This window comes from Muntiacus reevesi, chromosome 5, assembly GCF_963930625.1.
Source record: "Muntiacus reevesi chromosome 5, mMunRee1.1, whole genome shotgun sequence".
NCBI lineage: Eukaryota > Metazoa > Chordata > Mammalia > Artiodactyla > Cervidae > Muntiacus > Muntiacus reevesi.
In genome coordinates, this window is record NC_089253.1 from 50,206,746 (window position 1) to 50,277,419 (window position 70,674).

At 50.0% G+C, this 70,674-nt stretch overlaps 2 protein-coding genes and 1 pseudogene across 2 annotated transcripts; all 3 read left to right on the top strand.

Annotated features, from left to right (window-relative positions):
- The first annotated feature begins 16,166 nt into the window (after window positions 1-16,166).
- PRELP (proline and arginine rich end leucine rich repeat protein) lies at window positions 16,167-29,890 on the top strand. The gene is made up of 3 exons (XM_065938187.1): window positions 16,167-16,323; window positions 23,639-24,624; window positions 27,316-29,890. Exons 2-3 carry the CDS (start codon window positions 23,655-23,657, stop codon window positions 27,489-27,491), a joined length of 1,146 nt encoding a protein of 381 aa, XP_065794259.1. The 5' UTR covers window positions 16,167-16,323; window positions 23,639-23,654; the 3' UTR covers window positions 27,492-29,890.
- Window positions 29,891-32,503: 2,613 nt separating this feature from the next.
- On the top strand, window positions 32,504-42,599 carry OPTC (opticin). The gene is made up of 8 exons (XM_065937491.1): window positions 32,504-32,520; window positions 33,131-33,336; window positions 34,836-35,067; window positions 35,796-35,931; window positions 39,179-39,337; window positions 40,025-40,227; window positions 41,893-41,988; window positions 42,429-42,599. Exons 3-8 carry the CDS (start codon window positions 34,843-34,845, stop codon window positions 42,597-42,599), a joined length of 990 nt encoding a protein of 329 aa, XP_065793563.1. The 5' UTR covers window positions 32,504-32,520; window positions 33,131-33,336; window positions 34,836-34,842.
- On the top strand, window positions 33,768-33,853 carry LOC136170080 (U6 spliceosomal RNA; annotated as a pseudogene).
- Window positions 42,600-70,674: the final 28,075 nt, after the last annotated feature.

Here is a 70,674-nt window from a genome sequence, read left to right on the forward strand (position 1 = left end):
ATAGCAGAAAGTAAAGAGGAACTAAAAAGCCCTTGATGAAGGTGAAAGAACAGAGTGAAGAAGATGTCTTAAAACTCAACTTTGAGAAAACTAAGATCATGGCATCCAGTCCCATCACTTCATGACAAATAGATGGGGAAACAATGGAAACAGTGACAGGCTTTATTTTCTTGGACTCCAAAATCACTGCAGATGGTGACTGCAGCCATGAAATTAAAAGAGACTTGGTCCTTGTAAGAAAAGCCATGACAAACCTAGACAGCATATTAAAAAGCAGATACTATTTTGCCAACAAAGGTCTGTCTAGTCAAAGCTATGGTTTTTCCAGTAGTCATGTATGGATGTGAGAGTTGCACCAAAAGGAAGACTGAGAACCTAAGAATTGATGCTTTTGAACTATGGTGTTGGAGAAGACTCTTGAGAGTCCATTGGACTGAAAGGAGATCCAACCAGTCAATCCTAAGGAAATCATCCTGAATATTCATTGGAAGGACTTATGCTGAAACTCCAATACTTTGGCCACCTGATGCAAAGAACTGATCATTAGAAATGACCCTGATGCTGGGGAAGATTGAAGGCAGGAGGAGAAGGGGATGACAGAGGGTGATATGGTTGGATGGCATCATCGACTCGATAGACATGAGTTTGAGCAAGCTCCGGAAGTTGGCGATGGACAGGGAGGCCCATGGGGTCACAAAGAGTCAGACACGACTGACTGACTGAACTGAACTGATACCATGGTGGCACAGGTGGTAAGAATCCGCCTGCCAATGCAGGAGACGCAGGTTCGATCTGTGGTGAGAAAGATTCCCTGGAGAAAGGAATACCAACCCACTTCAGTATGCTTGCCTAGAAAATTCCATGGACAGAGCACCCTGGCAGGCTACAGTCCCTGGGGTCACAAGGAGTTGGACACAACTGAATATATACACATACACACATACACACACACACATAAATCAGACAAGCCTTTATTCTTAGAAGCAATTAGGAACAAGAAAATGAAAAAATAATTGAAATTAAAGCATCATTTATACATTACATAAATATGTATTTGTAAGGCCTCCACAGACAACAGTTTTCCATTGCTGAATTTCTTTTTCTTAGGGATGGTTTTGGTTACCAATTTATGTACAATATTATGAACTGCCATCCATAGTTCTTCAGGTACTCTATTAGATCTAATCCTTTGAATCTGTTTGTCACTTTCACTGTATAATCATAAGGGATTTGGTTTAGGTCATATCTGAATGGCCTAATGGTTTTCCCTACTTTCTTCAATTTAAGGCTGAAGTTTTCAATAAGGGGTTCATCATCTGAGCCATAGTCAGCTCCTGGTCTTGTTTTTGTTGACTGTAAAGAACTTCTCCATCTTCGGCTACAAATAATATAGTCAATCTGATTTCAGCACTGACCATTGGGTGATGCACATGTGTAGAGTAGTCTCTTGTGTGGTTGGAAAATGGTGTTTGCTACGACCAGTGTGTTCTCTTGGCAAAACTCTGCTAGCCTTTGCCCTGCTTCATTTTGTACTCCAAGGCCAAACTTTCCTGTTACTCCAGGTTTCTCTTGACTTTCTACTTTTGCATTCCAGTCCCCTATGATGAAAAGGACATCTTTTTTTGGTGTTAGTTCTAGAAGGTCTCGTAGGTCTTCATATAACTGTTCAGCTTCATCTTTTTCAACATCAGTGGTTAGGGTATAGACTTGGATTACCAGGTTGTTGAAAGGTTTGCCTTGAAAACAAATTGAGATCATTCTGTCATTTTTGAGATTAAACCCAAGTACTGCATTTCTGACTCTTTTGTTGACTATGAGGGTTACTCCATTTCTTCTAATGGATTCTTGCTCACAGTGTAGGTATATGCATCATCTGAATTAAATTTGCCCATTCCAGTCCATTTTAGTTCACTGATTCCTAAAGTGTCTATATTCACTCTTGCCATCTCCTGCTGGACCATGTTCATTTACCTTGATTCATGGACCTAACATTCCCGGTTCCTATGCTGTATTGTTCTTCACAGCATCGGACTTTACTTTCACCATCAGACACATCCACAAATGGGTACTGTTTCCTCTTTGACTCAACCTTTTTATTCCTTCTGGAGCTATTTCCCCATTCTTCTCCATTAGCATATTGGACACCTACTGACATGGGGTTCATCTTTCAGTGTCATATTTTTTTGCCTATTCACACTGTTCATGGGGTTCTCAAATCAAGAATGCTGAAGTGGTTTGCCATTCCCTTCTCCCATGGACCACCTTTTGTCAGAACTCTCCACCATGATCCATCTGTCTTGGGTGGCCCCACATGGCATGGCTCATAGTTTCATTAAGTTACACAAATCTGTGATGTATGTGATTATTTTGGATAGTTTTCTGTGATTGTGGTTTTCATTCTGTCTGCTCTCTGATGGATGAGAATAAGAGATTTGTGCAAGCTTCTTGATGGGAGGGACTGGCTGTAGGGAAAACTAGGTGTTGCTCTGGTGGGCAGGGCCATGCTCAGTAGATCTTTAATCCAATTTTCTGCTGATGAGTGAGGATGTTTTTCCTCCCTGCACTTTAGCTGAGGCCAAAGTGGTAGGGGCAATGGAGACATTCTTCAAAAGTACTTATTCCAGCACACTGTGTCTCTCAGGACTGCTGCTGCCGGTGACCCTGACCCCGCAGCCAGCCACTGTCAACCCATGCCTCCGCCAGAGACTCCCAAACACTCATAGGCAAGTCTGGCTCAATCTTTGTGGGGTCACTGCTTCTTTCTCCTGGGTCCTTGTGTGCACAAACCTTCATCTGTGCCCTCCAAGAGTCAGCTAAAGGCAAGGGAGAAAAGATATGATATACCCATTTAAATGCAAAGTTCCAAGGAATAGCAGGAGAGATAAGAAAGCTTTCTTAAGTGAACAATGCAAAGAATAAAAGAATACAGAATGGGAAAAAATAGAGATCTCTTCAAGAAAGTTAAAGGTATCAAGGGAACATTTCATGCAAAGATGGGCACAATAAAGGACAGAAACAGTGAGGACCTAACAGAAGCAGAAGATATTAAGAAGTGGCAAGAATACATAGAAGAACTGTACAAAAAATGTCTTAATAACCAGATAACCACAATGGTGTGATCACTCACATAGAGTCAGACATCTTGGAGTACGAAGTCAAGTGGACCTTAGGAAGCATCACTATGAACAAAGCTAGTGGAGATTTCAGAATTCCAGTTGATCTATTCAAATCCTAGAAGATGATGCTGTTAAAGTGCTGCAGTCATTATGTCAGCAAATTTGGGAAACTCAGCAGTGGCCACAGGACTGGAAAAGTTGGTTTTCATTACAATCCTAAAGAAGGGCAATGCCAAAGAATGCTCAAACTACTGCACAATTGCAATCATTTCGCATGATAGTAAGGTAGTGCTCAAAATCCTTCAAGCTAAGTTTCAACAGTATGTGAACCAAGAACTTCCAGATATACAAACTGGGTTTAGAAAAGGCAGAAGGAACCAGAGATCAAATTGCCAGCATTCGTTGGATCATAGAAAAAGCAAGAGAGTTCCATAAAAACATCTACTTCTGCTTCATTGAGTATACTGAAGCCTTTGACTGTGTGGATCACAACAAACTGTGGAAAATTCTTCAAGAGATGGGAATACCAGACCACCTAACGATCCTGCCTCCTGAGAAATCTGTATGCAGGTCAAGAAGCAACAGTTAGAACCTGATATGGAACAATGAACTGGTTCCAAATTGGGAAAGGAGTACATCAAGGCTGTATACCATCACCCTTCTTATTTAACAGAGTACATCATGTGAAATGCCAGGCTGGATGAAGCACAAGTTAGAATCAAGATTGCGGGGAGAAATATCAATAACCTCAGATATTCAGATGACACCACCCTTATGGCAGAAAGTGAAGAAGAACTAAAGGGCCTCTTGATGAAAGTGAAAGAGGAGAGTGAGAAAGCTGGCTTGAAACTTAACACTCAAAAAACTAAGATCATGGCATCCAGCCCCACCACTTTATGACAAATAAATGGGGGAAAAATGGAAATAGTGACAGACTTTATTTTCTTCGTCTCCAAAATCACTGTGGATGACTGCATCCAAGAAATTAAAGGACGCTTGCTCCTTGGAAGAAAAGCTATGACTAACCTAGACAGTGTATTAAAAAGTAGAGAAATCACTTTGCTGGCAAAGGTCCGCCTAGTCAGAGCTATGTTTTTTCCAGTACTACAGATGTGAAAGCACCATAAAGAAGACTGAGTGCTGAAGAATTGACTGAGGTGTTAGAGCAGACTCTGGAGAGTCCCTTGGACTGCAAGATCAAGCCGGTCAATCCTAAAGGAAATCAACCCTGAATATTAACAGGGAGGAGTGATGCTGAAGCTGAAGCTCCAATACTTTGGCAAAGTGATGAGAAGACCTGATTCACTGAAAAAGACCCTGATGCTTGGAAAGATTGGGGGCAGGAGGAGAAGGGGATGACAGAGGATAAGCTGGTTGAATGGCATCATTGGCTCAACGGACGTGAGTTTGAGCAAACTCTGGGAAATAGTGAATGAAGGAAGGAAAGCCTGGCGAGCTGCAGTCCATGGGGTCACAAAGAGTTAGACATGACTGAACAATATAACAACAAAGACATAAATATGTATCAAGGCCTACCCCCTTCATAGCACTACCCCCAATTTTGATATACTTAGATTTATCTATGTGTGTGTTCATTTTTTCCCAGCTCTATTGAGGTATAATTGACAAATAAAAATTATATATGTTTGGGTTACACAATGTGATTTTTTTTTAAGGTTGTTTATTTTTTGTGTCTTTAGCTAGACTGAGCCCTCCAGGAGGGCAGGGACCAAGTCTGTTTTCTTCACATCTGTGTTCTCTGAGCCTAGCACAGTGCCAGCCACATAGTAGGTGCTCAATAAGCATGTGCGGGATGAATGCCAGGCCTGGGCTGGTGCTGGTATACACTGTAAGCCTTCATAGAACTTTTCATCTCAAGGGGAGGCTGGACTAACTTAATCCTCTGAGGGCATTTCTGAGAACTTTGTAAGGCAGGCTGCAGACCACAGGGTTGCAAAGAGTCAGGCGCAACTTAGCATGCATGCACAAGAGCAGCAGGCTTCAGACAAGGGGGCGAAAGTGAGGAGAGAGAGACCAGGAAATGGAGAAAGATAGCAGGGCTGGCACAGGAGCCCTGCCAGGGAGGCGGCAAGGACACCAGAGATGGGCCGGGGTGGGGGCACAGGAGGAAGGGCCCAGTGCTGGGCAGAGAAGGCAGCAGGGGGGCCAGAGAGCAGGGGTGAAGTTTGCCAGAGACAGGCTGTAGAGAAAGCAGCCGGAGCCCCCTTCACCCCCAGGCAGCACGGGCCTGGGGAGGGGAGGGACCAGCTCCGGGTCACAGGAACTGTGGAGTCAAGGCTGCCTGGCCCGCAATGAAGGGTCAGGAGAATCCTGGCCAGCTGCAGGACGCCAAGGCTCTGGGAGGGCTTGGTGGAGGGGAGAATGCTTCTGGAGGGGAGAGGCCGGGGTGACTTCATCCCGCAGCAATGTGGAGGCTAATGAATTTCATATCCCCTCCCTGAACTCAGCCACAGGAGGGGCCTAAGGCTTGAGGAAAGTGGGAGAAGCCAAGGCAGGATGGAGAATAAAGTGAGCCGTCTGAAGAAGAAGAAAGGGAGAGGGAAGGCTGGGTGAGGGAAAGGGAGGGAGCCCAAGGAGACAGGAGGGAGGGAAAGGGCCTCCCGACAACAAAACCGCTGTGCGGCTCCACGGGCCAGATGACCTGTATCACTCCTGTGCCTCCACAGAGGCGACCATCGTAAGTCAGGCTCATAAAGGCCAGTCTGATGGGCGACATAGCCTCTTTTGGGGGAGCATCCAACTGCAGGCTAAGGGTGGGACTAGCTGGCCCCCTGGGAGCCCTGCCTTCCCCCTCCACCCCCTCCTCCCCACGCCGCCTTCTCCCCTCTTTCCTCTTCTCCCCAGAACAAATAGCAGGGAGGTGGCGGCCTGCCCAGAGAGCTACTATATTCAGAAGCAGCAGACAGACAAGCCATGTTCATGACATAATAGTACTAATGACACCACTGTTTACCCAGCATCTATCTCCAGAACCAAAAGCTCTCTTCAAATCTAAGTTCCAGCTCAGGTGGGTGGAGACTTGTCTGCCTGAACACAAAAAAGGAGGTTGAATTCAAGCCTGAGAGAGGCCAGGTAGACTGAAGGAAGAACTTCCTCACCAAGTCATTGAAACTTAACGTGCTAGGCTAATGGAGACTGAGGGGATGAAGGTAAGATGTGGGGGAGAGTCCTCATTTCTGGGGGTATGCAGAGAAGGCAGAGCCACCACGACCCCAGACTGCCTCCCCACAACTGCCCACACCACTTTGCTAACTCCACAGCCTCTCACCGAGCCCTGGCCCATGGAGCAGACAGTAGGGGCTGCCAACCACCTTCCAAAACATGTTTTGCCTTTTTGCCTTCATATTGTGGCTTGGCTCAACTAGGCCTAAAAATTCCCCACACCTGGGGTGGGCCAAGATGGAATGCTCCACCACTAATATCACTGTTTCCAGCCTGAAAGCCGGGTTCTGTCCTCAGGACAGCCTTATGGGGTAGGACAGCAGACCCTGAGGTCCCAAGAGCCATGAGGGGCAGCTTCCAGGGCCACACAGGGGAAGGACCATCAAGAGGCCACGGTGTGGAGTCTCTGGGGTCTTGCCGAAGAGCCCCTAGTACCACCCTCAACTTGCCTCCAAGAAAGAGCGTCCACGGTGGTCGTCTAAGACCCGGCCCAAGTGGCCCCATCAGCTTACCGCCAGGAGGTGACTAGATCAAAGGGGTATCATTTGTGCCCAGTGAATTTCTTCCCAATTTGCAACCCTCAGCCCAGAGCTCCCTTGGCTAAATCCTGTAGATGACCGCCAAGGCCTGTGTAAACATTACAAAGGAAACACAGTGTCTCTTGGCAAGGACACTTCATAACAAAGTTCTGAATTCTTCCACAATGCTGTTTCAAGAGCTACAGCCACAAAAAGTATTTATCCTTTACTGTGAAGCTCTGGATTCAGACAGTCGCGATGGGCATTGATACCCCGGTTGTCCTGGCTGTGTGTGTATCATCTGTTTTAGACTGAGAGTCCATGGAACTCTTCAGATAGGCCCAAAGGTCTCCAGCTACCCTCCCTGGGCACAGACTGGGAGAACAAGGATGAAGCCAGTCAAGGCTCCTCTTTCCTACACCATCGACTGGAAGAACCTTCTCACGCTGCTACTGGGAGATGCCGATCTGATGGGGAGACACCCCCTGTCTGGGCGACAATCCAACCTGCCGATTAGACCATCAGAACCACGCCATGTGAAGAACAGAGAAAGGAGATCCAAGAACAAACCACGGGCAGGCAGGCACATGCGGACAGAAGGAAGGGGAATGCAGCGCAGAAGGGCTCCAGGGCAGGCCGCCGTCCTGCAGATGGGGAGCTCTGACACAGGCTCCGGGGCAGCATGCTGGGTCTGCTCTGGAGAAGCAAGCTGAGGCTCAAGTCAGCTGCAAAGGTGCTCGCTCCCTCTGCATCAGTCTGCTGGCTGTGTCACCAACCCCTGAGGCAGCAGGAGCCTCACGTTCCCAGTGCTGCAACATCCCACGGCAGCACTTGGTAGCACTTCTGAACGTTTGGGGCTGAGAAAGGAGAACTCTGGAACTGAGAACAATGGCTTGTCTTTGCCTCTGGCTGGGTCTTTCCCCTCTGGTGGCATCAGAATCAGGAGGGAGCTCGGTGGGCAGCCACACGGCCCAGCCCCTGAGCCCTGTGATTTGGCGTGAGCGAGGCCAGGGGGATCTTCCTTACCCAGGCATCGAACCTGGGTCTCCAACATTGCAGGCAGATTCTTTACTGTTTAATCCGCTCTGTAAAATGAGGATAATAACAGTAGTACCTACTCCTGTGGTTGTTATGAGGATTAAATGAGCTAATGCACTCTAAAGTGCATGCAAGGCACATAGTGAGCTCTTGTGAGGGTTAGCTATTCTGGCCATTATTACTCCTCTGTCAAGGTCCTTTGTCAGGCGCTGAATTCCGACCTTGGAGACCCTCCAATCACACAAAAGAGGTAGACTGGGAAAGGAGCAGTAACTGTACTGTTTGGTAAGTGTAGTGAACGAGCACAAGCAAGCTCACTCTGCCTGTGGCAATCAGGGAGAGCATTATACAGGAGGTGACCTTTGCTTTGGGCCTTGCAGGGTGATTAGGAGTGCCCCAAATGGAGAATAAGGAAAGAAGGACATTTGAACATAGACTGGGCAAGAGCTTAGAGACGTGAAAACCCGGGAATACATGACCTCATGAATCTGGCTCTCAAGTTCTGTAGGAATTATGGAAGGAAATCACAATGGCGACAAAGCCAGGTCAAACTGCAGGGCCTCAGCCTCAGGCTATGACATTTGAACTTTGTTCTGTAAACAACTGAGAGGCACTACAGAATGTCAAGCAAAGGGATTACATGATTAAGTTTGTGTTTAGGAAAATAATACACTTATGGATCATGGAAAATAGATTAGAAAGTGAGAGGGCCACTGAAAAACACACTGGGTGTGTTTTGCATGCCTTGGCAAACACAGAAGAGGAGAAAGTATTCTAGTGCTTCTGGCCGGCTGCCAGATTACACTGAGGCCAGGGTTCAGGGAACTGACACCTACTGTGCGTCAGGAGGGTGTCAGGCCTCAGGGCTGCAAGTCGGGATCAGATCTGACACAAGCCTCGGGGGGCTGGCAGAGCAGGCAGAGGGCAAGGAGGTGGCACAGGTTCTGAGCTGGGCACACACCAGGGGGCCGCTGGAACATGAGGACAGAGTGCTCCTGGCTTCCCACAGGGTGGAGGAGAAAGTGCTGTCGGGAGAGCATCCTAGAGGAGCAGCAGCTGCGGCTCCAGGGGACAGAGAGCGGAGGTGTGGAGACTCGGGCTGCCTGCGGGTCTCAGGGTGCTGTGCGACAAGCACGTGACTGGGGTCGAGAGCTTGAGAAATGGGACTGGAGAGGTAAGGAGTCAGAGCTCCGCCAAGGGCGTGGGTCCAAATCTCTGGCGGCAGCAGCCTTTAAAAATACAGATCTACTTAAATCAGCATGTCTAAGGGGGGGCGCCTCAGACATTTTTAAGACCTCTCTATAGAATCCGACCTGCACCATGGGCTAAGACCAGAGTTTTGGGGTTAGCCACCAAAAGGTGACCTGGTCAGATCTGTGCCTTAGGAAGATCCAGCTGGAGGGGCGAGGCCAGAAGACTCAATCAGAAGTTCTGGTGGTGGTGCAGGGCCGTGGCAGATGAGGGGGGAAGCTACAAAAGCCATTAAGGAAATGGAACTGACAGAACTTGAGGAGTCCTTACAATCTCACAATGAAGGGTGAGAAAGAGAGGAGTTGAGAGTTAGTCTGTATTTTAAGAGTGAGAAGTTGGGGCCTAAATCCGTGGTTCTCAACAGTTTCAAGTCTGAGCATTTCTTTTCAGCATCAAAAAAAAAGTGATGATAGTTAAACTTGCATTTATGGAAATTACCTAAGAAAACCAGCTACACATGGATTTAAAGATCATTTTAAAGAATTTTCATTTTGTTCATCACAACAGCATAGATAAACATGAACAAGGACACTGTAAGCAGAACAAACCGGATTCCAATCTTCAGTTCAGTTCAGTTCAGTTCAGTCAGTCAGTCTTGTCTGATTCTTTGCGACCCTATGAATCGCAGCATGCCAGGCCTCCCTGTCCATGACCCACTCCTGGAGTTTACTCATACTCATGTCCATCAAGTTGGTGATGCCATCCAGCCACCTCATCCTCTGTCATCCCCTTCTCCTCCTACCCCCAATCCCTCCCAGTGTGAGGCGAGCAGAAGTAACGCAACTTAGATTAGGAGTAGGCCTTCCTACTATCAGGTAGCTTTCGCTTAACAATGACCACTGTTTGCCAATTAGGACCAATTAGCTTTCACCGATGTTTGCCAATTAGGAAAATAGGAACGGGGCGGAAACCCCCAGGAAAGTCCCCCCCACCCCCCGCGTGCGAAAGTATTGACCAATGAAATTGCTTTGCAAATGTGTAACCAATCCGCTTCTCACCCTATAAATTTGTGTAACAGCTTGGGATCGGGGCTCTCTGACTCGCACCACTGCGTTGGTTGCGGGCGGAGAATCCTGACTCGAGTCAGTAATAAACTTCCCTTCCTGCGAGTTGCATTGTCTTGGAAGCCTTCTCTCTTCCCGCTCGGGGATTTGGACATCGGGCATAACACCCAGCATCAGGGTCTCTTCCAATGAGTCAGCTCTTTGCATCAGATGGCCAAAGTATTGGAGTTTCAGCTTCAGCATCAGTCCTTCCAATGAACACCCAGGACTGTTCTCCTTTAGGATGGACTGGTTGGATCTCCTTGCAGTCCAAGGAACTCTCAAGAGTCTTCTCCAACACCATAGTTCAAACGCATCAATTCTTCGGTGCTCAGCTTTCTTCACAGTCCAGCTCTCACATCCATACAGGACCACTGGAAAAACCATAGCCTTGATTAGACGAACCTTTGTTGGCAAAGTAATGTCTCTGCTTTTTAATATGCTGTCGAGGTTGGTCATAACTTTCCCTCCAAGGAGTAAGCATTTTTTAATTTCATGACTGCAATCACCATCTGTAGTGATTTTGGAGCCCTCAAAAATAAAGTCTGACACGGCTTCCACTGTTTCCCCATCTATTTCCCATTAAGTGATGGGACCAGATGCCATGATCTTAGTTTTCTGAATGTTGAGCTTTAAGCCAACTGGTTCACTCTCTTCTTTCACTTTTGTCAAGAGGTTTTTTAGTTCCTCTTCACTTTCTGCCATAAGGGTTGTGTCATCTGCATATCTGAGGTTATTGATATTTCTCCTGGAAATCTTGATTCCAGTTTTTGCTTCCTCCAGCCCAGCATTTCTCATGATGTACTCTGCATATAAGTTAAATAAGCAGGGTGAAAATATACAGCCTTGACATACTCCTTTTCCTATTTGCAACCAGTTTGTTGTTCCATGTCCAGTTCTAACTGTTGCTTCCTGACCTGCATACAGGTTTCTCAAGAGGTGGGTCAGGTGGTCTGGTATTACCATCTTTTTCAGAATTTTCCACAGTTTATTCCAATCTTACCACTGCCATTATAGACATGTGACCTTGGGCACATGAACTACCTATGCCTCTGTTACTCACCTGTTAGATGGTTATTTAAGCAGTACCACATCATGGAGTTGTATGAGGACTGAAGAGTTGTTCAAGTCGGAAACTGGGAAGAAGGCTGACATATAATCACCTCAGTGAGCTTTAGCTATTACTACTACTGTTATTCAGGTTAAAGAAGATGTGTGGATGTGGATATAAGGACGCCCAAGGTCATGTGTGGTAGTACCAGGTTGGCCTGAGTTGCTCCTGTCCTTTTGAACTTTGCAACATGGCACAAAATTAACCACATATGTCCACATGTCATAATCACATGGCTGCAGTGTGACTATGCCTATGTAAGGCAATGTTATTACCCAATATACCAATATACTATTGCATGGAGCAGGATGCCATTGGTGCCTTATCAGAATCATACCTGAAAGCAAGATGTTAGATCCAGGTGTTGTGACTTGCAAAATGTAATTTTACATAAATACTAAGTTAGACTGGAATACCAGACCACCTGATCTGCCTCTTGAGAAATCTGTGTGCAGGTCAGAAAGCAACAGTTAGAACTGGACATAGAACAACACACTGGTTCCAAATAGGAAAAGGAGTACGTCAAGGCTGTGTGTTGTCACTCTGCTTATTTAACTTATATGCAGAGTACATCATGAGAAATGCTGGGCTGGATGAAGCACAAGCTGGAATCAAGATTTCCAGGAGAAATATCAATAACCTCAGATATGCAGATGTCACCACCTTTATGGCAGAAAGTGAAGAAGAACTAAAGAGCATTTTGATAAAAGTAAAAGAGGAGAGTGAACCAGTTGGCTTAAAGCTCAACATTCAGAAAACTAAGATCATGGCATCCAGTTCCATCATTTCATGGGAAATAGATGGGGAAACAGTGGCAGACTTTATATTTTGGGGTTCCAAAATCACTGCAGATGGTGACTGAAGCCATGAAATTAAAAAACGCTTACTTCTTGGAGGGAAAGTTATGACCAGAGACATTACAAAAGCAGAGACATTACTTTGCCAACAAAGGTCCGTCTAGTCGAGGCTATGGTTTTTCCAGTAGTCATGTGTGAATGTGAGGGTTGGACTATAAAGAAAGCTAAGCTGCAAAGAATTGATGCTTTTGAACTGTGGTGTTGGAGAAGACTCTTGAGAGTCCCTTGGACTGCAAAGAGATCCAACTAGTCCATCCTGAAGGAGATCAGTCCTGGGTATTCATTGGAAGGACTGATGCTGAAGCTGAAGCTCCAATACTTTGGCCACCTGATGCAAAGAGCTGACTCATTGGAAGAGATCCTGATGCTGGGAGGGATTGAATGCGGAAGGAGAAGGGGACAACAGAGGATGAGATGGTTGGATGGCATCACTGACTCAATGGACATGAGTTTGAGTAAACTCGGGAGCTGGTGATGGACAGGGAGGCCTGGCGTGCTGCAGTCCATGGGGTTGCAAAGAGTCAGACATGACTGAGAAACTAAACTGAACTGAACTGACACTGGAATTCCAGGATGATGCAGTTGGAGGGTTGGCATCCCAGAACCTTCGAGAACCCCTCCTTGGAAGGCAGAATGCCATTACCAACTCTCCTGAACCTGGCTTCTTGAGGACCTGAAGAACTCTGGAGGTGACGCTGATCGAGCATCCCCCTGGCTGGGACTGTCTGCTCACACCAGCTGATGATGTAGCAAGAATGCATAGCTGGCCCACACATCCTCTAGACAGGATCACGGACAGTGATCGGAAAGGACCGTCAGGCTCCTCCAGCACCGCTGTGCTCCCAGTGTGGCTGCAGACACAGCTCACTCCTCCCCTCTCAGTCTTCCCCCTCCCTTTGGTTGACAGGTGAGGGCAGGTCTGTGCTAGGGGAGGCAGGGAAGGGAAAGAGCCTATGAGTTCCTTGGCTTCGTTTTCTACAAACCAGAGCCCTGGGGAGTTTCTGAACATACATACAGTGTCATGGCCAGAAATAAGGAGGACTAGGAAGCTTCTTCTCTGAGAAGAAATGAGCCCTGGTTGGCGCCAAGCCAGGGGAGAATGTGGGGTCTGCAGGGCCTGCAGGGCCCGAGCCCCTGGCAACGAGCCAGGAGCCAGCGTGTCTCCAGAAAGGAAATGACCACCCTGTGGAAGGTTTCTGTTCTGGGCACACAGCCTTAGAAAGTGTCAGAGGTCTGCTAGGCTAGAGGGGCCTTCCAGGACAAAGGGAGTGTCCTGCAGAACTGGAGGGGAAACGCTAACTGCCTACTGACTGGCAGCCCCGGGGGAGGGACAACCAAGAACTGAGATGGAGTTTTCCACTGTACCAGTGATAGGAGTACTCAGATTCAGAAAGGAAGTTAACTTTTAAAAGAAAGTTTAAATTATAGAATAATTGAACTACCCAGTCAATAGACGGCAAATGACACCTGCCACATGCAGATGAGAAAACTGAGGCTCAGAAAGGGCAGATGAGTAGCCTCAGGCCAATTAGCCAGCATGGAAAGGAGGCAGAGCCACAGCTGGACTCAAGTGTTTGAGACTCCAAGTCCATTACCTTAAAAATGGGTCAGGAGCGGGCAACAAGCCCAAATGTCCATCAGGAGGGGCCGCTCAGATAACTATGGGGCAGAGAGTGAGGGAGAGTCTTAGGTACCAACATGAGTGATCCGCGAGCTATCCTACAGAGCAAAAATAAAAATGCGTAGTTGCTTGTACTTATTGCTTACATGTGCATTAAATAAACCTGGCAAGACACAAGAAGCTGGTATGCCAATTGTGTCCTGGAGAAAACTGGATGATGGAGAGACAGAGGGGAGAAGACTTTTCCCTGCTGCAATCTCTTGTACTGTTTGGAATCTGAATCAAGAGACAGTATTAGCTTTTCAAGGGTTTTTTAAAAGAGAGTGACAGAGAATTTCCTTGTTCAACCCTTTTAAATGTGATGAAACAGACTTCTACTGAGCACCGAGGGTGTGCCAAGCCCCAGGTGGGTGCTGCGGCTTATACCATGACGAGCAAGATGCTGCCTCTACCCACCAGGAGCCACTCACCCCAGGTGACCCAGACCCCCCAGGCTGGGCGGTGGGATAAGCAACCACAGGTCTCCCACAGCTCTTCCCTGTTGTGCATTTGCCCAGACCCCCAGCCACCCTAGGCTGGGAGCCTCAGTTGGTGAGAGGTGAGGGTCTGCCCCAGATCCAGCCCTAGTGGGCCTGACCACCAGGAGCCAGTCTGAGCCAAAACTGCCCCAGGCCACACGGCAACTTCCCAGCAGAGCCTCCAGGCAGGGCCGTGGAGAGGTGGGAGCCTGAGCCACCTCCCTGTGGAGAGGATCGTACACAATCACACCCTTTCTTCCCTTGCTTCAAGCACTCACTGCTTATAATCAAGCAGCAGTTGCTGAGCAGATCAAATAAGCAGTGAGCCCTGGAGATGAGATTTCAGCCTGGGTGGGAAGTGTGAGCAGGTCCTGATTCTGGAAATGTATCTGTGATCTACCACATTGGGGAGCCCCCTCCCTCCCACCTTGCCCTTCCTGCACTTTCCTGCCCCACATTCTGTCCCCTTGACTACACTTCCTAGGAGCAGGCAGCAGCAGCAGCAACCCCGGTGTCTTGACTTCCCACCATTCTCCCCAGCAGTAGCTTCATATTGTCCTTGACACACCAAGAAGAGATAAATACCTCCCTTGGGGTCAAGCTACACCAGTTGTTGTCCCCAAGATTCAAGAAAGGGAAGCTCTTTCTGGAGGAAAAGTACAAGTGTCCATGGAATTCTCCAGGCAAGAATACTGGAGTGGGTAGCCAGCCATTCCCTTCTCCAGGGGATCTTCCTGACTCAGGGATCAAACTTGGGTCTCCCACATTGCAGGCGGATTCTTTATCATCTGAGCCACCAGGGAAGCCCCTTTCTGGAGGAGCTACCTCTTTCTGGAAAAGGCTAAGGGTCTAGCTGTATGAAGCCAGTGAATCACAAAATGCTCTCCCTGTCAATGCTTCCAATGAAGCTGTTCTCCATGGACCTGATGATAGAAAATGTAAACATAAGCAAGTTTTCTCAGTCATCAACTGTGGCAGGAAGTTTTGATGGGTTGCTACTTAACACTTAACTGCAGGTGTGCTACAGTTTTTTTAATTGAGAAAAATTCTTAGAGGTGAAGGTCTTACCTGAATGCGTTTCCTGGGAAGACAGGGACAGGGGACATTTGGGTTTCCCCATTTACCATGTTTGATGATCATACAGCACTCGAATCTCTCCTAAGTGTGATATACATGGAGAAGCTGAAAGAAGACACTGACGTTGTCTGCATGGACAGTGACTTTAGGTCTCGCATAAAATCTTTATTCTGCCTTACTTGGCAGTGCAGTCCCAGGCCTGACTTTTCCCTCTCCGGTTCTCAGAGTACCTAGCAGCCAAACCACGGCTATCTCCCATGCCAGCTCACCCAGAGCAGGACTCCATCCCCCTAGCAACATCCTAGAGAAGGTGACCTAGGGAAGGACCGTCACTGCTCAGAAAACACATCCCCACCCCCTACATTTGGGAATTCAAGAGCAGAGGAGTGAGGGGCATCAGAAGCAAGGCAATTGTCAGAAGGAGGAATGCAAGACTGGTGCTGGATCCAGCCATCCAGTTCTCGCCTGCACAGAGGTTGCTTTCATTCCTTTTCTTCTGTTAATTTGGCCTGTTTTCCAAACATGGGTCAAACAACCCCCCTCCCAGAAGCAGCAGCAGCAGAAGGAAATGTTATTAAAAACGGGTCCGTTAGTGGGCATGGTGTGTAGATGGAGTCTTTGGGATTTTGGCTGCCAAATAAAGACTTTATTGTTGTCATTCCTCCTCTCCCAAGCTCCCTCCCTCTCTTCCCTCCTCCCTTCTTCCCTCCTCCCTCCCTTCCTCCCTTCCTCCCTTCCTCCCTTCCTCCCTCCCTTCCTCCTCCCCTCCCTACTTACAATCGGCCTGGCCCTCCCCTAACCTAACCTCCCTACCCCAATAGGATCTCGTGGAGGAAGAGTCAGGCAAACACAAGCACGCACACACCACTGGGAGACCAGAACCTCTGGCTGGCTCTCTGCTGCTACAGCTCCACTGCGGGTGGGGGGAGCAGAGGCAGTCTCGCCTCGCCGGAGACAAACCAGAGCTGAGAGGAGAGGCAGGTGGTTCAGGTAAGCCTAAGCTGTCTGGAGGAGGAAGGCTCCGGTCTCCAGCCAGCTCCTTCCCACCCCATTCACGCCAGGTTACTGCTCTAGGCTCTGTGCTCTCCTTCCTTCCGCCCCTCCTTCCTTCCATCCCTCCTTCCTGTCTCCTACCAGATTTTTCTCCTTTCAAAGGAGCTCAAATCAGTCTTCCTCACTTCGTCTCCAGCCTCTCCCTTCTCTTCATCATTCTGCACCCATGTATTGGCTTGTTGTAAAAGTTAAACTTTCTTGGTACAGATGTGTACTGTAGCACAGAGTTATGAGGCACGCAGTATTTCTAAACATCAGGTTCCCATAGAAACTCCACTCTAGAACCCATTTTGCTGTACCTTTGATGTTTTGCCACACACTGTCACAGGCACACACATGTGCCACACAGATGCTGCACTTTCACTTCACACACACGCACGTGCACTCACAATGTGAAGGCATCCTGTCCATTCACCTCCATTCTGACGGCATTTGATATGCAGAGCTAGAGCACACAGTGACAAGACCCTGGCCGGAACACACACAGGCACGCGCACACACACTGCACCTAAGAAAAAAGAGAAAGTGCGTCTTCCCCCCCGAGGTGGTAGAGCCAAAAAAAATCATGTGTCCTGAGTGCATGCAGAGAAGGAACAGGATGAACAACAGCAGGGGCTGGAAAGATTTCTTCGTTCTTTAGATCTTAATTGGGTGGGAGACAGAAAAAGCAGCTTTCCAACCTGCACAGTGTATTCCCGGTAGCTCTGACTTTCTCTGCCTCACTAGTCCAAACCACTTTTCTTTTGGAAAGGGAGAGAAGAAAGCAACCCTACTCCGAAGCATTAGAGGTACTAATTCCCAGCACTGGGGGTATTCATTTCTGTTTTCGGCAGGCAGCCAGAAAAGAATTCTCTTTAAAGCCACTTCAACATAATCCCACATTGGCAAGGGCTCCCTATGGGAGAGGAAAAAAGAAGTAGTTCCTTAATCAGTCAAGGGAGGGGAAAACTGAAGTGGGAAACCGAATTTTTTAAATAGGGTGGACCCTCTCCATTTCCCCAGTTCATTCCTCTCCAATTATGCAGAGTGCTATCCCAAGGCAAGAAGGTCATGGTCTAAGAGAGAGTCTCCAAGTGTGGTTGGTCTTCGAAATCACCTGGATGCAGGGGAGGGTGAGAGGTGCTCACTAGAAATACAGACATCTGGACCCTTTGCTTTAGACCCACAGGATCAAGACCCAAGAATCTGCTATTGTTTCAGCACATGAGAGGCAGCTAGGGTTTGAGAATCTGAACCAGAGGCCTGAGGGAGACGTGTGTGGGACTCAGGAGCCCAGGACTCTGGCAGTGTTAGCTAGGCAGACGGGCTGTGTGGCTTCCCGGACAAGGACTGTCTGATGGAGCAGCTTCAGAGTGTCTCAAGAGGGCCACCCTCTTTTGCAGAGTAGAAGCAAGCACCTGAGGGAACAGGGAAGACCTCCTGTGAGCTCCCCGCTTCTCTTCTTGTAAGCACTGGGAGCTGTGTAATGAGGGAACATTCCAGAAAGCAATTTCCCGCAAGGTAGCTCCAAAGAGCTTAGGCTTCCTCCTACCTGCTAATCTGCCTGCCTGGGCCCCCACAGGCACTGGGCAGGGCTCCTCCCCACCCCTTTTAGACTCCTCCCTCCTGCCCAGTAACTGCCTGCTCTGGCAGGACTGCACAGAGGATGGGCAGATCCACAAGGTCTGCACTCCCTCTTCACCTCCCTGGGGGCAACCCCATCTCTTGGGCCTCTGGGGGAAGCTGGAAGGGATAGGTACCCAAGGTTGGGAGGGGAAGTCATGAGTCACAGCGGGACTCCACAGCCAGCTGACAGCAGCCTGCAGTGTCCCTGGTCAGCACCCCCGCAGCTGCTGCAGAAAGGCTCAGATGGGAGCGGGTGTTAGTGAGGGGGAGGGACAGAGTGAGCATTCCCCAAGTGGCTGGGGGCATCTATGGCTTCTCTAATTATTTGATTCTGAGACCTAAGTATGGTCTCATAGGCCTGAAGGGGACGAACTTGCTCTGGGTAGGAGAGTTGGTGGAAATCCAAGTAACCGTCTGCAAGGACCACCATTCAGTGGAGGGAATGGCTGTCCTCTGGTCAAGCTGAAGGGACAGACACCCCATTACTTTAAAAAAATGTCAGTAATAGCTTAACATTCACCGAGCACTTGCTTTTTGCACATTTACTCACTTAACCTTCAAAATAATCTGATAAAAAAATGTTAGTACACCCATTTTACAGATGAGGAAACTGAAGCTTAGTAGAGGTAAGAGATTTCCCAGGAGTACCCAGATAAACAGCTGAAGCACTCAACACATCAGACAGATTCTTGTAGGCTTTCTTCACATGGTGGAAAAGCTAGGGAATTGAGGCAGAGAGAAGGACATAGTGAGGAGCCAGGCCATGAGAGGACAAGAGCCATCTCACCCTAAATTGTTCCCCTTGCCTTTAGAATGGAAAACTTTTTCTTCTGGACTAGTGGCCTGAGGCCAAAAAACATTGTGTTTACACGTTGCCTTGTGGTAGACACTGGGGAGACAGATGGTTTCTCCATTAGAGTGTTAGATTTATTTTTAGCTCTTTTTGATCTGCAGCACATTTTAAAGTCGCTTATCACGTTTACTTCTGAAAATAACCCGATGAGGAACAGAGGGACAGGGAAGATTTCTTTATCTGTGTTTTACAGGTAAGGGAAGTGAGGCTGAAAACAGGGTCATGTCACTATAGGCAGGGGTGGCTGGGCGGGGACCCCACAGCCTCTGTCTACTTTGCACCATGATGCTCTCTTCACCTTTGCCCCAGTCAGCCTTACTCCTATTCTGATTTCCCCAAGAAAGGGACAGTGAGTCAGTGGCTTGCTAAATTCACCGTGCCTCCATGCTAGCCCTTTCCTCAGAACCCCACAGCGCCTACTGGGAGGCCTTGAAGAGTCTCAGGCAGCTGAGGTGGGCCTGCCTCACTCCTCTGTTGGCAGCTGTGCAGAGAGTACCTGATTCTCCTGGCTTCCAACTCCCTGGTGGGCTTCAGGAAGACACAGAGAATAGAATGGCTTTCAGAAGTCTGAGTTTTGGACAGAAGGAAGGAAACCAAAAAAGAGGGTCATCCCAACGTCCATGGGCACGGCTCTGGCAGGGGCAGCCCCGTTCCAACGGTAGGGTCACTACCTGGGTTAAGCCACGGAGGCTCAGGGGTAATGAGCTAGATATGAAATCTGACAAGAACACCAGGAAGTAGTGTGGAGTCATCTTTCTTTAACCCAAGGAGACACACCCAACCTCACTCTCAGCTCAACCCCAATCCCAGGCTCTCTCCATACAAAGCCTATTACCCTAGGATTTGGTAAACCCATGTGGGCCTCAACCCAACCCTGCCCTGATGCTAAACAATGCAAGGGTCCTGGTAGTCTGAACCTTAAATGAATGAATTTATGAGCTAAACAGGGACAGGGCTATCTCACTTTAAAAATCAGAGTCTCTTGAGAGGATATGTTCTTTTGCAAACAAATAAATGAATAAATGAAACCCCTGCCATTTGTAGAGATTTTACGCTCTATGACATGTCTTCATGTGGATGATCCCATTTGATCCTCACACAGTTGAGGGCCCTGGGCCTGAGGAGGTGGGTCAGAGCCAGGATTCAAGCTTAAGTCTCTAATACTTGAGATTGAAATTTGAATTTAAAACTCTCTTAGGAAATCTTCTCAAATGGAAGAGTGAATTTTGGGTTGGTCAAAGCAATTGCTTTCTGCTCACAAATGAGCAGCTTTTTGAGAACAGGTGTTGGTGAATGGGGTTACAGGAGGTCAGTGGTTATAAGTGGTCCACATGCATTCATTGATCAAGCAGTGAGCTCGGCCCAGCAGAAAGTGGGGAGGTGTGCTTGCGAAAGCATAAGAAATTTTAAAATCACATACACTTACAATCCAGCTTAAGGGAACTTATGACTGGACAGAAGGTTCTGGAAGACAGGAAGGTGTGACTTTGGGCTTTGTGTGAGAGACTATAGCTCCCTTTGGAGTCCAGGGACTTCTCGTGTGTCCCAAATTCTGGTTTGGAGACTTAGACTGTGGGGCCAGCCCAGACTCCATCAGGAAGGAGCACTGTCGCATGAGAAAAGCCTTAGAGATGAGCACTGCTTCCTCAAGGAAGGAGCGTGTGCACACACACTCAGAATGGTTCAGCCCCAGGGCTAAGAGCAGGGGAATTCAACAGACCTAGTTTCTCCAAGGAACAGGCCCAGGAGCTTCTCCTCCAGAACCTTCTCTCAGTTCTGAAAGGAGCTTGGCCAGCCCCCAGAGGTCTGGAGCATAGACAGATCAGAGGGTCGGTGGAGAGATAAGGGAAGTTCCCAAAGGGTCTGGCACAGGAGGTGGCGACAAGGACAGCCTGTGTTCACGGGGATGGCAGGGGTGGGAGGCACGCCCGTCGGGTGGAGCTGTGACTGACTGGTGGCTCTGATACGCCTGAGCCAAGTGCAGCCCGGGCCCCAAGTCACCAGGAAGCACCCCGCGCCAGGGCCAGCTGCCTGCGTCACAGCGGCAGCTCCGCACGGGCATGACTTGCTCCACTCAGGGCCCAGGGCCTGGTAAATACTCCTGCTGACCAAGGCAGCGAAGGGTACAGGGCTCCGCCTGGCTGGGAAGCCTTCCTGGGGCTTCTCACTCCACAAGAGACCTCTTGCTTATTGTCAGGCTCCCAGCTGGTCAAGAAGTAAAAAGTGCCAAAGCAAAAAATATTCAAGGTCACAAAAACTGAGGCTTTTAAAAATGTTTGGTTTTAGCACACTAATGTAATGCTTTAACCCCATTTAAAATATCTGTGCAATACTGTTGTGCTATTTTCAAGAAAATTCCAGAACTTCTAACATTTTCATTGATAGTTCACCAATTACAAGTGGTGTGGGGTCTGGCAACAAGACTCAAGTTTAGTTTTATAATTAGTTTTTAGTTTTACAATTTAGTTTTAAATTAGTCTAGTTTTACAAATAGTTTTTCACCTCAGTCTTTGTGGTGTGTCCCCAAGATTGTTACGTGGGCAACTGGAGATAAAGCCAAGAATCTAAGTGCAGCGTCCTTTGTGATAGGAGGCCAGGGGAAATGGCCCCCTGGGCCCCCTTGAAGAGGTCTGCCCGGGAAGAGGAGGAGAAGGAGAGAAGCTGCAGGGTGGCCTCCTCCCCCTTCCCTCCTTCCTTTCCACGCTTTCCCCCATGAGGGCCCACACACACACCGAGGAGGGGCGCGTGCGTCTGCTCACACGTGTGGCACAGGGAGAGAAGTGTCTGTGCGGCGTGTGTGGGCTGGGTGTCCAGGGCAGGGGTGTAACAGGCGTAGGTGCACTCCCTCGCCCCTCCAGGGTGAGCCCTGCCCTCGTCCCTGTTTCTTGTCACACTCAGCTCCTTCCAAGGAACAGACTCAGGCTAAACATCTGGTGAGGGGCTTCTACTGAGCTAGCTTTGAAAGCTAGCAGGAAGCCAGTACTGGGTCATACAAGGGAAGAGCTGAGCCGATGTGGGCTCCAAAGAAAGGAGGGGAAGCCTGGAGCAGGGGCAGTGATCACAGGGTCCAGATGCAGCTGAGATCCAGCCCCCTCTCTCTCAGAGATGGAGAGAGAAACCTGCATCTCCAAAGTGTCCCGGGCCCTAGGAAGGGGAGGGGCAGACCACCGCAAATTGTGAAGAGGCAGTAAAGAGGGCCATTGGAAGCAATGTGGAAATGGAGATCCTGGAGGAGACCAGAGGGGCTGCCACAGGGACCTGGGGAGGGGAAAGGACAGGCAACCCGACAAGCTAGGGCGGGAAGTCTGAGAGAGATGCCAGTTTTTGTCTGCAGCCTTGGGCCTATCACAGTTTCCTCAGCTTAATTTGACTCAAACCACATGGCCTTATCTGAAGCATCATCAGAACCAATGGGAAAGGCAACCCCAGAGCATCCTTCAGCAACCTATTCCACTATGTCTCTGAGGCGGGTGGGAATTTCTTTACATCCCACCCCAATACCATCAACTCCAATGCATATGGGAAGCAGCAATACCAGATCAGAAGAAATGAAAGTGGTTTCCCTGCAGCTTTTTTAAAAATTGAAATATAGTTGATGTACAATATTATCTAAGTTACAGGTGTACAATACAGTGGTTTACAATATTTAAAGGTTACGCTCCATTTATAGTTATTATAAAATATTGGCTATATTTCCTGTGTTGTACAATATATCCTAGCTTTTTTTTTTTTTTTATCCTAGCTTATTTTATACATAATAGTCTATACCTCTTAATCCCCTATCCCTCCCTATATTGCCCCTCTCCACTAGTAACAACTGGTTTGTTCTCTATACCTATGAATCTTCTTTTTTTTTTGTTATACTCACTAGTTTGTTGTATTCCCCCACAGCTTTCAGTTGTTTCCTTGTTTATTTCCCCAGGAGCCTTCACATCTGGGGAGAAATTCTTGGTGTGTGTCCTGCTGGCAAAGACCAGCATTCTCTGAGCTGAGCCCTGGGGAGGAGGGGTGAGTGGGGGCAGACGCAAGGGGACCACAGCACTTCCTTCCCAAGAGCTTGCTGAGCCCACGGAGATGTAGGGCTTTGTCCTGGGTCTGCTGTTATATAGCTTCCTGGCCTTGACAAGCTACTGCTCCCCTCCAGTACTCAATTTTTATAAATAGTTGAGTCTGGACTTTGTGAATTTCAAAACAGTTTTAGCAATGCTACATTTTTTTTTTCAAATGAATGCTTCAGCTAACCCTCAATATGTGTAGCAGATTTTAAAACCACAGAGCTCCTCAGGTTGGCACAGGGGTGAGTTGGGGGGTCCCCCAAGGCCATCCCCTTAGTCTCCCTCCCTCAGGTGGACCCCACAGAAATGGGGCACAGTTTGAAAACCACTGAGCTATGGAACCAGTAAGGACCCTTCCAGATGTAATACCCCCGGACTCTACAGCTCACATATCCTCACATCCCTCCTATAAGGGAAGAGATGATTTTCTCATGCTGAGGACTAGAGTGGTTAAGGGTGTTCTCCAGGAAACCCTGGGGCTCCTGATTCATAGCTCAGAGTGCATTCTGCCAAGACGGCTGACACCCTAGCACATCAGCGGCTGGGCCTCTGTGACAGGGAGCCAGACACTCAAACCCCTGCTGCTTTCTCACCTGCTGGATACAGGCCAGCGAGGAGATGCTTCCACAGGTCCCCCCCGCAGCTCCCCGAGCCATCCCGGCCAGTTCCAGCTGCAAAGACACGTGCTCTTTTTACCGAGGCCCAGCAGGCTGATGACCTTCCGCGTTCCTCCCCACAGGTGCGTCGCCTGGATCATGAGGTCATCCCTCTGCTGGCTCCTCACACTTCTCCTCATCTTGGCCTCAGCGGCCCAAGGCCAGCCAACAAGACGACCAAGACCCAGACCGAGGACCCGGCCCAGACCCAGACTCAGGCCCACACCCAGCTTTCCGCAGCCCGATGAGCCAACGGAGCCCACAGACCTGCCTCCCCCCCTCCCCCCAGGGCCCCCATCGGTCTTTCCTGACTGTCCCCGGGAGTGCTACTGCCCCCCTGACTTCCCATCCGCCCTCTACTGTGACAGTCGCAACCTCCGAAAGGTCCCTGTCATCCCATCCCGCATCCATTACCTCTATCTCCAGAACAACTTCATCACTGAGCTCCCAGTGGAGTCCTTCAAGAACGCCACGGGCCTGAGGTGGATCAACCTGGACAACAACCGGATTCGAAAGGTGGACCAGAGGGTGCTGGAGAAACTCCCCAGCCTGGTGTTCCTCTACATGGAGAAGAACCAGCTCGAAGAGGTGCCCGCGGCACTGCCCCGGAACTTGGAGCAGCTGAGGCTGAGCCAGAACCAGATCTCCAGGATCCCGCCCGGGGTCTTCAGCAAGCTGGAGAACCTGCTGCTGCTGGACCTGCAGCACAACAAGCTGAGCGACGGCGTCTTCAAGCCCGACACCTTTCAGGGCCTCAAGAACCTCATGCAGCTCAATCTGGCCCACAACACCTTGAGGAAGATGCCCCCCAAGGTGCCCGCCGCCATCCACCAGCTCTACCTGGACAGCAACAGAATCGAGGCCATCCCCAGCGGGTACTTCAAGGGCTTCCCCAACCTGGCCTTCATCCGCCTCAACTACAACCAGCTCTCGGACCGGGGCCTCCCCAAGAACTCGTTCAACATCTCCAACCTGCTGGTGCTGCACCTGTCGCACAACAGGATCAGCAGCGTGCCCACCATCAGCAACAGGCTGGAGCACCTGTACCTCAACAACAACAGCATCGAGAGTGAGTGCAGGGCCGGCGGCGGCACGGGGCGGGGGGGGCGGCCGGCTCTCCCACCTCGGCGCTTTCACGCGGGCCTCGTGCCTGAGGACGCAGAAGCGCCCAGTCTGGCACATCCTCAAACCTTAGTCTTTCCACTTGCAGCCCACGTGACCTCTCTGGGAAGTCTCCTCATTTCGAAAGTGGCACAAAATGTATACGAAGATTTACTAGTTTAGTATGGATAAAGTGCCCAGAATACCATGCCTGGAGGGTAACAGCTTCTCTGCCTCCAGCCCTTCTCACCAGTCCCTGCTCCTTTGCCCTCCAGACCTGTAGGTAAGGGAGATGTGAAATACAGTCCTGGACATTCTCCTAAAGAATGGTGACATTTAAATGCTGACTCTGGAATGTCCTGGATCTGTCTACTGCTGCTGTGGGAAAAGAGGCTTCTTCCCAAGCCTGAGCCTAGGTTTTAAAGAGTCTGTAAAAACATACACAGAGAGGCAGTTCTGTGTATACTATGAGTGGCTGGTGGTTTAGTTGCTAAGTTGTGTCTGACTCTTTGCAGCCCTGTGGACTGTAGCCTGCCAGGCTCCTCTGTCCATGGAATTTTCCAGCAAGAATGCTGGAGTGGGTTGCCATTTCCTTCTCTAGGGGATCTTCCCCACCCAGGGATCAAACCTGGGTCTCCTGCATCACAGGCGAATTCTTTTACCAATTGAGCCACCAGGGAAACCCCACACTAAAGAGCATACGACTGGGAAAGACGTGGCAGTCAGAAGAACATGTCTGTATGTCGATGCTTTCTGAATCTACCTGGAAGGCTAAAAGATTTGGTCATAAAAGTCAGTACACTCAATGCAGAATTTGCCTAAGCTACATTTACAGGGACCTGGGCTTTGGATAAAAATTGTAGGTCAGAAAAAAGACTGGAAGTGACAGTTTTGCCCAATCAAAAACATCAGATCTGAGCAGAGCATCAACAGAGCAATTTAAAAACAAAAGCGAGAATATTCTCTGGCTCCTGGACAAAATCAGGCTACATCCACAAGACGAATGCAGCAGCTGTAGGAATGGAGACCAAGGAGAAAGAGAAGAACCCTAAGATGATATTAGGAATCCTTAGCTTTCAAGCCAAAGGATGAGAGGGAGGTTTTTAAATTTCTATAATCTTGAAACAAGTGGATGATAGAACAGGCTCATCTGAGATAATTACACAAAGGTAGGGGAAGGCTTCTTAAATCCTGCAAGAAAGAAATTCAGAAAAAGGCAAAGCTGTCTAATTTTACCCTGCAGGTAGCAAGCTGGTGGAACACATTACTCCCACGAGGCTGTACAGGCCAAAAATCTAGACGGAAAGGATACCTTGATTAATAGATGGTTGACAAGTTTCTACCAGATTGTGGATAAAAACAGGCCGCAGCAGGAGGGGGGCGGTTATCCAACCTTCTGAGGTTGAAGACAGAAAGACTTCACCCACTCTCACCATTTCACAGATTTCAGAACAGCACATCATGGGGGTAAAGTCCAAAGCCACAAAGGTCATAGGAAGAAAATTCATCTATGTCAGGGCTCTTTCTGCTACCGCAATGCTGAAGAGAGAAGAAAGCGGAGAGAAGGAAGATGAGGAAGAGGATGAAGGAGATGAAGAGCAACCAACCACCCACCCGCAGAAGATAAAAGAAGCAAGGATTGGGGAGGATAGAAAGCTTCATTTAGAAGAGGGCATAACTCACATCATCTAACAAAAGGTGAAGGGGAAAACAGAAACCCATCTTCCATTTGAAAACCTATCTCCATTTGCCCATCTCTTACCTTTCTAGCTCACTTTCCCCAGAGTCAGTCATCACTCCAGCATCAATGGCTCCATCACGTCCTGGGGCCCCATGCCCTTCCCTGGTCCCCCTTTCTCTTCGTGTCATCCCTAGTTCAGAAATGTACCCATCTTCTGCCCACCCTCAAGCCTCAAATCCTATTTATAGGAAAACCTCCAGGGTAATCCATCCCCTGCTGGCTTCAGATCTTTCTTCCCTCCACTGTTTCTCCACATGTAGCTAGATTCATCTCTCTACAGTATAAACCTGATCGTAGGGCCCTTCCAGATTTAGCTCCCCCCCACCGCCACCCGGGACACTAGTTCATATATCCCACTGTCCCTCTCATAACAGCAGTCCTGCTCAGTGACATTCCTCAGACTAGAAATCAGAGACCCCATCCTTAGTGAAATATCTGAAAGTCTTCTATAATTGGTGGCCAAAACTGGAGCCTCTCCAGTTTACTCTGCTTAGTATATCATGTTGTACTGTTTACTGGTTCCAAACTCTGCCACGAGCTTTTTGCCCTCCACAACATCATTCAAATAGATCACAGCATCAGAACACCATCCCCATGTCTCTACGTGTTAATCCTATCTTTGAAGGGTCAGTTCAAAGTTCACTTCCTCCATGACTCTTTAGAGTGAGTTTACAATAACAATTGTTGATCAGTTCCAACTTAGTTCATTTTACAAACAGGTAAACCAAGCCTGGAGGTTAGGGTCAATCATTCATGGTCGCATGTTCCCGAGAACTGGTGAGACAGTTCCAAAGAAGAAATCTCTAGGGTCCTTATCCTTGTCCACCCTCTTCTCCCTCCACGTTTTGGCCTCTAGCCCTATGTGGCCTGACCCCCGGCTCACCTCTCCTGCTGACTTCTCCTTTTCTTTCTCCGCAGAAATCAATGGGACCCAAATTTGCCCCAACAATCTAGTTGCCTTCCACGACTTCTCCTCGGATCTGGAGCACGTGCCACACCTCCGCTACCTGCGGCTGGATGGGAACTACCTGAAGCCGCCCATCCCGCTGGACCTCATGATGTGCTTCCGCCTGCTGCAGTCCGTGGTCATCTAGGCCCTCCTGTGCCCCTGGAGCTCCTCCAGCCTCACTGAATGCCCGTGCCCACAGTTTGTTTGCTCTCTCTCCTTTTCTTGCTCCCAGCTCTGCCTTTCTCATCCCACCTTCCTGAGTCAGAGACAAGCCACATACTCTGCTGCCCCTGCAGCTTCTAGAACAAGATTTCCAAAGGCTTGATTTGGTCCCCCCAGTTCAAAGACACCCACCGTGCACCCCAACTTCTTTTCCCAGAAGCATAGGTGTATGTCTAAAGACGTCCCACTCTCTTCCTCCCCTCATCACTCCTGGGTTAGCTTGGGCCATGGACTGAAATCTGGTTCTCGTCCTGGCCAAAGCAAGCAGAGAATGATCAGGGGCAGCCTAGACATGAAGTTCGGAAGGTTCTGCTGGAAACTCCTCTACTGTGAGCAGCTCTGACCCAAACAGACTGAGGAACTCAGGTCTCCTGGGTCAAGGATCCCATCTTCCTTGACTGCCCTGCCCCGTTCACGGGCACCAGACGGGCACCCACCCTCTGCCAGCTTGGGTTCTGGAAAGGAAGTGCAAAGGAACGACTGAAGAAGGGCACAGGCTCAGAGATGCACGCAGGGACCCACTGCTCCTTCACAGGGTGAGACGGGCCCCTTCTTGGCATGCAGCCTCCTGGCTGAGCCTCTGTGCCAACAGTAAGAGCAGGGAGGAACATTCCAGGAGAAGAAAGACCCAAAAACCTAGGAACCAGCCAGTGGGAGAGGGTCAGAGCCCAGGATGGCCCGTGTGGGTGCAGATGGCCCCGTGGCCGCTGGATAAGAGGCCCAACGCCTGAGGAGCAGCATCCGTGGGGAGGGCACAGAGCCACCAGCCCTGCCCTGCCATTGCGCTCTCTGTCCCTCTGTTGCTGGGAGCGGCTCCTGAGAAACTGCTCAAGAAGGGGCGGAGAGCCAGAAACCTCCCAGAGCCCGCTTCTTCTTGTGCAGCGGCCTCCCCTCTCAGCCAGGCACTGCAGTGACATCTGGTGGCGGCACCGCCCGGTACATCTGTAGGTCTACTGTGCAGTTGGCCCCTGTGTCCTCATCATCATTCTGGGGTGATGTGCCAAGGTCAGAAGTTGGCCTCAAGTTCCCACTTGAAAAGCTGTGGGCGATATGCATGGTCTCTGTCCTCTGGGGTCTCTAGGGCACTCAGATAAAGAGGCACCAAGATAGGGGAACTGGTTCCCATATGAGCGAACCCAAGAGAGAAACTTCAGGAACCCAGAAGAGGATATGGCTTGTTCCCCTCTGCCCTCTCACCTTGCGGGTCCCTTCTGCTCTCTGCTTTCAGGTGGTAGACTAAGGAGGTGGCTACGGTACCCCTCCAAGGACCCTCTGGAGCTCATGTTCCCCACGCAGCTCCACCCTCTAGACCATGTTCTAAGGCAGGACAAGTCCTAAGTATTATCCCCTTCCTTCACAATAATTTATTCCCTGTATGGACTATCCTTCCCCCAAAGTTTTCACACACACCGACCCCCAATCTGGCCCAGGGGAGCAGTGTGTGAAAGGCCTCTAAGGGAAGCCCGAGTCCCGCAGAGCCAACTGACCTTCATCTCCCCTTTCCTCCCTCTAGTGGGTGGAGCTGCCCCCCCTACCGCCCCCAAGTGTACGTTGGTGGGACTGGGGGCGGGGGTGTGTCCTAGAAATGAATAGGACACAGTGCCCACTCTCAAGTTAGGTTGAGAAAAGTTCCAGAGATATTTAAGAAATTGGATTAAGCTAGCTCCCTAACTTCAAGAAATCTCCATTTTATTCTAATTTTTCTCTTTTGCTAATTTACAGAAAATAGGCCCATTTCATCAAGTTCCTCCCCATGTTCCCATCCAACTGCTTCATTCTTTGCAGCTGCAGCTGGTTTCTCCAAAGCTCTTGCTTAAAGTCAAGATAAATTGTAGCCAAGGTGCTACAGCTTGGATAAGCCCCCTTGTGTGTCTTACTCCCACCTTGCACCCTCAGTCCCTCTGATAATAAGCACAGCACCTAGGACTCCTCAGGGAGGAGGGGTCATTCCCCTGCTCCTGCAAACCTGAACTGTTTTGTTTCAGTAGCAACAAAATCACCATCATCCCATTGCCCTATCGAGAATATGCCGGCTTCCTCTATAGCTCCCTGCAGCTGTAAACCAGAGGAAATGAACTGCCTGTAGAATCACACACACACACAACACGCTGGGGTCCCCTGGGTTTAAGGAGGCTGCCTCCTCCATATACAACTTCATTCTCTCAGTGCTGTTGGCATAGGCACATACAGATGTGTAAGTAGGTGTGTATGTGTACTCTGTACCTACATCTATTCTTTCTTGAAGATCATAACAACTTTGTGAAACAACTTTCACATTCCATCACGCTTCACAGCAGAGAAAATAAAGTGATATGAAAAATATCCTGCTTGAATTTGACAATGTAAACAGGTGAGAATAGTACCTTAAATTCATCCTGCCACCCTCTCCCCCTGCCTCCAACCTTACTACCTCTCAGAAGACTGGTAGAGATAGGATCCTATTCCTAAGAAACTCTAGGGAAATGATTCTAAAACCTTTTCTTGGTGAACTTCCCCCATTCCTAAACTCAGATAAAAAAATCTGGCAGCTACACGTGAAGCCCAAAACTCCAAGCTCTTTTCAACCCACAGATACTACTAGATGGTTGAGGGTCTCCCAAATGCTCAATACTGAGACAGATACAGAGAGACACAAACCAGACTCCATTCCTAACCACACAAAACTTACGGACTAGTTGAGGTCCGGTAGTATAAGATGCACAGAACAGTATGGCAGAGGTATATCAAGCGCAGTGAGCAAAGGGCCAGCCACGTCATCTGGAATGGTCTATAGGCCATGCAGATACTCACAGAGGGGCAAGATCAGGATGCCCTGGAACCTCTCTTCAGGCGAAAGGTTTGTTTCAGAACCAACCTTGTAATCCTCCCGGACTACACTACCTGCTTTTGGATAAAGAACTGCTAGATACTGTCCCACTCCTGCTACCTTGCCTCCTAAATTTCTGCCTCAGTTCAATTCAGCAAGTATTCAGTGTGTATCAACTGTGTGCAAGGTTTCCAGCTAAGAATTCAAGGACAGGTAATATATACCCCCTTGCCCTTGAGGAATTCATAAAGGGAAAATCCATGAATTAGTAATTGCATGTCTTAAGTGTCTGCAATAATGCTGGGTACAAAAAGCATTGTGGAGAGGGTCTCTACTTCTGCCTGGGAGAAACCAGAATGGTTCCTATCATTTGCGCTGGATCTTAAGATTGGAATCAGATTTTGCCAGGTGGGAGAAGGAGGAAAAAGCACATAAGCGGGAAATAAGGGAACCAGTTTGAGAAAAAGATCAGAAGACATGGAGTCTACCGTGGGTGTGTGTGTGTGTGTGTCTGTGTGTCTGTCTGTCTGTCTGAGAGAAGAGGAATGATTTGCAGTCATGGATTTATGTGGCTACAAGTCCCAGGCAGGAAATAGACCCCTGCTATCAAAAAGCAGGGGAGTTCCAGAAACTTCCACCTCTGCCTCTCTCTGTGCCCAGGAACAGGGAAGAAACAGGGTCACCCTGCCCCAGACCTCTGTCTCCAGGGCCTGCCACCTCCACTCCATCATCACGCCTCCTGCTTCTCCTAACGAGGCTCGAATTAGAGCGGCTCTCCAGGGCTGAGCTGCCTGGAACAACAGCAGGACAGAGGGTTCCCATGCAGATCATTCACACACATCCCACAGGCCCTCATACACACGCACACACACACACCATGGACCCTCACACACACGCACGCACGCACACACACACACACCATAGACACACACACACACCATGGACCCTCCCTGAAATCCATGGTAACCAGACAGCGTGTGGGGTGTGTTTGTGAAGCCGAGAGTAGAAGGGGTTGAGCGTCTAGAACTTGAAGCCTGAATCAGAAGCGGCTCAGCCGGGGGCCTGCGGAGCAGGGAACTGGCGCATGCGCGGCGGGACCAGAAGCGGCTGAGAACCCGAGCAAGGCTTGCAGGGGCCACAGGCATCAAACAGAGAGCAGAAGCGCTGGCGGTGCGGCCCGGGGGAGCGGGGCCGACTGCAGGGGAGATGAAGGAGCAGTCACACCGCTTTCTTCTCAGGGAACAAGCGGCGTGGCAGTGGAGGGTGACGCCCCGCTCACGTAGAGCCTCGGCTGTGGAGAAGGTTGAGGACCGCCCACCGCAAGCGCCGCCCGCTTCCTGGGCACCTTCCGGGCTCCAGGACTCTCTCTCCACCTGCAGAGCCCTCTGTGTCTCTCCTCGTGCCAGGGGCTTCCGAGGATCAGGAACAGATTTTACTCTGGAGACAAGGTTCCTGGGCTGGGAAAGACCCCTCCATTCCAGCTGGTGCCCAGAACACTGCAAGCCAGGCTCTGCCCCTTGGGCCAGGCTATTAGCTCTGCCCCTTCAGGTATTGTGCCAGGGCAGAGATGAGTTCTGCCAAGGCCATCTGTTCTGAGGGCACAGAGACGCATGGCCTCAGGACTTCTAGGGTGAGGCAAAGAAGGCAGCTGTTGCTGCTGCTGCTGCTAAGTCAGCAGTATCAGTCGTATCCGACTCTGTGCAACCCCATAGACGGCAACCCACCAGGCTCCTCTGTCCCTGAGATTTTCCAGGCAAGAACACTGGAGTGGGTTGCCATTTCCTTCTCCAAAAGAAGGCAGGGGTCATATGAATTAAGGATTTAGGCCCTGACTCTGGCTCTGTGTGATCTTGGGCAAGTCACCTCTCTTTGCTGGGCCTCTGATTCTCCACCTGTACTATAAAAGATTTGGATTAAATGATCCTAATGATTAATTAATGATCCTGAGACCCATGCAGCTGGGATTCAGTACATGATTAGCAGGAGGAAGCAGAGACGAGGCGCATTATGTAAGAACCAGGGCAAACCGTGTACACAGGCTGGCAGAATCAGGAGGAGGGTGTCTGAGCTCCTTCCCACCACCTTCAGCAGCGGCTTGCCTAAGGCGCCAGGGAAAGAAGAGTCTCTCCCGAGAAGTGAGTCTTTGGTAAGGACCCCAGAGTGGGGAGATTCTCCTCAGACACCTGAGGGCCCCACACGATGCTTTCTGGTGTTTATGATCAGTAAATGCTTTTCTAGGGCCCAGCCTTGTAGGTCCAGAGAGTTTCCTTTATCTTCCTCTCCATCATTGTCTGAGAGCTTGAAGTTGGCTTTCAAATTCTACTGTATCCCCTGTCCATCTCCTCTTTGATTCTCTCTCCCTGTGGTGATTTTTGTGCACTGACAGTCCCATATTAGAGGTTCAGGTGGCAGGTAGTGGTGCTGGTCAGAGTATCTCAGCTGACCCTCTTTAAATATTTGAATTTCTTCTCTGAAACCAAAGCCACCTCACTCTCAGGCTGGAGAAGACAGTGGGAAAGGTGAGCTCCATCCCTCCACAAAGCCCCACGGCTGCCTTCTCTTCTTGGAGAGCTCAGGATCTGAGGGGTGGGTGTCCCCTGTAGGGGTGGTAGCCACTTGCCTCCTCAGAGAGAGTGGGCCAGAAAAAGAGACAGATGGCAGACAGAGGAAAGGATGAGGTGGGAGGTGGGAGGGGTCCGTGTGGGGCTGGGAGGGGAGGGCTGGGGGGAGGGAGAGAGAGAGTCTTTCCAACCAAGCAGTGGAGTGACGTGAGGGACCCGCTGAGGAAAGAGGAGAAGAAACGGCTGGACGTCAGGAAAGAGAGAAGTCATTGGCTTGACTCGCTCCCCGCCCTCCCCAGGCAACCTTCTACCCAGGCCCCTCAGAGGGTCAAAACTTGTCCGTCAGAGTTCCCGCCTGTCTAGAAGCTGTGAGGCTCCATTTGGAACCCAGAGTCCACAGGGTAAGGTTACAGGCTTTGAGGTATTAGGCCTGTTGGTGCGCAAATGAGGGTTAGTGCGGGCGGAGGGGAGCACTGGGCTCAGCGGGGTGGGGTGTTGGCTTTGAGGTTGGAAGGAGGCAGTAACTCTAATTAGGGCTTTCTTCTTCAAGATTTTTTTGATTATATAATTTGGTTTGGAGTAAGGTATGGGAGGTAAGTTGAAGAGACAGCTCTTGCTACAGATGGGGGCTTACTCCCTTGCCCAGCTAAAATTAAGAAAGAGGGAAAGTGCTAGTTTTAGCAGCATATATATATATGCTACACACACACACACACACACACACACACACACACACACACATTTATCAGTGTAATTATAACTGATTCGAGTTGTATGGCAGAAACCAACACAACATTGTAAAGCAATTATCATCCAATTAAAAAATAAAAAAACAAAATAAAATTGGAATGATACAGAAGATTAGCATGGTCCCTGCACAAGGATAACATGCAAATTCATAAAGCATTCCATATTTTTTATAACTGAATCACTTTGCTATACAGCAAAGATTGGCCCAACACTGTAAATCAACTATACTTCAATTTTAAAAATTGAAGGAAAAAAAAGAGTCTCCTAGACTTGTGCAGCTGGCTTTGGGGAAAGGTATGTTATCAGAAATACACCAGGTACTTCACACCCACACGACACACATTCCCTGACCCATCTGTGCATATGTGGATGAACATGCGTGAACATTTGAACTCATCTGTACTGAGATACCTACAGAACTTTCTGGGTGTGTAAAACCATACACAAAGGGTTCTTTTGTTTCTGTAATCTTTTGTTTCTAAAAAACTGCATTCATAAATATATTTTAAAGCTAACATTCTTTTCTGTAATCAGTTCTAACTGGAATCAATTTTTAAGCTTATGTTCCCTAAATGGATTAGGCATTCCTGGAACTAGGCTTGCCCTACTTATTTCTGTGCCCCCAGAGACAAATCCAGGGCCTGGGACTATTAAGATAGCTCATAAATGTTCATCAGGCAAAGGCACGAATGAATGAATGATCCTCTTAAAAACCATAGGTTTCCTTAATGGTGAAGTTTCTCTAAATCTAGTGTAGTGGTTAATTGTACTCTGAGTGGGTGACTGTATAAGAGAGCACATTTGTGTATGCCTAGTTAGTAGGGAGTTATGTAGACAAGGGGACACGCATGAGTGTGTGTGTTGAGATTAGTAAATGAGATTTTGCCAGGTGCCTGCACATTCCTGCATGCGTGAATGAATATCAGTGTGTGGCCGAAACTAAAATGGGGGCTGACAGAAGACATCCCCTGAGATGTAGCCCCAGCCTGGAGAGAGCCTGCACTTGCAAGGAAGACCCTAAGTGTGTGACGAACGGCTTAAGGGTCTGCAAGCATGGGGGTGGGAAGTGGGATGAGTTTGTGAGCTGTTCCCCCAGGACTGGACACCTTAGTGATTCGGCTTCCTTCTCATTCTATTCCTCACCTGCCAGGACCCCCATGAAGCTCCTGGCCTTACTGAGCCTTCTGATCCTGATGCTGCAGGAAGCAGGGACAGCATCTCTCTCAAAGGAGAAGAGGGAAGGAGACCAACCGTACGGGGAAGGCGATTCTTATGCCGTTCTGCATCTGGGGGACTATGTCCTGAGCCTGGACAACTATGATGAGGTCATTGATCCAAGCAACTATGACGAGCTCACAGACTACAGGGACCAGCTCCCCCAGGTGAGGGCCATGCAGCAGACTCACTGCATTCTCTGAAAGAAACTGGGAACCAGAGGCCTGGTCCCTCTCTACCTCGTAATCAGCTGTCTCAAGCCACTGTCTTTCCCTGGGAAGTGGAAATTGTTGTTCCTCCACAGGAAACTGTCACTTACATAATGCTAAGAAAGAAAACACAAAACTTTACATTTGTAGCGAAAATTGTGAGCCTTCCCTTGGAAGTCACACATCCCTCCCTCACTCTGTCTTCAAGTGAGACCATAAAGTGTATCTCACTGGAACATCAGCAGTGTCCTCACATTCTCCTAGAAAAAAGGAGCGCCACAGCCTGTCCTAGACTGCCTTCCATTCCGAAGTCCATTCCTCAGCCCTGCCTGCCTTTGCGGGGGCTGACATGAAGATTGCACTCATTTGCTGTGTGAGCTGATCCCATAGGCAAGGGAAGGTCCCGGGTCAGGGGGTCTGGAGATCGGTCCCAACTCTCCCACCAGCTTGGCCGCCTGCTGGCCCCCTGAGCTCAGGCCCTCCCTGTCTGGACCTCCGTTTCTGCCTCCATAGCTTGATGAGAGACCAGACACTCAGAGAGTCCTTGTTTGTCACACTTTCTGCCCGCCCCGCCCTCTTCTCCACAGGGACTCTCTGTAAGCTTGGAATTGGTTGCTGAAGTTCCCAGACTACAAAGCGAAATTCCTCTCAGGCAAAAACTGACTGACTGTGTACTGTGTCTCCAGGTTAAAGGGACCGGCCTGGCTTCTCTCACCAGGACACGTTTTACTCAGAGCACAGAGGTTGCAAGGACACTCCCTTCAAACCCCACGATGGCCAGGCCTCCGACACTAGGCCTGCTGGCTGCCCCGGCCAACCATGGTAAGTTCACAGACACAGTCTCAGTAGCCACAGGTCACAGACTGGGTAGCCACGACTGAACACCAGGGGTGCCAAAGAGGAGGTTGTCAGGTGGAGAGCAGAGGGTCAGGGAGAGAAGGGGAAACGGCCATGGGGTGGAACGTGGGAAACAGAGGGAGAGGTTGACTGTTCCTGATGCTTCTGCCTGAATGCACAACCTGGATGGAAGGCAAAGAAAGCAAGAACTCCCCTGTGCCTAGCAAAGCCACCTACCTTAATTAACGGCATCGCTGGGGAAGCAGGTTGAGTGGTAATTAGATTAGAGACAATTAAAAACCTGTACAGAAGAATAAATAACTTTGTGGCTGTCATTTGGCATGGGAGCAAATGAAGAATTTATTTTGCTTTTCAGCTTGTATTCCCTCCCTAACATCTTCTCCCCCACTCCCTGAGGCCCTCCTGGAGACTCAGATGCTGGCATATCCATCAGTAGGGGGTTGGCACTCTGCTGGGGTTCAGAACTGAAGCACAGGAGGATGCAGTTAATTCCGGAATTGCTTGTTCTCAGTTCCTATTCTTCTCTTGAGATGTTTGCCTTGAGTGGGTACAGGGTAATGAGGCATCATTAGAGAAAACACTTCAGGCAGGAATCTATGACCTTCCAGGCTTAAAGGGCCTCAGCTGGACCTGCCATCCAAGGTCTGAGGATAAGTACACTGTCTATCATGGCTGGTGAGGAAAAGCTGTCTCTTAATCTTGAGTCCATGTCACTACCAACAGAGTTCCTCTTTGAGCTAGACTAGCAGTGATCTTTAGTAACCTCTGTCCTTTCTAAGAGCAAGAGATAGAAACTTTCTGCAGTATTCAATAAAACCTTCCCAACTCGTTAAAGCCAGTCTGAGCTCAGTGGCCTGGCCTAAGTCTCATGACCACTGGTCATAGACTGAGAAGAGGGGAGGGACGTTTCCCAACAGAAAACTGAGATGCTGATATCATAAGAAGGGGAAATGAATCCTCGGCAGTCAGTGTCCACTCCACCTTGACTCTCTTATGCTTTTTGGAGCCACCTAGAACCTAATTCCTCGCCCACAAGGCAGGTGTCAGAGTCAGCAGCCATTGGCCACTGCGCTGGCTTTGTATCATCTGCAGTGCACTTTTGGGGACCAGAGAGAAGCCCCATGGAAAGGAGACTAATACACCCACCTCTGTGGTTGCATCTAAATGTCCTAAGAATACCCATATAGGCCCAGAAAAATCTACACAGGACCCGGGTCTGATGGAGGCACTAAGGGCTTGGATTGTAATGGTAATAACTGAGGGAGGCTCTGCTTCTCTCAGTCAAGGGCTGAGTGCCAGACCTAAGCAGCCAGCAGCAGTTCCGGGGGCACTGTGACAGTCGGTCTGGGTGGCAACCCGAGAAGACACAGGTGACCTCGGCTCAGACACTCCCTGGCCAGGGCCCTTGGTCCCAGAGGCTGAGGGAGTCTCACAGGGGTGTGGGGGTGGGGGCAGTGTGTCTCCCATTGGTCCCAGAGACTGAAGGAGTCTCACGGAGGTGTGTGTGGGGAGGTTTCTCCCATTGGCCTCAGAGGCCAAGGGCATCTCACAGGGATGTGTGTGTGTTTGGGGGGGGTGGGGAGGTTGTGTCTCCCATTGGTCCCAGAGGCTGAGGGAGTCTCACAGGGGTGTGTATGTGTGTAGGGGGAGGTGTCTCCCATTGGTCCCAGAGGCTGAGGGAGTCTCACAGGGGTGTGTGTGGGGGGGGGGGGAGGTGTCTCCCATTGGTCTCAGAGGCTGAGGGAGTCTCACAGGGGTGTGTATGTATGTGTGTAGGGGGAGGTGTCTCCCATTGGTCCCAGAGGCTGAGGGAGTCTCACAGGGGTGTGTATGTATGTGTGTAGGGGGAGGTGTCTCCCATTGGTCTCAGAGGCTGAGGGAGTCTCACAGGGGTGTGTGTGTGGGGGGGGGAGGTGTCTCCCATTGGTCTCAGAGGCTGAGGGAGTCTCACAGGGGTGTGTGTGTGTGTAGGGGGAGGTGTCTCTCATTGGCCCCAGAGGCTGAGGGAGTCTCACAGGGGTGTGTATGTGTGTAGGGGGAGGTGTCTCCCATTGGTCCCAGAGGCTGAGGGAGTCTCACAGGGGTGTGTATGTATGTGCGTAGGGGGAGGTGTCTCCCATTGGTCTCAGAGGCTGAGGGAGTCTCACAGGGGTGTGTGTGTGGGGGGGGGAGGTGTCTCCCATTGGTCTCAGAGGCTGAGGGAGTCTCACAGGGGTGTTTGTGTGTGTGGGGGGGAGGTGTCTCCCATTGGTCTCAGAGGCTGAGGGAGTCTCACAGGGGTGTGTGTGTGTGGGGGTGGAGGTGTCTCCCATTGGTCTCAGAGGCTGAGGGAGTCTCACAGGGGTGTGTGTGTGTGTATAGGGGGAGGTGTCTCCCATTGGTCTCAGAGGCTGAGGGAGTCTCACAGGGGTGTGTGTGTGTGGGGGGGAGGTGTCTCCCATTGGTCTCAGAGGCTGAGGGAGTCTCACAGGGGTGTTTGTGTGTGTGGGGGGGAGGTGTCTCCCATTGGTCTCAGAGGCTGAGGGAGTCTCACAGGGGTGTGTGTGTGTGGGGGGGGAGGTGTCTCCCATTGGTCTCAGAGGCTGAGGGAGTCTCACAGGGGTGTGTGTGTGTGGGGGGGAGGTGTCTCCCATTGGTCTCAGAGGCTGAGGGAGTCTCACAGGGGTGTGTGTGTGGGGGGGGAGGTGTCTCCCATTGGTCTCAGAGGCTGAGGGAGTCTCACAGGGGTGTGTGTGTGTGTGTAGGGGGAGGTGTCTCCCATTGGTCTCAGAGGCTGAGGGAGTCTCACAGGGGTGTGTGTGTGTGGGGGGGGGAGGTGTCTCCCATTGGTCTCAGAGGCTGAGGGAGTCTCACAGGGGTGTGTGTGTGTGTAGGGGGAGGTGTCTCCCATTGGTCTCAGAGGCTGAGGGAGTCTCACAGGGGTGTGTGTGTGTGTAGGGGGAGGTGTCTCCCATTGGTCTCAGAGGCTGAGGGAGTCTCACAGGTGTGTATGTGTGTAGGGAGAGGTGTCTCCCATTGGTCTCAGAGGCTGAGGGAGTCTCACGGATGTGTATGTGTGTAGGGGGAGGTGTCTCCCATTGGTCTCAGAGGCTGAGGGAGTCTCACGGGTGTGTGTGGGGGGGAGAGGTGTCTCCATTTGGCCCCAGAGGCTGAGGGAGTCTCACGGGTGTGTGTGGGGGGTCTCCCTTTGTCTATCCTCCGCCTGGACCAGGCCTGCCAACCTGTCTGATCTGCGTGTGCCTCGGTTCCTCTGTGTACTGTGACGACACGGACCTGGAGAACATCCCTCCCCTTCCCCAGATGACTGCCTACTTATACGCTCGGTTCAACCGCATCAGCCATATTCGGGCTGGAGACTTCAAAGGGCTGAGTATGTAACATCCTGGCAAAGAAAAGAGTGGGTGGGCAGAGGGAACCCCTCGGTTCTTTCCCTTGCCACTCAGCCACACTGAACAGTCATTAGAGTGGCCCTTCCCTGTGGCTTTCAGTCTCTCCAGCTTGGAAATTAGTCTAATTCCTGGCCTTGAAGGTTTTTCTACGGCAGAAATGACCTGTTCTTGTTTTTGCTCCACAAAGCTATGGGAAGCTGGGGAAGCAAAGCTATGAGCAAGCTTATGTTTTCAGGCTGTCCTAGCAGTTGTAGCTCTCTGCCCTCCTGGCCTCTGGACAAAACCAGGCTAAAGCTGGTCTCTAACCCAGATTCTACCGCTAATTGCTGACAGGCTTCCCGGGCCTCAGAGTTCTTTTGGATTCTTTTGTTAGTTTGTGTAAACTAACAGGTAGAAGTAGGATGGATCCAGGAATTCCTGCACCTGTTGGGTCTTACCCTCGGAAGCTTTCTTCCAAGCCAATCCACACAGGACAGAACACTCCAGGGAAGGTATCATGGAATCTGAGGACTTTCCCAGGTTTATCAAGGTCTTCTTTCTGGTTTGACCCTGGTGCAAGTGGAGCCCTGGCTCACCTCCCCTGTGCTGAGACAGGAGAAGGGTGTGGGCAGCTCCAGCAGGAGCAAGGGAAGATGGTGTGTCCCTGTGTTCTGCTCTGCACCTCTTAGCAAAACTGAAGAGGATTGATCTCTCTGGCAATTCCATCTCCTCCATCGATGACAAGGCCCTCCGCCTGCTGCCTGCTCTGCGGGATCTGATCCTCCCTGAGAACAAGCTCGCGGCACTGCCTGTGCTGCCCACCAGTATCGAGGTCCTGGACGTCCGCATGAATCGGCTCCAGAGCTCAGGGATACAGCCGGAAGCCTTCAGGGTGAGCCAAGGCCTTGCATCCCCGTCTACTGCATGCCACCCGTGCCCACAACCACACAGACATGCACCTGGCCCTCATGGAATATCTCTGTCCCAATCCTGCTCTGGGGCATGAAAGTCAAATGTCATTTTCTTTCTTTTTTTTTTAATCTTTTGCTTTTATTTGCATTTATTTTTTGTGGCATTTATTCCCAGGCCATCAGTTTTTGTTTCTTCGGTTTCTTCTGAAAGGATATCTTTTTCTTCTGTGCAAACATCCTCTTCTGGTTTAGGAACAATCTGTTCTTTTTCAGTAAGGGTCATCTCAACGTGGCAGGGGGAGCTCCTTTCTGGGTTGATCCAAGTCCCAAGCTGCATCTTCGGGGCTTTGTTCCCATGAGATGCTGAGTGACCAGGGATCTAACCCTTTCAGTCCAGCATTACTCTCTGCATTTCTGAGCACATGCAGTAAAAATTCAGCACTTTTTGGGCCACCAACCCTGCATCCAGCCCCACCCCTTGACCTGGGCACACCTACCAGTTCCACCATTGTAACAATGGAATGATGGCCCATATCGCTTCTGTAAAGTGACATCTTTCAGGTAACTTGGTAGCCTTTCAGATATGCATACCCTTAATGACTTGGGCAGTTTCACAAAAGTTCTTAAAGTGAACAAGAAGATTTAAACCTCTTGATTTGCATGATTTTGTGGGGTTTTCTGGGTCAGGTGGATAGAGAACTGTTTTTAGAGCTCACCTCAGGCCACTTACCAGAAAAGCCAAGCCCCATTTTCTTCATCTAAGCCATCAGCAACTCCCCCTCTCCCTGTTGGGGCACCTGGCCTCTTGGGTTCTTTCTGTGCACCTGCTCGTTCACCTCCCTGTGCCCCAGTGTTCTCCACACACTCACATTCTGCTCCCCAAACACTTGGACTAACATATGACTTGACTTGGAATTGTACTGATTCCTGCTCTCACTCTGCATATCTTTTTGTTTTCAGAACCCACCACTAACTGACCAACCATTGTCCTTCTAGGAGCAATTTCTCAAGAGAGACAATCTGGTTGGTCCCTGGCTGGCCAGTTTCAACAGGAAGGGCTAAACGCATGGCACGGATACGGCCCCCTGGGCTGCCCATTCAGCAGTCCAGGGAGTCCTGGGGGCAGTCCCAGTGGGGAAACGGAGAGAGCTGTGAGTGAGGCTGACACCCCAGCTGTCACACTCACACGCACAACTTTCTCCATCATGCATGTGACTCTCCTCACGCTGGTCTGAGTATCTCCCAGCCGTGCTCTCTACATTTGGTCCAGATTTAGCATCTGGAGATTGTTTTTCTTTGCTGGAGACTTTTCACTTGGGAAAGTCCCTTCTGATAGCAGGGGTGTTGAAGCTGGGCCAGAATGTCCTGCTGGCCTGCTTCCCAGCCGTCCTTGCCCCTTGCTTGCTCCTTCCAGAGTCCCCCTGACACTGCTGAGCCACTTCATGGCGCTCAGATACAGCAGCTGTTCCTTCTGCATCCAGTGGGAGGAGATGAGCTGTCCCTGAAGCAACCAGCTCAGGACCCGGCACCTGCCTGAGGCCCAAGAGACAGGCCCAGGAGTGAAGGAATGGGGTCACCTCAGCACCCCTCACTCCTAGGGCCCCACAGAGCCCACCAGCCCCCTGCGTCCTTTGCCTCCTCCCCAGGCACTGGAGAAGCTGCAGTTCCTCTACCTGGCTGATAACCTGCTGGATGCCATCCCCCGGTCCCTGCCCCTGAGCCTGCGCTCGCTGCACCTGCAGGTGAGCGGCTGCTCCAGGAACAAGGGTGTTGAACGGCACAGAAGGTGGAGGTCAGATTGCAGGGAGCCCCCTTCAGCAGTGTTGGGTCTCCGTCACTGAGAGCTCGGAGACCAGAGTTGGTGCATCTCACTCAGACCACTGTCTACACCCTCCATCTCATTCCTTCCCCTTCCTGCCCTTTAAAACACTTCCCCTCCGCGTTCTTATCCCACCTCACACAGTGCTCACCCCTGCTCCCCTCCCCCTCTCCCTCCCCCCTTTCTCCATCCTCAGTGGGTCCCCGGCCTCCTTCCTTGGATGTGGCCCCGGCCTCTGGGCCTCGGTGTCTCCAGTTGCAAAGGGGAGGAGGTGGGCTGGTAGGGAGAGGCCTGAGCCCGCCTCCGTGCGGCCTGAGGGCAGACTCACCAGGCAGAGAAGCGTCACAGCTGTGTTCTCTCCAGAATAACATGATAGAGACCATGCAGAGTGATGTCTTCTGCGACGCCGAAGAGCACAGACACACCAGGAGGCAGCTGGAAGACGTCCGCCTGGACGGCAATCCCATCAACCTGAGCCTCTTCCCCAGCGCGTACTTCTGCCTGCCTCGGCTCCCCACCGGCCGCTTTGTCTAAGTCTGCCCACCTCCTAAACAGTGACCTTTCATCCAGGCATTAGTCAGCCTCAAGATCCAGTGACAAAAACCCACTGCTCCCCCTCCCTCAACACACACCCACACACACATGCACACACATGCGCATGCACACATACAAATGCACATGCAAATGCGCGCACATGCACATGCACACACGAATGCACACATGCGCGCACGCACACACACTGAAATGTCCTCCAGGAGCCAGATTTACATCTCTCCATCCTCTTTCCTTAACACCTTATGGCTCCTGGATCAAAGAGTAAAGATGTCTGCAGCAAAGCTCTTTCCCATATTCCACATTCTTCCTACCCACACAGAAGGCCAAAAGAATCATGTAAGAACCAGAGGAGAAACAGAAAGAGAAGAAGAAGGGGAATAAGCAGTCATGTGCTGGAACCAGTTCTTACTACTAGGCTTGCAAGAACTGATTATTAAATTTTCCAGAATTTTTCAAGCCAGTTCTTAAATGCAGTCATTATTAAAAACTAAGTCATATAAGCTCACAATTAAATATTTTATGTTGAAAACAAATGCAATAAATACTCAAACTCATCACTTCCCAATTATTTTACTATGTTATACTATTAACCATGTTCTTGAATTTATTTATGTCTGTGGTATCTTTAGTGGAAATACTATATAATGACATGCTGTTAGTGACATCACACTGGTAGTTTGAAATTGGCCATGGTGGGAGTATTTATACCACAGAATTAGTGAATACTATGTATTAGGATTTTGTTAGAGAGAGAGCCTGTTCTTAAGCCTTTGCCAGAACCACTGAGGATGAAAACAGCTGTTTAAACTAGCCTCCCCCTATCTCCAGGCCACCCCACTGGGGATAGAGTGGGATTTCTGGGGCTTTTGAAAGTTCCTTGCTTTTCCTATGCCGAAGCTTGCTGTTAGACATGGAGGGAGCCTTTCCTAAGGATGGGGAACGGACATGAGTCTTCGTCTGGAGGCCCTTCTTGCAATGCTTACCTATTCCTGGCTCTTCCTGGCCACGCTCTCTTCCGTGTTTAACCACCAGATGGCAGCCTTGTACAAAGATAAATAAATAAATAGAGCAATTACTCATCTGCAGTTTTCCTGGATTCAGGGCGGGGCCCACTGTGCTGGGAGAATGGGAAGAAGGGCAACTATGACCTGACCAACTTACTCCTTGAATTATAATGGTAGGAGAGATGTCATCTTTCTTCTTATAAGGACTTTGTGGGCAAGGGGGTGGTAATAGATGAGTGCTTGGCATCAGGTATTCATTGGAGCATAGAAGAGGGGTGTATGTGCTCAGTTGCTCAGTCGTGTCTGACTCTTTGCAACTCCATGGACTGTAGCCCTCCAGGCTCCTCTGTCCATGGGATTCTCCAGGCAAGAATACTGGAGCAGGTTGCCATTTCCTTCTCCAGGGGATCTTCCCGACCCAGGGTTTGAACCCACATCTCTGGCATCTCCTGCATTGACAGGTGGGTTCTTAACCACTGGGCCACCTGGTGAGGCAGGCAGCGCATGTATTCATTCAAGCAAGGGTTTTATTGGGCACCTACCTGCCATGTGCAGATGACATGCAGCAGGCATATTCCTTTTCTTCATGGAACTTAGAGTTGAGTGTGGAAGACATGTGTTGAACAGATAATCACACAGGTAACCACACTATTCAACTCATGATAAATACTGTAAAAGGAATATGCAAAATGCTATGAGAACTTACAGAAGGGGGACACGGGTTAAGGGTCCAAGAGACCTTGAAGAATCAATGTCTAAGCTGAAAGCTGAAGGACTAGGAGCCAGTCAAGCAACCACTCAGTGCCCCCAGGTGATCCTCACGTCTGGATGAACGGGTGTGTCTTGTGGTCCACATAGGAGGGGACCTATCTGTCTGCCTCCTCCCCCTCTGTCTAGCACTTCTGCAAGCACTGTGGCTGCTCAGGCCAGTGCTGTAAGCAGACCAGTCAGGGACTATTATTCACATTCTTCAGATGAAGACTTTGAGAACTAGAGAAGACTCCACACACAAGCTGCAAACTGTGAGTGGGTGGGAAGGGACCCGGTTTAGTTGCTGCTGTCTGCCCTCTCTCTCCCTGGGGATCCGAGGATTCCAGGACCCAAGGACCTCTCTCTCTCATCCCCCAGGAGCATCCTCTCCCTATCCCACACTATTTGATTATGACAAGGCCTTGGCATGCAGCAGCTAGAAACCACAAGATCCCTGAGTGCAAGAAACCCTGGTTTGAAATAATCCAGTAAAAAGAATCGAAGAAATTTTCCAGAAGTGGGGCTCTCAGGTACCAGAAACTGCATCATACCCTCACACCCTGAGGTTAATACGTGCTAAGTAAAGAGAGGCATCTGACCCCTGTTCTCATGTAGCAAAAGTGGACTAAGGATTTCTGGACTCCTGGAATCTGCCAGATGTGTATTAGGAGTTTTTATGCACATCAACTCACTTAGCCCCAAGCCGCACTCTAGTTAATAGAGATGTTGATCTCCATACTGTGGATGGCAAAACAAGCTTATGGAAGGGAAGTACCCACATCCACACAGCTAACAAGTGGCAGGGACAGGATTCAGACCTGGGACCCTCTGAGCACAGGGAGCCGAGAATTGTTCTCACAGCACACCACGCAGGCACTGCTGTCAAGGCCAGCCCAGCAGGCAGTTTCCTCCCTGAGGCTCAGCCTGCTGTGCGGGGTAGAATTTCCCAGGGGCCTGCTGCCTCTGCAGCTGCCTCCTAACTAATCCTCTATTTTTGGCTAGGGAAACCCAAGGAACAGAAAACATGCCCTTGTTGGTCGACCCTCTCTCCCACAGAAATTCTAAACAGTGCATCTTTGGGCCCTCCCGTGACCCAGGGAGCAGGGAGGGAGGAGAAGTCCCAGCAGCTGTTGCATCTTGACTGAAGGAGCTGGGGGCTCTTCTCCAGGACCTAGAGAAGCTAGGGTTGGAGCCTGGCAGGGGAAAGAGAGGGTGTCTTTTTATCCAGACTGAGGGTCTCCTGTCCTGAGGAATGGAAAGACGATGGGAATGAGCGCCCACTTCAGGAAAGGGAGAACAGAGAGGAGGGGACTGCAGGAGATCCAGTCAGGCAGGGAGGCACCTCACTGCTGACGCCGATGGACAGGGCTGTGTTGGCTTTAGATCCACCTCTTCCAAGAGCCAGTCTTCCCTAGCCTCCCTTGTGCAGGTCCTCGGTGCCAGGCAGCACCGTGCTCCACCGTGGCAGACTTGGCAAGGACCCTTGCTCATGGGAGGCTCCTGGTAGCCCTCCTGCCAGCCCTGAGCAAAGGGGAGCACCCACACCACCGCCCCCTGCAACACCCCTGTGGCCTTCAGGGCGGTTCTAGCTCCAGGCAGGCGCCCTGACCAGTTCTGTGACTGTTGTGGGAAGAGGCAGAGCAAAGAGGGGGCGTTTGCAGTGACCACCCTGTCGGCCCACCTGTCCTCAACTCCACAGCCAGCCCGGGCTGGGAAGGGATGGGTGGGGAACGGAAGGAGGCAGGCATGCTTGAGGGGCTAGAGTTGGAGAGGGTTTCCTCACCCTGACCTTGCCCTGCAGCTTCTTTTCCCTTAAATTTCCCCCCTGAATAATAATCTCTTATGGTTATGTTGTAAATTGGCACTTTGCAGATCTCTTTGACATATGGAGTTGAATTTATAGTCCCTATAACTCTGTGCAGACGGTATTATTATCTCTGTTTTACAGATAGAAAATGGAAGCTAAGTGATTTGCTCAAGAGCAAGTTGACTTAACAGATGGGAACACAAGGGGGAGTGGGGGAGACAACCTTCACTTGGGAATTCCTGCAGAAGAAATGGAAATCCCAGCCCCACCTACTGGAACCATGGATCAGTGTCCCCCTCCCCACTCCCCAAGAGCTCTCTGAAAAGCAAAGAGAGCATTTCCCAGACTGGCAAAGCGCCTGCCACCTGCAGAGCTGCAGGCCTGCACAAGGATGCAGCACCGGAGGTGATGAGGAAGAGATGGCTTCCGCGGATCTCAGCTCGGAAACCTCCAGGCCTCAAGGACACGCTGCACCCCACCCAGCAGGTGTGCAGACAGCCCAGCACCCACGTGCTCCTGTGTCCCTGCTTCGAGCCTGAAAGAGGGAGGGCCAGCAGATGTGGGCCCACCCAACCCCCCCCTGCTGTCTGGCTCTCTCCCTCTCTCCTCCTCCAGGCCTGCCCCTCCCAGCTCCGCACACTAGACACCAGCTGGTTAGGCCTCTCCCCTCTTTCAAGGTCGTCTCTCTCAGCTGGACCAGCTTCCCATCCCCCGGAGCCACCATCTCACAGACTCCCTCCTGCGGCTGCTGGCCGCTTGAAGAGGGTCTGCATGTGGAGGGGGGCCGCTTCTTTCCCCACAGCTTCCATGTCTCCCTGCTCTTCCAAGGTGATAACGCAGCCAAGCGACCACGTCCTGACTGTCTCACTGCCCAACCTCCCCAACTCAGACCTGCTTCTCATCTTCAGACCGACCTGTTCATCCCTCCCGGGCATGGCCACACCTATGACTGGGACATATGTGAGCACACCCTGCAGTACACACATGCAAAGCATGCTACACTGGCTCTCTCTTCCCCTCTGCATCTGGCCCCTTTCCTGTAGCCCCTGCTGCGCCCCAGGCCCTGGAACAAACAGTGCTTAGCCTTCTGGCAGCGCGGGTCCCAACCCCATTGCCCAGAACCCTCATCTCTGGTGTGTGTCTAACACACAATTCACACACAGGAGGAAACGCAAAGCGTTCAGTGCTGAAGCCACCTGCAAAGGAGCAATGGTTCCGGGAAGAGCACTGGTATGAGACTCCAGAGCCCTGAGTCTGACCAGCCCAAGCCCTGACGTGCTATGTGACATGTGGCAAGTCATGCCAGCACCATGCCCTGTCTGCCTCCTACTTGGGGCTGCTCAGCCTAATTCCGTGGCTCAAGGCATAAACAAGCCTGGTGGACGAGGTGTCTCTCCCCATCCTCATTATTTTTCTCGTCTAAGAACAAAGACCAAACTCTCCCAGGAACCTGGGACATGGACATCCATCCTGACCCCTCTTGACATGAGAGACCACTCTTGAGTTGCACATTGCGCATGATCAGTAGCCACCCACCAAAGAATAACTGGCTTAGTATCTCACAGGAAGTGCTCCCCTCCCCCAGGGAGGAAGCTGCATCCCAGGATGGGCTCCTGGGGTCCAGGGTCTGCCAGAGGTGCAGCACATCTCTCGGGGACCCTAGGAACCCCCACAGAGCCATGTCCTGGGAGACAAGCAATGGCAGGTTGAACCCTGGAAACAAGAAATGGCAGGTGAGCAAAGTGCTGCAGGAAGCGGGGGTTGGCATGAGCAGAGGAGGGGTAGGACCCTGGTCATGCATAAAAATGCCAGGACAAAGGGATGCCATAGCAGGCATGCCGGAAATGCTCTGCAAAATAGGAAGGTATTAAGCAGTTACACAGATGGTTCAAGCTAAAGCACCCTCAGAAGAGGGTAACAGTGTTGGCTTTAAGGATTCACATCTTCCAGATCATCTGTATAGATGGGTTAAAGTCACCTTGCCCATATGGATTCTGGTAACCCTTTGAACAAATCAGTCTGAAAAATAGGGTCCATTTTAAAGTCAGCAGATCAGGGCATGATCTCTGCAGAGATTATGGGAGGTAGAGAAAGATGGCAATGGCACCCCACTCCAGTACTCTTTTGCCTGGAAAATCCCATGGATGGAGGAGCCTGGCAGGCTTCAGTTCATGGGGCCGCTAAGAGTCAGACACGACTGAGCGACTTCACTTTCACTTTCATGCGTTGGAGAAGGAAATGGCAACCCACTCCAATGTTCTTGCCTGGAGAATCCCAGGGACGGGAGAGCCTGGTGGGCTGCCGTCTATGGGGTCACACAGAGTCGGACCCAACTGAAGCGACTTAGCAGCAGCAGCAGAGAAAGATGGGGAGAAATCCAATCTTCCAAAGGCTTCGAAATTCCTCAGAGCTCTTTAGTCCAAGCCCCCACGTCTAGGCAGTGCTTTATCTAGTGTACAAGGTGGCTTCCCCTGGTTTTAAGTAAGAGCCAGAGCTCCAGGCTACCCAAAGCTACCCAGCCACCATTAGCATTGCTACCCAGCCGCCTTAGCATTGCTTGCATGGTTACAGTTAATCTCCAGAGTAGCTCGATGAAGTGGGCACTGTCTCAATTTTGTAGAACTCTGAGATGTTAAGCTCCTTGTCTAAGGTCACTCAGCAAGTAAGAGGCAAGTTTGAATGGAAATTCAAACTTGGCCCGGCTGCAAAGCCCTCTGGCCCTCTTGGATTGATGCTGGATGTCTGACATTCCCAGTAAACTCACATTTCCTACAGGAGCCTTGCTGAGGGAACACACCCGATAAGCACCATGTGGCCAGGTCCATGGCAAGGGGTAGGCAGACTTCTGCAGAAATCTGAGCATAAACAGCGTCTTTTCTGCCCCCTCTCTACCCCAGGGTGGCACCCACACACCTGACTCTCTCCTCCAAGTGTTTCCAGACTAGATCTCCCTTCCCACACAACTTCCCTTCCTACCCATTGTCTCTGAGCTCAACTTCTTGGCTCCTGATCTTCTATTCACCAAATTCTTTCCGCTTCTTTCACCCTGAATACAATCGGCTCCTTCCCTTGCACTGGTAAACAGAATGACAGCACTCGAGGGCGGTGTGTTCCTGACTGGGTTTCAGCTCCTCAAGGAGCCCTCCTGCCATTAGGTCTTCCTAACAGAGATGACTTCCTAGCAAGCTGGCCCAGCCTGGCCATGCCTGCCTCTCTGCCCCTGACATTCTTGCACACTGCAACTTAGAGGCAAGAAGTACGGCACCAAATGTACTGCCTGTTTTTTTTAACTCAGAGCCCAGGAACTGCTCTCAGCTCCTGCCTGAAATATTGGAAGAGGAATGGGAAAGTGTTTGTTGCCATCACCAAGAAAGTTCCCACCACCCTACACCCAGGCTGAGATCTGATGGGTGAAAGAACTTTGTTTTCCAAGTAACCTCCATGACAGCTGGCGGAGAAGCAGCAATAAAAAAGGCAGAGACACCAACACCCAAAAAGGGAGACACACCCACTTGAACAGAGCGGGCAGCCACAGCTCCTCCATCACGTTGGGGATGTCAGGCGAGTGTATTTTCCTTGGTTCTATCTCAACAAAAACTTAAAGCAACGGACATTAGAGCCCTCAGCGTGTCATACCTCTCAGACAGACCGTGTTTTGGCTCTCAGGTCTTGGACAGACCGTGTTTCAGCTCTTAAAGAGGTCAGTGTTACAGCTCCATGTTATAGCTCAATTTTATTTAGAAAATAGCAGGAAAATATATCCTAGAGGTGTGAGGGCATGCCGACCCAAAGATGTGAAGAGAAGAGAGAGCCCTAGCCCTTTGGCTCCTCTTTTTATATGTTTTTCCCTCCCCCTGGGCCTGCCCTCTGTAAATTGGCTTAGCCAGGGGTGCTGTTTGCTCTACCTGAGGTTCTCACTCCCGTCCTCAGACCTTCCTTTGACCTTTCTTTGTTCTATTTTCACGGGTTTTTCCCTGCCTTTTAGCCACCGCCATTTTGGACTCCTGTTTCCTATTCTAACTACCTGACACTTCAGTTCAGTTCAGTTCAGTCGCTCAGTCATATCCGACTCTTTGAGACTCCATGAATCGCAGCACGCCAGGCCTCCCTGTCCATCACCAATTCTCGGAGTTTACTCAGACTCATGCCCATCGAGTCGGTGATGCCATCCAACCATCTCATCCTCTGTTGTTCCCTTCTCCTCCTGCCCCCAATCCCTCCCAGCATCAGGGTCTTTTCCAATGAGTCAACTCTTCACATGAGGTGGCCAAAGTACTGGAGTTTCAGCTTCAACATCAGTCCTTCCAATGAACACCCAGGACTGATCCCCCTTAGGATGGACTGGTTGGATCTCCTTGCAGTCCAAGCATGGGACTCTCAAGAGTCTTCTCCAACACCACAATTCAAAAGCATCAATTCTTCAGTGCTCAGCTTTCTTCACAGTCCAGCTCTCACATCCATACATGACCACTGGAAAAAAAAATAGCCTTGACTAGACAGATCTTTGTTGGCAAAGTAATGTCTCTGCTTTTTAATATGCTATCTAGATTGGTCATAACTTTCCTTCCAAGGAGTAAACGTCTTTTAATTTCATGGCTGCAGTCACCGTCCGCAGTGATTTTGGAGCCCAAAAAATAAAGTCTGACACTGTTTCCACTGTCTCCCCATCTATTTCCCATGAGGTGATGGGACCAGATGCCATGATCTTAGTTTTCTTAATGTTAAGCTTTAAGCCAACTTTTTCACTCTCCTCTTTCACTTTCATCAAGAGGCTTTTCAGTTCCTCTTCACTTTCTGCCATAAGGGTCGTGTCATCTGCATATATGAGGTTATTGATATTTCTCCCAACAATCTTGATTCCAGCTTGTGCTTCTTCCAGCCCAGTGTTTCTCATGATGTACTCTGCATATAAGTTAAATAAGCAGGGTGACAATATACAGCCTTGACGTACTCCTTTTCCTCTTTGGAACCAGTCTGTTGTTCCATGTCCAGTTCTAACTGTTGCTTCCTGACCTGCATACAGGTTTCTCAAGAGGCAGGTCAGGTGGTCTGGTATTCCCATCTCCTTCAGAATTTTCCACAGTTTATTATGACCCACACAGTTGAAGGCTTTGGCGTAGTCAATAAAGCAGAAATAAACGTTTTTCTGGAACTCTCTTGCTTTTTCCATGATTCATTGGATATTGGCGATTTAACCTCTGGTTCCTCTGCCTTTTCTAAAACCAGCTTGAACATCTGGAAGTTCTCGGTTCATATATTGCTGAAGCCTGGCTTGGAGAATTTTGAGCATTACTGTACTAGATATGAGATGAGTGCAATTGTGCAGTAGTTTGAGCATTCTTTGGGATTGCCTTTCTTAGGGATTGGAATGAAAACAGACCTTTTCCAGTCTTGTGGCCACTGATGAGTTTTCCAAATTTGCTGGCATACTGAGTGGAGCACTTTCACAGCATTATCTTTCAGGATTTGAAATAGCTCAACTGGAATTCCATCACCTCCACTAGTTTTGTTCGTAGTGATGCTTTCTAAGGCCCACTTGACTTCACATTCCAGGATGTCTGGCTCTAGGTTAGTGATCACACCATTGTGATTATCTGGGTCATGAAGATCTTTTTTGTACAGTTCTTCTGTGTACTCTTGCCACCTCTTCTTAATATCTTCTGCTTCTGTTAGGTCCATACCATTTCTGTCCTTTATCGAACCCATCTTTGCCTGAAATGTTCCCTTGATATCTCTAATTTTCTTGAAGAAATCTCTAGTCTTTCCCATTCTGTTGTTTTCCTCTATTTCTTTGCACTGATCGCTGAGGAAGGCTTTCTTATCTCTCCTAGCTATTCTTTGGAACTCTGCATTCAAATGGGAATATCTCTCCTTTTCTCCTTTGCTTTTCGCTTCTCTTCTTTTCACTGCTATTTGTAAGGCCTCCTCAGACAACCATTTTGCCTGTTTGCATTTCTTTTCCATGGGGATGGTCTTGATCCCTGTCTCCTGTACAATGTCACGAACCTCCGTCCATAGTTCATCTGGCTCTTTGTCTATCAGATTTAGTCCCTTAAATCTATTTCTCACTTCCACTGTATAGTCATAAGGGATTTGATTTAGGTCAAACCTGAATGGTCTACTGGTTTTCCCTGCTTTCTTCAGTTTAAGTCTGAATTTGGCAATAAGGAGTTCATGATCTGAGCCACAGTCAGCTCTTGGTCTTGTTTTTGCTGACTGTATAGAGCTTCTCCATCTTTGGCTGCACAGAATATAATCAGTATGATTTCGGTGTTGGTCATCTGGTGATGTCCATGTGTAGAGTTTTCTCTTGTGTTGTTGGAAGAGGGTGTTTGCTATGGCCAGTGCATTCTCTTGGCAAAACTCTATTAGCCTTTGCCCTGCTTCATTCTGTACTCCAAGGCCAAATTTGCCCGTTACTCCAGGTGTTTCTTGACTTCCTACTTTTGTATTCCAGTCCCCTATAGTGAAAAGGACATCTTTTTTGGGTGTTAGTTCTAAAAGGTTTTATAGGTCTTCATAGAACCGTTCAACTTCAGCTTCTTCAGTGTTACTGGTTGGGGCATAGGCTTGGATTACCGTGATATTGAATGGTTTGCCTTGGAAAGTAACAGAGATCATTCTGTCGTTTTTGAGATTGCATCCAAGTACTGCATGTCAGACTCTTTTGTTGACTATGATGACTACTCCATTTCTTCTAAGGGATTCCTGCCCACAGTAGTAGATATAATGGTCATCTGAGTTAAATTCACCCATTCCAGTCCATCTTAGTTCACTGATTCCTAGAATGTCGACATTCACTCTTGCCATTTCCTGTTTGACCACTTCCAACTTGCTTTGATTCATGGACCTAACATTCCAGGTTTCTATGCAATATTGCTCTTTACAGCATCGGACCTTGCTTCTATCACCAGTCACATCCACAACTGGGTATTGTTTTTGCTTTGGCTCCATCCCTTCATTCTTTCTGGAGTTATTTCTCCACTGACCTCCAGTAGCATATTGGGCACCTACCGACCTGGGGAGTTCCTCTTTCAGTATCCTATCATTTTGCCTTCTCATACTGTTCATGGGGTTCTCAAGGCAAGAATACTGAAGTGGTTTGCCATTCTCTTCTCCAGTGGACCACATTCTGTCAGACCTCTCCACCATGACCCGGCTATCTTGGATGGCCCCACACAGCATGGCTTAGTTTCATTGAGTTAGACAAGGCTGTGGTCCATGTGATCAGATTGGCTAGTTTTCTGTGATTATGGTTTTATTGTGTCTGCCCTCTGATGCCTTCTTGCAACACCTACTGTCTTACTTGGGTTTCTCTTACCTCGAACGTGGGGTAACTCTTCACGGCTGCTCCAGCAAAGCGCAGCCACTGCTCCTTACCTTGGAGGAGGGGTATCTTCTCACGGCCGCCCCTCCTGACAGGGATACGTTAATTCTTTACTCACACAGATCCTGAGTCTCAGTTTTCTGAGAAGGATGGAGAAGGAGCCCCTGAATCTGCAAGGGCCCATTTACCAAGAGATTCACCTACAACCAGGCCCTCCCTCAACCTAAACCATCTCCAGTGTCCTCCACCGAATCTTTGAACAACGCTTTATTAAGTACCAAGCATTAGGGACATTATAATAAATAGACAGACAAGGTCCCTGTTCTCAGTGGGGGAGGTAAGTGGTAATGAAATAAATGAACAGCAACAGACCAACAATATAATTCAGACATGCAATGAAATGAAGATGATGTAACAGACTGGTGATATGCCTGCAATGTTAGAAAGGGGGAATTAAGGAAAGCCTGTTGAAGGTGGTGATGTTGAGCTTGGACTTTCATGAAAGGAAGGCAACAGCCATTCCAAATTTGAGGGGAGTGCTCTCCAAGCAGAGGGGAGAGAAGAAACAAAGGCCCTAAGCAGAAACAAGCAAACTTAAAAAGGAGAGAGGAGACCTATGCAAGTAGTCAGAGCTGGTGTGAGGTAGGTGGGAGGCAGCAGACCCTGAACATAAAGATCTTATAGGATTTACTATAAATGGGATGAGTCCTTTTCCAAGGAACTCAAACACTATTACCCCCTTGTCTCTCTGTTAGTGATGCTAAAAGACTAAAAACACAAGGAAGGAGGGGAAGGAAGCTTGATTCACTAGGGATGACAGTGACCAGAGCCAGTGCATCCTTCCAGGGAGGAAGGGTCTGTTGCTTGACTCTCAGGCCTGGGGAGTATCATGGGGGGAAATGGGAACAGAAGCGGAGTGAGAAGAGAGACACCAAGAGCTGAGCAAGGGTTGAGAGCAGGTCTTACTCAGGGAGCTTACAGAGAGAAGGGCATGAGCAGCCCCCAGGAGCCAGGGTGCTTTGAAGAGGGGGACAGAGGATTTAAGAAAGTTGGGTTTTCGTGCAGTTTAATTTCCCTTGGTCATCCTCTTAAGAAGGCTTGTGTTAATAGTTGTACTATGTCTCAAAGCTTTTAGAGTCTAATGTCTGCTCCTTTTGGGTAAGTCTCTAGCTTGAAGTGGGCCTCAGGAGAGGCCCAGTACTAAGTACACTCTGAGACTGGACACAGGTGAAAAGGCCCCTGCTGGGACACTCACTTGCTGTGAATGTGTGGCCTCACGCCAGTCACTTCTCTGTTCCCTTCCTCTGGACCTGAGACGACTGAGTTACCTCATCTCCAAGGTGCAAACAGTCTGGGACTCCAAGACGCCACAGGTTCATCCATTTTCTTAACAGAGACTTGAGAAGATCAGCAGGGAGATCCAACCAGTCCATCCTAAAGGAGATCAGTCCTGAATATTCATTGGAAGGACTGATGCTGAAGCTGAAACTCCAGTACTTTGGCCACCTGATGCGAAGAACTGACTCATTGGAAAAGACCCTGATGTGGGGAAAGATTGAAGGCAGGAGGAGAAGGGGACGACAGAGAATGAGATGTTTGGATGGCATCACTGACTCAACAGACAAGAGTTTGAGCAAGCCCCGGGAGTTGGTGGTGGCCAGGGAGGCCTGGCGTGCTGCAGTCCACGGGGTCGCAAAGAGTTGGACATGACTGAGCAACTGAACTGAACTGAACTGACCTCCAGAAGGCGGCCTCACCTCTGAAGCAGGCCAGTCTGCTGCCCTTGGCACCAAGGGAGGACAGTTTTAGGGGCCCATCCTCTCCCTAGCACCCACACACACTCCTCGAGTCCAGTCTTCTCCAAGGAGCTGACCTTCCTTAGGGACAAGGACTCTCAGAAGCTTCCATCAGCACCTGTCTTTCCATGCCAGGACTGAGTTGGATGCCACCCCTGGCAAGGTAGACCACGTACACCTCTCCCCAAGGAAGGTAGCTCTGACCTCAGTGGGTGAGACACCCCCTGGGGAGCAGAAGAGCCCTGCCTGCTTCTGCAGCGGCCTGGGGTAGCCTGGGACCTGGAGGTCAACAGTTTAGGCCCCTTCTCCCACTCACCCTGCTGCGTCAGGGCCAAGCAGAATCTCCACACCTTGGTCAGCCCGCTCCTTCCTGGTTGCTTCCTCTAGCTCAGCCCCAGGAGCCTGGGCAAAGCTGCTCTAGCAGACGGCCTGCTTCCTTCCGCACAGAAAGCCTTCCTGCGAAGACACACGGCTCTCCACTGTCTTAGTAATTAGCGTGGGAACCAGAGCCCCTCCTCCACTGCCCCCTCCCCTCCTCCCCTCTCCTCCCTCTCCCCTCCCCTCCCCCTCCCCCTCTCCTCCCTCTCCCCTCCCCCCTCCCACCTTCTCCTGCTCCTCCCCTCCCCTCCTCCTACCCCCTCCCCTCCCCCCTCCTCCCACTTTCTCCGGCTCCTCCGCAGCCCTCAGAGCCGCTGCCACCTCCTGAGAAACTGAGAGGGTTTATCATCAAATGAGGCTTTGTCATAAGGAAAACAGCTTTCTTTTTCTCACTTCGAGAAGGCGCTGACAGGAACAGCTAGGTAAAGGGTGTCCTGTGTATTCAGAGCATCCGTCTGTCCTTCCCCACCTTCCCTCAGCCCCACGCCCGTGGCTGAGTCAGGCACAGCGTTTTCCTCAAAGCCTGCTCCTCTGACGTGCCTCGGGCACCCCATTCTCTTGATCCTCCCCACTGAGCCCGGGCCCACAGGACCCATCCGCTCCTACCCGTTCCTTCATTCAGGTCACCTCACTCCTTCAGCAATTTACAGTCCTTGCTTTCAGGGCCTCCAGGCGCTGGGGTAGGAGACACGTGGGAGAGCGGGGTGGGGTGCGGGGCCCAGAGGAAACCACTATAGTGCAAAGTGGTAACGGGCAGCCATGACACACAGGCCCGCGTGGCGGAGCCCACGGGAGGCGGGAGGCGGTGATGCGGGGCAGGGGGCCTGGGTCCCAGCGGCCCCTGGGGTCCAGGGCTGGGGGAGCGGTGGGAGTGGGGGTGGGGGTGAGGGGGCTGGGAGTGGGGGCGCTGCGGGTGAGGGGGGTGGGGGGGGCTGAAGAGACTCATGAAGGGAACCCCTCCTGGGCTGTACTCCGGCCGGGGACTGGAAGGCTCAGGCTGGGGTTTCAGAAGTTCTGAGTAATGACAGGCTGGGGTTTCAGAAAGGTGGCTTTGAGGACAAGCCGGGTTCGAGGAGGGAGCCTGGTCAGGAGGCCAATGGCACGAGCACCAGAAGTGAATTTTGAGTGAAGATGTCCCAGGAGCCATTCAAGACCGAGCCTGCAGTAGTTTGGGTGAGAATCCAGGGGAGGGCTGGGATGATCACTAAGTACAGAGCCGTGAGAAGGGCAGCCAGGGCCTGGCAAGCACGCCCGGTGGGAGGAGCCCCAGGCCGGCAGGTACAGGCCAAAGAGGAGCCTGAGAGAGCAGCAGGAGAAACCAGTGACCCAGACAGAAGGCGGGCAGGAGGGGGAAGCAGGGAGGAGGTGAGCACTGCTCAGTCCTGCAGTGGGAGGACGCTGGCCCCAGGCACACCTGTGCGAGCAGTCTGGGCTCACTGCTGCTGCTCCCCTTGCCTCTGAGGCCTTCCTGGAGGCAACCCCACCATCCATCACAGTGACTGCTGAGCATCAGTTAGCAGGCCGGCCTTCTACAGGCTGTCATCAAAGGGGACAGACAGGCACAGCACTCTTGCTCAGAAAGCCCCTGGTCTAGTGGGGGAGCTTGTGTGTGCACAAAGTCTCCATCCAGTAAAAAAGCAGCCAACAAAGTGCTATCAGTCAGAACTGCACCTAAAGTCGGTGAACGCGTGCTGAAGAGACTCCTGGGAGAAGAGGCTGACTCCGGAAGGCAGGCAGGGACACCCCGCGGGCTCTGCCGCTTCGGACTGACTGGGGCAGGATGTCCGGAATTCATAGCCCGTCAGCCCTGCAGGGCCCAGGGCTCTGACCCCTTTGGAAACTGCTGTCTTCTCTGACAGTGGAGGCTCTCTCCTCGGAGGCCTAGGGCAGGCAGGTTTCCCTGGGAGATGTACTCTGGTGCCCTGCAGTCAGGAAGATGGATGAGGAGGCAAGAGCTGCTCGGGGTTGCTGAGACTGGTGGGGCTGAGCAGGGAGAGAAATATGGCCAAGCAACTGAGAAACGCGAGAGACACTCGGGCTGGATGGCAGTGGCACGGAGCTAGGTCCTTCCCTCAGACGTACCCAGTCACCCACCTGCCTCTCCCACCAGGTCCTAAGTTCTATGACACAAATGACACAGAGAGCCTGGGGTCAGCTGACGGGAAGGAGAAAAATCAAGGGTACAAAGGCTCATCTATTCCCTTCGAGATCACGGGTTTGGAAGGCTCTTGGCTGTGGAGTGGCTCACCCAGCAGTCAAGGCTGGTCCCTGCCCCAGTGCCCTAGTGCCCCAGAAATGGGCCAGGCCCAGTCTCTCCTGGCAGAGGTTCAACTCCCGTTCAACCTCGCTCCTCTAGGCACAAGGAGATGCCGGGGCCAGCAGCTAGCCGAGGGAAACGCACATCTCCTAGGACTCAGTCCAATCAGGACTCCATCCCAGGGCCCAAGGTACAGTAGGATTGCAGCCAATCTCTCTGGGAGCTGAACCAGCCTTTTAAGCTGCCCGGCAGGCTCCACAATCCATAGATGTGATGAGCAGGGCCTCAGCCTACTCTCCTCCAGCCCTTGACTTCCACTTGTCCAGACCTCTGGGCTGTGCTCCATCCCTCCCATGTGTACCCAGATCAGAAAGGATGTTGGCAGGTTACACCTGCCCTCTCGCTCTCCAGCAGCTGCTGGATAAGGAGGTGGGGGTGGGAATCACACAAACAGAAGGCAGTGGGAGCCACCCTTGCAGGCAGCTAATGTGAGAGGATTCTGGGTACAGGGGCAGGGCCTGGGGCTGTGCCCCACGTCTCTCTTTTCTAGAGGTGAGCACAGGGCAGCAAGAATTACAGAGCATCTCTAACCTCTAACATTAGTGAAAGTGAAGTTGCTCAGTTGTGTCCGACTTTTTGCGACCCCATGGACTATAGCCTACTGAGCTCCCCCACCCATGGGATTTTCCAGGCAGGGGTACTGGAGTGGGTTGCCCTTTCCTTCTCCAAACCTCTAACATTAGAGCATCTCTAATGTTTGCTCCATGCCTGGTACTTCCCTGACTTCTAGGAGTAGGGTTGTGTTGGCAAATCAAACATGAGCCTGTCCTGGGGCATTTACCCTGGAGTCCGTAGCCGAGGCAGTTATGCTTACAGCATAAGATGCAGAAGGAAGCTCAGGGAGGGTGCCACGGGGTGGAGCTCAGCTGGAGGCCTGCACGGAGGAGGCGGTGTGTGAACTGGCGCCCCTCTTCATTCCCACAGAGACAGCTGTTTAGTACCACCACTACGTGGCAGGGACAGGCCTTACACAGTGCACAGCACACAGTTATACAAACAATAAAAGGCCGCTGGCGCTGAGCATGTGCCTCTAAAGGTAAGAAGCACGACCGGGTAGCTGGCCTTCGCCACTCCCTCACTCCCACTTCTCCCTTCCGAGGTGCATCTTCTCCAGGACTCCTCCCCATCTCTGCTTGGCTCCCTCCAGGGAGGCCCCTGTTCAAACCCGGAGCACCCCCAGGGCCCCTGGGGGCAGGAAAGGGCTCATTCCCCGGTGGCTGTCATACCCAGGACATCAGGTAGAAGCCAGTGCCCTAGATGCAGGCCAAACAGCACTGTCGACTTCCCCAGCCCAACCCTCGCCAGGCTCCGAGAGCGTCAGGCAGTGCCCATCTCTCAGAAAGTTCCAGAAGCAGCCTGCAGTGACCAGCCTCCATTTGCCCTTCTCCCCATCTCCTGCCCTCCCCGCTGCTCTGCCCGCTCTGAGCTCTGTGCCTGGAAGGCTGATTTCTAAACCTGCACCAGCCAGGTGCCTGGACGTCAGGCTCTGGGGGGACCAGCTCTTGGGGACCCAGTGGTGGAGGACAGTGCAGCCCCCCCCGTCCTCGGTCAGCCCCACTCCCCAAAGCCGCCTGCAGCCGCCGCTCTCTCCAGGTCTCCGGATGGCTCTCCCCGGCCCTTCAGGGTGTCTCACCCACTCTCCCTGGTCTCCTGCAACCCCGCCTCGGCGCACACACCGCCTCGTTCCTGCTGCAGCCCCACAAGTGCATATTTCGCTCCTGCTCTCCTCACCAACAGGAAATAGGGGAAAAAGATGTGTTGACAACAGTCCCAGAAGAAGGCTCAGTCTGGTTATCTTAGAGACGAATCTGGGTTTGAATCTTAGTTCTACCACAGGATATTTTTCTTGCTCTTCACGTTTTTCATCTGTGAAGTGGGAATACCACTGCTTCCTGGGGTCGTTATGAGGGTTAACTTAAATAGCATACACACACATAATGCTTACCATTGTTTAACACATAGAGCTTGACAAACAGAAGTGATTGCTATTGTGTTTTAAAAGAAGTATGACAAGTTCTAAATCCTCCTTCTTTCAGCTCCCTTAGGGCCCAAGAATCAGTCATAGTGACCAAGACTACTTTGGGGCCTCTGAGAGACTGCAGGACAACTCCCGGAGCCTGGATCCCAGACTCCCCGTTTCCTGAAAGGCTCCCTTCCCAGGAGACCTCCAAGCCTCCCCGTGTCACCACAGCAACAGCCCAGGAGCAGCAGGTCTGGGTAGGGGGTGGTTAACAGAGACCCTTTGTGTCAGAGCCCCAACTGGTGAGGGCCAGGATGGGGAAGCCAGCCTCTCTAACTCATTTCCAAGCTCCATGATGCCATGATCATACTGAGATCATAATGCTGGCTTCTCTCATTTCCATGCTCCATGCCTCAGGGTACATCAGGAGCCACAGAGGTATGGACCCAAAGACACCACATCCTGGGGGTGGGAAGCAGGAACTGAGGCCTGAAGCCTAGGGTGACATAGATGAGGCCAAGGTGAGGGCAGCTGCAGCTGCACCAGCCTCCCCAGTGGTGACTGACCACCAGGCCTATCACATTCCTGCCCCGATCAGATTCTGGAAGAACACAAATTAGCTAAAAGGAGGAAAGGGAAATTGCAAGCTAAGACTGATGAACTCCCTCTCTGTGCCAGATGTTGATGTAGGCACTGTATACCCACTATTTAATTTAATCCATACCTTCAATCAGCTGTATTTCCATTTTACAGGTAAGAAAAATCTAAGGCTCATAAGGTTGATGTGTTTGCTACATGACAAGCAGCTAATCAACAGGGTTATAGCCCGGCTCCTCTGCTCCCCTAAGCTGCAGCCTCCTAGGGAGGGATACCCGTTCACCAGGAGCATGTTGGTCGGCTGCAGCTAGGAGCTCGGGTCGTGGAAGTCGCTGGGCAAGAGCAGGGTGAATCCTGGTGAGCCGGCAGGCTGGTGATTGCCAGGCCTGAAGGGCAGGTGACTAAGCAGCACACCGACTGGGGCCTGGGGGCTGGGGACAGTTAGCACCAGAGATCCCTCGGTCAGCAAGCTGGGCACAGGGTGTCTGCGTGCGTCTCTGCAATATGGGCGTGGGGAGAATGGCAGAGAAAGAGGCTCACCAACAACAACAAAGAGGCACCGGCACTTTGACGAGAGACCAAGCCTCGAGGTCTGGGGCTGGGAATGCTGGCCGGGACTGAGGCCACCTCGCTGGAGTGGGAGCCGCAGTCCTAGATACGGGGGTGGTCCCGCTTGACGCACAGGGGCCCTGCCTGCAGCTCTGCCAGTGCGACCTGAGAGATGACAGCATTGCCAGCCTCCGCACTAGGCCCTGAGGCCACTCAGAAGAGACAGGGAGAGGGAAGTCGAGGAGATGGCGAGGAGAACTGGGGCGCTCCCACACGCTGCGTTGGTGGGAGGGGTGCCCCTGGAGGAGCTCATGCTGCCTGCCTATCCGGCCCTCTCTGAAAGTATGGGGCCTGCGGTTCAGAAGATCACTAGAGCACGGCTCTGTGCAGGGGCAAAGCCCAGTTATAAGATTCCAGTGACGCTTCCAGTACAGGGAGTCAGCAGCAGAGGGTCTGTGATACTGTCTTCCTGGCCCCTCTGCCACAAACAGGCCAATGGATGGTCTCCCAGAAGGACCTAGAATTCACCAGCATCAACCAAAGACCTGCAATCCTCTGTAACTGCTAACACCTGAGTCACTTAATATTTTCAGCAGAACTGAAAAATATTCACATTACACATCCATTTGTTTGTGGAAGTAGGAAATCTATGTTTAATATTTTTTGATTTATTGGATTTTCACTTGACTTTTATTGGCCACTCTACTCCCCTGCACTTGCTGCAAAAGCTTCACAGAGCAGGGCTACCATTTGCACAAATTCAGCAGGAGAGACGATGGCATCCTGGCTGATTCAACAGTGCCAGGTGCCAGCCTGCGGCAGGCCCTAGGACCACAGGGCTCCCAAGGCAGCGATGAGCACGGGCTTCGGCCCACCAGCATGGTCTTCCCATCAGCACTCCAGTGGAGGCAGGGACCTGGAAGGCACAGCAGACGTCAGAGCTGAAGCCAGGGCGGTGGCCGCAGGGGCTCTTCCCGCAGCTCAGGGCTGTTGCCGTGGCCTCCCGTGCCGTGGCCGTGCAGGTGGCCTCCCATGGTATAGGTTTCACTCTCCTGGGCTCAAGTACATGATGCCTCTAAAGCTCACTGAGCACCCTCTGTGCCTGCACAAAACAGGGCTGGGCTGCGCAGGACCGACATCAGCAGAGATCTAGAAGGTTCTGCCACCACCCTTCCCTGGAATGGAGTCTTTCTCACCTGCAGATCCAAGACCTGAGTCCAATTCCAGCTCTGCCTCTTCTAGCTGAGTGACTTTTTGCACTGTAATTCTCTGAGCTTTAGTTTCCTATATAAATAATGTGGGAATAATGCACCATTGAAGAGGCCAATGTGACATTAGAGGGAATATCATGGGCAAAACTCCCAGCACTATGCCTGACACATAGTGGCGGTACAAAAGACGCGCATCCGCTCTTATGCACACCCCTGACTCTGGAAGATGGTCAAGGTGTCCACCCCATCCATGGCCTCTTCTGGGCTCTGCAGACACCCAAACACTACTGAGTCCACCCCCACCACCCTCTGGGGGAGGTGTGGCTGAGGAAGCGGGATGGCCAAGGAGGGAGGCGGGGGAGAGAAAGCACCCTGATCAGGGCCCCGAGCTGGAATGTGAATCCAGCATTTATGACAGGAGCCCACTTCCCAGACACCAGACTGAGGCAGGGTGTTTCTGGGTCAAGCATGCTGTATACCTCTGGAGCCCCAGGGACCCCGTCTGGGTGCTTGACAAGGTCCCGATGCCCAGCTCGGCCTCTGTCCTGGGGTCCTCAGAGGCTTGTGTTACAATAGATGCAGATCCCTGATTAAAACGCTGCAGCAGGGAAAATCAATAAGCATTGGCAGCTGAGCCCCTAATAAGTATAATGATCACCATTTAGGGAAAGCGTGGGGGAATGAGTAGGGCTGGTCACACAGCGATGATATTAATCTGACTCCATCTCGATCTGCGTCTGCCTGCTGCTGGCACGCCCGTGCCTGGAGCCCTTCTGGAGGGACAGAGTTGGCCGCCAAGGCAGGCAGCCTGGCCTGACCCTGCTCCCAGCCTCCGTGGGATCCGCAGCCCCAACGCCACCTCACTCACTGGTCTGTAGGGAAGTTCCCTGCCCGAATGGGAGGAGGGGACAGAGGACCTGAAGAGCTCCGTAATCAGACGCTAAGTTGTGTCCAACTCTTTGTGACCCCATGGACCACAGCCCGCCAGGTTCCTCTCTGTCCATGAGATTTCCCAGGCAAGAGTGGGTTGCCTCTTCTTCCTCCAGGGGATCTTCCCAACCCAGGGATCGAACCTACGATTCCTGCCTGGCAGGCAGATTCTTTACCACAGAGCCACCTGGTAGCCCAATTGTCAAAACAACACACAAAGTAAATGTTCTTACTGTTCTCACTTTGTAGATGAGGAAAGTGAGTCACAGAGCCGGTTAAATAATTTGCCTAAGGTGACTAAGCCTGAAGGGGCAGATCCAGGACTTGAACTAGGTTGAAAGTGAAAGGGAAAGTCACTCAGTCGTGTCCAACTCTTTGCAACCCCATGGACTATACAGTCCATGGAATTCTCCAGGCCAGAATACTGGAGTGCGTAGCCTTTCCCTTCTCCAGGGGATCTTCCCAACCCAGGGATCAAACCCAGGTCTCCTGCATTGTAGGTGGATTCTTTACCATCTGAGCCACAAGGGAAGCCCAAGAATACTGGAGTGGGTGGCCTATTCTTTCTCCAGGGGATCTCCCCAACCCAGGAATCAAACCAGGGTCTCCTGCACTGCAGGCGGATTCTTCACCAACTGAGCTCTCAGGGAAGCCCCTAGAACCAGGTGGCGCAGATTTCCTCTCTGTGCCCTGAACTCCTTTTCTTGTAGCCTGTAACCCTTGTGTCTGACACGCGTGCTGTGCTCTGCTTAGTCGCTCACTCATATCTGACTGTGCAACCACATAGACTGTAGCCCGCCAGGCTCTTCTGTCCATGGGGATTCTCCAGGCAAGAATACTGGAGGGGGTTGCCATGCCCTACTCCGGGGAATCTTCCCAACCCAGGGATTGAATCTAGGTCTCCTGAACTGCAGGCAGATTCTTTACCATTTGAGCCACCAGGGACGCCTGTCTGACACATAGCAGACACTTACCAAATGCACAAGCTCTCTGGAACACTAAGCTGCCCCTCAGTCAGTTCAGCTCAGTTCAGTCGCTCAGTCGTGTCCGACTCTGTGACCCCATGAACCGCAGCACGCCAGGCCTCCCTGTCCATTACCAACTCCCGGAGTTTACTCAAACTCATGCCCATCGAGTCAGTGATGCCATCCAGTCATCTCATCTTTGTCGTCCCCTTCTCCTCCTGCCCCCAATCCCTCCCAGCATCAGGGTCTTTTCCAATGAGTAAACTCTTACCATGAGGTGACCAAAGTACTGGAGTTTCAGCTTCAGCATCAGTCCTTCCAGTGAACACCCAGGACAGATCTCCTTCAGGATGGACTAGTTGGATCTCCTTGCAGTCCAAGGGACTCTCAAGGGTCTTCTCCAACACCACAGTTCAAAAGCATCAGTTTTTCGGTGCTCAGCTTTCTTCACAGTCCAACTCTCACGTCCATACCTGACCACTGGAAAAACCATAGCCTTGACCAGATGGACCTTTGTTGGTAAAGTAATGTCTCTGCTTTTTAATATGCTACCCCTAGTCCATCCCAGTTTTGATATTTAGCACTATTCACCCATACTTTTATTGTTTCTAACCCTGTTCCAGACCTTGGATGTGTTCTAAAACATTTTCCAGCAGCATTGGTAAGCATGAACCGGGCCTGTGGGAGAGGATGCCCACGTCCCTGCTCCCCAACTCTGGCTAAGTCATGAAAACACGCCGTTCCCTCCTCATTGCTGTGGGGCCATACACTCACCCAGAAGCCACCTGGAGTTACGGGTTGGCCAGAAACTTTATTCAAGTTTTTCCATAAGATGTTTCAGAAAATCCAAATGAAATTTTTGGCCAACCCAGCACATGCTTGGCTCTTCATCCTCTCAGAAGCCTAAAAAGCTAAGTGAGCTGGAAGCTGCTATCTTCCAGAGGCAGAGTTTTCTTAGAGATGGGACAGTACAGAGAACTTTATTAGAAATGGCCATGTCCACGTCATCCACATCATCCACCTGGGACCTAGCCACCTCTCCAGCCCGAACAAGGAAAATCAGGGCACACAAGACATCACAGTTTATATGATCTCCAACAGTTTAACTGGTTCCCCTAGAACTGCAGTTCCCCTAGTTCTGATCATTATTGAAGAGAAAAATAGGTCGGCATCCAGGTCTGTTGTGTTTGTCCCACTGTGCATCCTGTTAGAAGCACAGTTCCTGGTGCAAAGGTGTGTGTTTCATGATACGAATGAACAAATGAATGAACAAGTATTCTTGTTCTCATTCACTATCTCATATTCCAAACTCCTAACAAATTCTGTTTAAATTAGTTGGATTTTAGGAAAGAGAATTTTTAATATCTTTTTAGTTTTCTTTGATGCACTTTTTTTTTTTAATTGTATAATGTATGTGAAAGTGAAACTGTTAGCACTCAGTGGAGTCCAGTTCTTTGTGATCCTGTGGACTATAGCCTGCCAGGCTCCTCTCTCCTTGGAATTCTCCAAGCAAGAGTACTGGAGTGAGTTGCCATTCCCTTCTCCAGGGAATCTTCCCAGCCCAGAGATTGAACACGGGTCTCCTGCATTCCAGGTAGATTCTTAACCATCTGAACCACCAGGGAAGCCCTGTGTAAGGTATACGTAACATAAGACTGACTGTTTAACCATTTTCAAAGTTCAATAGCAATGAGCAATGAGAACACTCACATTGTTGAGTCATCAACACCATTCATCTCCAGATTTTTTTTGCATCTTCCCAAATTAAAACTCTACACCCATTTAACAACTACTTATTCCCTCCCCCACACAACTCCTAGTAACTGCCATTCTACTTTCAGCCTCTATGAATTTGACTGCTCTTCTACCCTCATAATTGCACAAGTTTGGGTAGATGGCTCTATCATAATTTAACTGTTCTCTTAGGATTAATCATACAGATTGTTTCCAGTCTTTCCCCAACAGTAATGCAGCAACAAATACGATTGTGCAACTAGCTTTTGTGTGTCTGTATTTATGATTATTACTTTGGGTTTGATTGTCAAAATCGAGAATTACTGGGGAAAAGAACTGCTGAAACATATTTATGTTTTTGATATATATTGTCATTTATCCTAAATGATCTTAGAGCTTATATATTACATTTTAAACACTATGCCAGCAATGAATAAATATGTCTGTTTCTCTGTATTCCTACCTCCACTGGGTTTTTTTTTTTTAATGCATTGCTAATTTGTTAGGCAAAAATCTCTGTGTCATTGTTAGATTAAAAATATGTCATGGCAACTAGAGTTTAGTGGAAAGAAGGCTGAACTTAAAATCAGATCTATTTTTGAAAGGTGAATTTAAAGCAAAATGGACTCTGAACTGAAAGAAAAAAAGTAACTTCCACTGTTTTCAAGTGTTTAGGCCCTAAGTGGGGCTAGCAGAAGAAAAACCAAGGGAAGGAAGAGAAATGAGAAACCAGCATCTGTGTACCAGGCACTGCTTAGCAGCTGGGATTCCAAGTTAAGAGGACAAGCCCTCTATCTGCTCACAGTTGAATAGATTTTTAAATTCCCTTTTACATATGTGAAAACTAAAGATGAGAGTTAAATAACTTTTGCAAGGTCATATGACTCAGTAATAATAGCAACTAAAATATATAGATGGTAATTATATTCTAGACATTGTGTTACATACTTTATATCATTGTTGTTGTTCAGTTCTAAGTTGTGTCTGACTCTTTGCAACCCCGTGGACTGCAGCATGTCTTTCACTGTCTCCTGGAGGTTGCTCAAATACATGTCCACTGAGTTGGTGAAACTCCCTAACCATTTCACACTCTGCCATCCCCTTCTCTTTTTGCCTTCAATCTTTCCCAGCATCAGGGTCTTTTCCAATGAGTTGGCTCTTTGCATCACATGGCCAAACTACTGGAGCTTCAGCATCAGTCCTTCCAATGAATATTCAGGACTGATCTCCTTTAGGATTGACTGGTTTGATCTCCTTGCAGTCCAAGGGGCTCTCAAGAGTCTTCTCCAGCACCACAGTTTGAAAGCATCCATTCTTTGGTGCTTGGCCTTCTTTATGGTCCAACTCTTATATGCATACGTGACTACTGGAAAAACCATAGCTTTGACTAGACAGACCTTTGTCGACAAAGTAATGTCTCTTGCTTTTTAATATACTCTAGGTTTGTCGTAGCTTTTCCTCCCAGGAGCAAGTGTCTTTTAATTTCATGGTTGCAGTCACCATCCACACTGATTCTGGAGTCCAAGAAAATAAAATCTGTCACTGTTTCCACTTTTCTCTCATCTATTTGCCATGAAGTGATGGGACCAGATGCCCTGATCTTGGTTTTAATGTTGAGTTTCAAGCCAGTTTTTGCTCTCTCCTCTTTTAGACTCTTCAAGAGGCTCTTAGAGTGGTATCATCTGCATATCTAGGTTGTTATTTCTCCTGGCAATATTGATTCTAGCTGTGATTCATCCAGTCCAGCATTGTGCATGATGTACATTCAAAAAACTAAGATCAGATCATGACACCCAGTCCCATAACTTCATGGCAAATAGATGGGGAAACAATGAAAACAGTGAAAGACTTTATTTTCTCAAGCTCCAAAATCAGCAAATTGTGACTGAAGGCATGAAATTAAGACACTTGCTCCTTGGAAGAAAGGCTATGACAAACCTCAGTTCAGTTTGGTTCAGTTGCTCAGTCATGTCCAACTCTTTGTGACCCCATGGACTGCAGCACACCAGGCTTCCCTGTCCATCACCAACTCCTGGAGTTTACTCAAATTCATGTCCATCAATTTGGTGATGCCATCTTACCATCTCATCCTCTGTCATCCCCTTCTCCTCCTGCCTTCAGTCTGACAAACCTAGATGACAAACCTAGAGAGCATATTAAAAAGCAGAGACATTACTTTGCTGACAAAGGTCCATATACTCAAAGCTATGGTTTTTTCAGTAGTCACGTATGCATGTGAGAGTTGGACCATAAAGAAGACCTAATGCCAAAGAATTGATGCTTTTGAACTGCAGTGTTGGAGAAGACTCTTGAAAGCCCCTTGGACTGCAAGGAGATCAAACCAGTCAATCTGAAAGGAAATCAACCCTGAATATTCTTTGAAAGGATTGATGCTGAAGCTGAAGCTCCAATACCTTGGCCACCTGATGCAAAGAACTGACTCATTAGAAAAGACCCTGATGCTGGGAAAGATTGAATGCAGGGAGAGAAGGGGAAGACATTGGATGAGATGCTTGGATGGCATCACCAACTCGATGGACATGAATTTGAGCAAGCTTCAGGAATTGGTGATTGGACAGGGAAGCCTGGAGTGCTGCAGTTTATGGGGTAGCAAAGAGTCAGACATGAATGAGCAACTGAATTGAATTGAACTCTACATATAAGTTTAATAAGCAGGGTCACAGTATATAGCCTGCTCATACTTCTTTCTCAATTTTGATCCAGTCTGTTGTTCTATGTCCAGTTATTTCTTGATCTGCATACAGATTTCTCAGGAGACAAGTGAACGTGGTCTGGTATTCCCATCTCTTTAAGAATTTTCCACACTTTGCTGTGATCCACACAGTCAAAGGCTTTAACATAGTCAATGAAGCAGTCAATTTCAGATGCTTTTCTGAAATTTCCTTGATTTCTCTATGATGCAACAAATGTTGGCAATTTGACCTCTGGTTTCTCTGCCTTTTCTAAACCCAGCTTGTGTATCTGGAAGTTCTTGGTTCACACACTGCTAAAGCCTAGCTTGAAGGATTTTAAGTATGACCTTGCTAGCATGTGAAATGAGCACAATTGTATGGTAGCTTGAAAATTCTTTGGCATTGTCCTTCTTTGGGATTGGAATGAAAAGTGACCTTTTCCAGCCCTATGGACACTGCTGAGTTTTCCAAATTTGCTGACATATTGAGTGTAGCACTTTAACAGCATCATCTTTTAGGATCTGAAGTAGCTCAGCTGAAATTCAATCACCTCCACTAACTTTGTTCATGGTGATGCTTCCTAAGGCACACTTGACTTCACACTCTAGGGTGTCTGGCTCTAAGTGAGCCAGATAACCACATCATGGTGGTTATCTGGGTCGTAAAGACTTTTTTTGTATAGTTCTCCTGTTTATTCATGCCACTTCTTAATCTCTTCTGCTTCTGTTAGGTCCTCACCACTTCTGTCCTTTTATGTGGCCATCTTTGCAAGAAATGTTCTCTAGATATCTCCAATTTTCTTGAAGAGATCTTTAGTCTTTTCCATTCTGTTGTCTTCCTCTATTTCTTGCATTGCTCATTTAAGAAGGCCTTCTTTTCTCTCCTTGCTATTCTCTGGAACTCTGCATTCAGATATATCTTTCCTTTTCTCCCTTGCTTTTCACATCTCTTCTTTTCTCAGCTATTTGTAAGGCCTCCGCAGACAACCACTTTACCTTATTGCATTTCTTTTTCTTTGGGATGGTTTTGGTCAGTCTTCTGTACAATGTTACAAACCTCTGTTCATAGTTCCTCAGGTTCTCTGTCTACAAATCTAATCCCTTGAATCTATTCATCACCTCCACTATATAATTATGAGGGATTTGATTTAGGTCATACCTGCAAGGAAATCCAACGAGTCCATCCTAAAGGAGATCAGTCCTGGGTGTTCATTGGAAGCACTGATGTTGAAGCTGAAACTCCAATACTTTGGCCACCTCATGTGAAGAGTTGACTCATTGGAAAAGACCCTGATGCTGGGAGGGATTGGGGGCAGGAGGAGAAGGGGACGACAGAGGATGAGATGGCTGGTTGGCATCACTGACTCGATGGACATGAGTTTGAGTAAACTCCGGGAGCTGAGATGGACAGGGAGGCCTGGTGTGCTACAATTCATGGGGTCGCAAAGAGTCAGACATGACTGAACGACTGAACTGAATTGAACTGAACTGAATGGGCTAGTGGTTTTCTCTACTTTATTCTATTTAAGCCTGAAATTTGCAATGAGGGGTTCATGTTCTGAGCCACAGTCAGCTCCTTGTCCTGTTTTTGCTGACTGTATACAGCTTCTCCTTCTTTGGCTGCAAAGAACCTAACTAGTCTGATTTCAGTATTGACCATTTGGTGATGCCCACATGTAGAGTCACCTCTTGTGTGGTTGGAAATGGTGTTTGCTTTGACCAGTGTGTTCTCCTGACAAAACTGTTAGTCTTTGCCCTGCTTCATTGTGTACTCCAAGGTCAAACTTGCCTGTTACTCCAGGTATCTCTTGACTTCCTACTTTTGCATTCCAATCTCCCATGATGAAAAGGACATCTATTTTTGATGTTAGTTCCAGGAGGTCTTATAAGTCTTCAAAGAACTGGTCAAATTCAACTTATTCAGCGTTAGTGGTTTAGGCATAAACTTGGATTACTGTAATGTTAAATGAGTTATCTTATAAACAAACCGAGGTCATTCTGTTGTTTTTGAGATTGCTCCTAAGTACTGTGTTTTTG

Bases quoted from the DNA above. Each gene is read 5' to 3' on its own strand.
- PRELP (XM_065938187.1), top strand. From the start codon at position 23,655: ATGAGGTCATCCCTCTGCTGGCTCCTCACACTTCTCCTCATCTTGGCC. The intron at 24,625-27,315 runs GTGAGTGCAGGG...CTTTCTCCGCAG, and splicing joins CAACAACAACAGCATCGAGA to AAATCAATGGGACCCAAATT.
- OPTC (XM_065937491.1), top strand. From the start codon at position 34,843: ATGAAGCTCCTGGCCTTACTGAGCCTTCTGATCCTGATGCTGCAGGAA. The intron at 40,228-41,892 runs GTGAGCCAAGGC...CCTCCTCCCCAG, and splicing joins TACAGCCGGAAGCCTTCAGG to GCACTGGAGAAGCTGCAGTT. The intron at 41,989-42,428 runs GTGAGCGGCTGC...TGTTCTCTCCAG, and splicing joins TGCGCTCGCTGCACCTGCAG to AATAACATGATAGAGACCAT.